The sequence below is a fragment of the Mercenaria mercenaria genome, chromosome 18 (genome assembly GCF_021730395.1).
Source record: "Mercenaria mercenaria strain notata chromosome 18, MADL_Memer_1, whole genome shotgun sequence".
In the NCBI taxonomy this organism is placed as follows: Eukaryota; Metazoa; Mollusca; class Bivalvia; order Venerida; family Veneridae; genus Mercenaria; species Mercenaria mercenaria.
Genome location: NC_069378.1, coordinates 17,008,257 through 17,064,913, shown reverse-complemented (window position 1 = coordinate 17,064,913; position 56,657 = coordinate 17,008,257). Strand labels below are relative to the sequence as shown.

The 56,657-nt window shown below is 34.8% G+C and overlaps 2 protein-coding genes across 5 annotated transcripts in view; one reads left to right on the top strand and one right to left on the bottom strand.

Annotated features, from left to right (window-relative positions):
• The first annotated feature begins 7,118 nt into the window (after window positions 1–7,118).
• On the top strand, window positions 7,119–33,635 carry LOC123537894 (cytosolic 5'-nucleotidase 3A-like). Of its 3 annotated transcripts, none has more exons than XM_053529413.1 (9): window positions 7,119–7,245; window positions 16,050–16,148; window positions 18,503–18,557; window positions 23,112–23,155; window positions 23,722–23,807; window positions 24,838–24,927; window positions 27,636–27,798; window positions 28,442–28,642; window positions 29,424–33,635. In XM_053529413.1, exons 1-9 carry the CDS (start codon window positions 7,237–7,239, stop codon window positions 29,532–29,534), a joined length of 858 nt encoding a protein of 285 aa, XP_053385388.1. In that variant the 5' UTR covers window positions 7,119–7,236; the 3' UTR covers window positions 29,535–33,635. The 3 variants fall into 3 exon arrangements, with proteins under 3 accessions (XP_053385388.1, XP_045177742.2, XP_053385387.1); XM_045321807.2 differs by lacking the exon at window positions 7,119–7,245 and adding an exon at window positions 13,056–13,198; XM_053529412.1 differs by lacking the exon at window positions 7,119–7,245 and adding an exon at window positions 15,501–15,533.
• Window positions 33,636–38,151: 4,516 nt separating this feature from the next.
• The window catches only part of LOC123538518 (uncharacterized), a 20,520-nt gene continuing 2,014 nt past the window's right edge, over window positions 38,152–56,657 (bottom strand). Inside the window, exons 1-5 of one of the 2 annotated variants that reach the window (XM_045322680.2) lie at window positions 53,950–54,099; window positions 52,157–52,261; window positions 47,485–47,648; window positions 46,251–46,320; window positions 38,152–40,056 (exon numbers count right to left, since the gene is read on the bottom strand). In XM_045322680.2, the coding sequence (XP_045178615.2) occupies window positions 40,030–40,056; window positions 46,251–46,320; window positions 47,485–47,648; window positions 52,157–52,246 (351 nt within the window). In that variant the 5' untranslated portion in view covers window positions 52,247–52,261; window positions 53,950–54,099 and the 3' untranslated portion in view covers window positions 38,152–40,029. Of the gene's footprint in view, window positions 40,057–46,250; window positions 46,321–47,484; window positions 47,649–52,156; window positions 52,262–53,949; window positions 54,100–56,657 lie in introns of those variants that run through there. The other variant, XM_045322679.2, reaches the window with a different exon arrangement.

The window sequence follows — 56,657 nt, the reverse complement described above, 5'->3', positions numbered from 1 at the left end:
ACTACAAGACCTAGGCCTTTGATATTTTGTATGTAGCATTGCCTTGTGGTCCTCTATGAAGATTGCTCAAATTGTGCTCCTGGGGTGAAAAGCGGCCTCGCATCCGGCGTCCCAAGTTTTACATAGACTTACATAGGAGAAAACTTTAAAAAAGCTTCTTGTCTGAAACTGCAAGACCTAGGCTTTTGATATTTGGTGTGTTGCATTGCCTTGTGGTCCTGTACCAAAATTGTTCAAATTATGCCCCTGGGGTGAAAAGAGGCCCTGCCCCGGGGGTCCCAAGTTTAACATAGACTTATATAGGGAAAAAAATAAAAATCTTTTTGTCTGAAAGTTCAAGGCCTAGGCCTTTGATATTTTGTATGTATCATTGCCTAGTGGACCTCTAACAGGATTGTTCAAATTATGCCCCTGGGGTGAAAAGAGGCCCCACCCTGGTGGTCACTTATTATATGAGTTATATAGGAAAAAATACTTAAAAAATTATCAGATTATATTTCCTAGACTGTTTAATTATATTTACCTGTTGTACCCATGTGATTATGTGTCACCTTACTGTAACCTTGACCTACTGACCTACTTTCTTGTTTTTAGCTCACCAGAGCACAAAGTGCTCAGGGTGAGCTATTGTGATCACTCACCGTCCGGCGTCTGTCCGTCCGTCCACACTTTCCTTTAAACAACATCTCCTCCTAAACCAACAGGCCAATTTTGATGAAACTTCACAGGGATGTCCCTTGGATGGTCTTCTTCAAAAATTATTCAAAGAATTGAATTCCATGCAGAACTCAAGTTGCCATGGTAACAGGAAGGAAAAACTTTAAAAATCTTCTTCTCAAAAACCAGAAGCCCTAGAGCTTAGATATTTGGTGTGAAGCATTGCCTAGCGGACCTGTACCAATTTTGTTTTCAAATCATGACCCCGGGGTCACTTGATTTTACATAGGAAAATCTTCAAAAACTTTCTAAAAATAAACAGAAGGCCTAGAGCTTAGATATTTCATGTGTAGCATTGCCTAGTGGACCTCTACAAGATTGTTCAAATCATGACCCCCAGGGTCAAAATTGACCCCGCCCCAGAGGTCACTTGATTTTACATAGGAAAATCTTCAAAAATTTTCTAAAAATAAACCAGAAGGCCTAGATCTTAGATATTTAACGTGTAGCATTGCCTAGTAGACTTCTACAAAATTTGTTCAAATCATGACCTCCGGGATCAACTGACCCCGCCCAATGGGGTTACTTGATTGTACATGTATAGAAAAATCTTAAAATTTTTCTAAAAATAAACCAGAAAGCCTACAGCTTAGATATTTGACATGTAGCATTGCCTAATGGGCCTCTACAAAATTTGTTCAAATCATGACTCCCGGGGTCAAAATTGACCCCGGCCCAGTGGTCACTTGATTTTACATTGGAAAATCTTCAAAAAATTTCTAAAAATAAACCAGAAGGCCTACAGCTTAGATATTTCACGTGTAGCATTGCCTAGTGGACCTCTACAAAATCTGTTCAAATCATGACCCCCGGGGTCAAAATTGACCCCGTCCCAGGGGTCACTTGATTTTACATAGGAAAATTTTCTAAAAATAAACCAAAAGGCCTAGATCTTAGATATTTGACGTGTAGCATTGCCTAGTAGACTTCTACAAAATTTGTTCAAATGACCCCCGGGGTCAAATTCACCCCGTTCCATGGGGTCACTTGATTTTACATAGGAAAATCTTCAAAAAATTTCTAAAAATAAACCAGAAGGCCTAGATCTTAGATATTTGACGTGTAGCATTGCCTAGTAGACTTCTACAAAAAAAATCAAATCTGGACCCCCAGGGTCAAATTTACCCAGCCCCAGGGGTTACTTGATTGTATATAGGGAAATCTTCATAAATTTGCTAAAAATAAACCAGAAGGCCTAGATCTTAGATATTTGATATGTTACATTGCCTAGTAGACTTCTACAAACTTTGTTCCATTCATGACCCCCGGGGTAAACTTGGACCCGCCCCAGGGGTTATTTGTTTGTACATCAGAAAATCTTCCAAAAAATTCTAAAAATCATCAGTTTGACATTTGAAACATGTAGCTCATATTACTCTGGTGAGCGATCCAGGGTCATCTTGACCCTCTTGTTTGAGATACAGCCTTGAAATTTGGATCACCTACAGTTTTGCATACCGACCTTAAAACTGACTTTCAGTTACCAATAATGTGACCTACTGACCTACTTTCTAATATTTTAGTATCAGTTTGCCATTTGAAACATGTGGCTCATATTACTCAGGTGAGCGATTTAGAGTCATCATGACCCTCTTGTTTTAACAATGGGAGAATACATTTTGGTCATAAAATTAACATTGAAAATATTTTTAAAATTCCAGATCTTATAACCACCTTCTGGAGACCTTTAGGATAATGTATAGTTACTAGTATGTCTCCTTCCCCACTTGGGGAGACATATTGTTTTTGCCCTGTCCATCCATCCGACCGTCACACTTCATTTCCAATCAATAACTTGAGATCTATTTGACCTAGAACATTGAGTTCAAACTTCATAGGGCGATAGGGCTTACAGTGTAGATGACCCCTATTGTTTTTAGGTCACTCAATCCAAGGTCAAAGGGGCCTGAACATGGAAAAGTGTTTCCGATCAATAACTTGAGAACCACTTGACCCAGACATGTTGAAACTTCATAGGATGGTTGGACATAGAGAGTAGATGACCCCTGTAGATTTTGGGATCACTTGATCAAAGTTCAAGGTCGCAGGGACCAGAACATGGAAAACCGTCTGACCTAGAGGCTTCAATTTTCAGAGGATGATGGGGCGTACGGAGTAGAAGACTCGTAATGTTTTTGGGGGTCACTCGATCAAAGATCAAGGTCACAGGGGCCTGAACATGGAAAAACGTTTCCTATCAATCACTTAAGAACCACTTGACCCAGAATGTTTAAACTTACTGTGAAATCATTTAAATTCGCTGACATGAAATTTCGCGCAAACGTGAAAAAGGACTGTTTCGCGCGGGCTTTAATTCGCGCATTTTCAATTTTAGTGATGAAAAATATAATTAAAAAATAATAATAGCGCGGTCTTAATTTCGCGCATCGGCCCTAGCGCGAAAATTCGTCCTACACGAATAAAAATGATTTCACAGTAATAGGAATGATCGGACATGCAAAGTAGACGACCCCCATTGATTTTGGGGTTACATGATCAAAGGTCAAGGTCACAGGGGCCTTAACATGGAAAACCATTTCCGATCAATAACTTGAGAACCACTTTAGTCAAAAGTTGACCCAGAATGTTGAAACTTCATAGGACGATTGGACATGCAGATTAGATGATCCCTGTTGCATTTCAGTCACAAAGCCAACCATCAGTGTCTCTGACTTTCACTCGTGTCCCCACTTGACTTTTTGCCTATCACTACTATGTTTGTGGGGAGACATGCGATTTTCTACAAAAGCATCCCCTAGTTCATATCTGGATCATGCAAAATAAAGTCACAATTCTCGAAAACTTTTAAAGAATAGGTGAATCATACATTAGAAGCACTTTCACTCGAGACTATAGTGTAGTCTAATGATGAGGCAGAATATTGCATGATATCTGAGTATGAAAAACAAGCCAGTTATTCAGTGAAATCCACCAACAGTTTTGTCTGCACTAAGCATTTGCAACTGTGGTCTATCACTGCAATAATGTTTGATTGGACAACAAAACAAGAGCTGTCCGTAAGACAGCACGCTCGACTTTTCTCAGTGCTTGACTCTGAATTAGAGCTTTGCCATTGAAATTTTTTTAAAACTTTAACCGAAAATTTCTAAGTTTAAAAGGGGCATAACTGTCAAAATTCAAATCAGATTTATGGGGATTAGTTCTACTGGTGTAGACTTTGATACTATATAACTGTTTTAAGTTTCAAGTAAAAAGCTTTGATAGTAACAGAGATATTTGACTTTATCAAAAACTTTAACCAAAAAATTCTAAGTTAAAAAGGGGCATAACTCTGTCAAAATTCAAACAGAGTTATGGCGATTGTTTCTCCTGGTGTAGACTTTTATAGTAAATAACTATTTTAAGTTTCAAGTCAATAGCATTAATAGTAACAGAGATATTTGATTGTATCAAAAACTTTAACCAACGGCGAGACCGATGCCGACGCCGGGGTGAGTGCAATATACCTCTACCTTTTCTTTGAAAGGTCGAGCTAAAAATGGTTGAAATAACTTCCATGTTACCTGTGACCTCAGAATCGGCGATCTGGGCTTTGGATGTGCACAGTATATGAAATGGACAAGACTGAACTACAGATGGAGAAAGAAGATCTTTCCTAGCTCTTGACGGAGGAAGGAAATAGAAATTTACTTAATACGCAGACGGGCACATGGGTAGAGTTATCAAACAAAACCTAGATGGATAGCATTATCACATGGAAGAATTCTACATCCAAATTTCCAAATGAGAATTCGAACCCACGGCAGGGAGGGGCAGGTGATCTGGAGTTCTCAAAGTGCTATATGGCACGGGGCAGATAATCACATACAATTTAATACCTGTAGTAAGGTAACAAAAGAAGGTACATTTTAACACATTTTATTCACAGCACAATACATGTATGAATTACTGACAAAATTGCTTTATAGCAAGAGTGATTATATGAAAGGAAACTCAACTGCCATTTTTATCATGTGTAGATTTGTTGATACTTGATTCATCTTCACACGATTCTGTGGCCATTTATTTTCCAATCAGCAGTTTTTGTGAACAAACTGCAGCTAAATTTACCTTACAAACATGAATATATGAGTGAATAAAGAGACACACAACATAAAAAATCATAATAAAAGAAAATATGTAATGAAAAAATATATAAAAATAATACTGTGTAATATAAACAAAATATGTAATGCTATCTGAAAGACTTAAATCTATTTTAACCTGCAAATAGGTAACAATTATGTTTTAGAAGATGTAAAATCTGTAGCAAATAAAGAACTTCTTTGTTGCAAAATTATGTGACAGAAGCTATTTTTTCATTAAATGTATCCTTTTAAAATTTATATATCGAAAATGAGCGATATAAAGAATAGTAAACTGTTTAATCATTTTGCCTTGTAAAAAAATGCATATCAAAATCTGCTTAAAGCACATTTACCACAATATGGCTTTAAGTTTTAAAGTTTAACCAATATTAAATGCAAATCTAACGTACAAAATATGTGAATCCAACTTTGTTCCATGGCGCACCATCATGAACAACGTTGGCATCCCAATGTAATAAAATGGCATTTAAAACAACACCAAAATTTTAAGGTTTGTTCGGAAAAAGATGCGATATTTTATCTTTGGACAAAGTCCACACTCGTGTACGTGTTCTCTTTCAATGTACACAAGATATTTAACATTTAGTCTGCTGGTGGCAAGCGATTTTGCCTTTGCGACTAGTGCAGACCAAGATCAGCCTGCACGGACTCTGTGCTGGTCGCTATTCAGTCAGTAATTTTTCATTGAACACCCCTTTGATAAACAAGTGGTACTGCCCAAATGGAATGATAGACCAGTCCATTTTAGAAATTTAGCAGGGTAAAGGTTAAAGACAATCCAGAGAAGACTGGCAATAAAATTTGATTTATAAATGCAAAACCAATATAAAACTAGCTTCTGTTCCAAAACAAAAATTTATATTTCAAATCTGATTATTTTTGTCACTGAAAACATAAAGATCAACCATTAAAAGTACAAAAATCCAGCTGGCAATTGTAATTAAAACTCATAAGACGTCCCTACAAATTATACAAAAAATACCAAAAAAGCTTTTTATAACATTAGCTCATCTAAGCCCTTTAGAGCGTATCAAAGCCCGTAAAAGCATAACTTTACAATAAAAAATATATAACAATGAGCGATGCCTGTACGGCAGACTTGGTGTAAGATTAAGTGAACTCGTCAGAAATATCTTACAACAAGTCTACTTTTCTATCACAGTGAAAAACGTTATCACAAAGTGAACATAGTATAAAAAAACCCAACTGACTGTTCTTTCAGCAGTTCTAGTGGGTAAATGAGAGATACAAGTCTTGAACAACATATGAAAAATCCAAGAGAAAATTTAACCTGTATTAAAATGATGTTATGTGAAAAAAATACAAAATGTTGCAAACACTACCAAGAAGTTTGTCTTGAAAGAAACGCAAACAAAAACGTTTCATGTTTATCACTTAGCGACATAAATAAGAAAGTGTATTGATGCAGAAATTGAAACCTTTAAAATATTAAAGTAAACTAGCATCATAACACACCATTTTTCTTGGCATTGCTCAAAATACCAGGTATTGCCATTAATTTACGATAACACGTACAACTTCTTTAAAAAATATAGGACACTTGATTTATCAAGAGAACTCTTTCATATATAGATAGCACCTAATTTCGTATTGGTTTCCTATAAATTGTGATGTCCATTTTCTCATTAAAAAGATAAGTTTTAAAAGAAAATTCACGTCTGACTTGATTTTGCACCAACATCATCCAAATGCGCTGATGACATGAGGTTGAGCATGACGTTACGCATGATTAAAAAATGTCTGTAACACATGAACTGAAAAGAAACTTTGCATACACGGATTCAGAACTTTGAATAGAATTTTGTATTAGAGAAACAAATTGACAGCAAAGGTATGACCGTTGAGGCGCATAACTGGACAGTTTAAGTATTAGTATGTATGTAAATAGTGGTCTCTGGCGATTTTGAGACTAGATTCTGAGCACTCAATTATCACTATAATCTTTAACTCATGAACACTTTTTTCCTTGGCCAGTCTAGTCTTGACACATGTATTTGAAGAATTATTAGATCTCGTTCATTTAATAAACCAAACATTTTAAAACATTTGCCTCTGTTCATAATTTTCATAACAAGAGCAAAACCGTCAAGCTGAAAATATCAAAATGAAAAATTTATGCAAAAAGAAGATACAGTCCGTATGACTAGGTTTTCCCGTCAGATAGGCTGCGCCTAATTTCATATTAAATTAAGTATTAAACAAAATATAGATTCTTTTCGTTCCATTTCTTATTCTCCGCGAAAACAAACTACTTTTCGTACTTTAGACCTACCATTAAGATCTGCGTCAGCCGCGCGCATATTACCGATATTTTCAAGCTTCTAGCTGACAGGGAAGATATTTTTTCCGAAAAATATTTCATTTTCATCAATTCTGAAGAGTTTAAGGAATGGCGGAGGTTTGAATTGTTTGCACATATATTTATCGCATGTTTTTAATGCACAATCTTTGGTTTGGCCTAGATTAGTTGAATGGTTAGAACCGGATCTGTTATAGACCTACCACCGTCCAAGGGCAAATTTATTCATCATGTTCATAATTAAACTCTGATAAAGTCATGTAAAATTGGACTATCGATTTTTATGGTAGTAGTAGTTTTAGTGAAAGTAGGTTTATAGGCCACTTTCAACAGCCTTGCTTTTGGGTGAACCTTTCACCGATGTAGTTAGCAGGTCTAGGAAAGTGGAGTATTTACAGATTATCTGTAAATTTACAGATAATCTATAAATTTACAGATTTTTCAATCTGTAAATTTACAGATCAAGTGTTTGAAAACTGCTAAATTATATTAAGACACAAAATCGCAGCTTGAAATTAATTGATTTACTTATGGTATGTATAAATAAAGGTCAGTTGTAACTTTCAGTCATTTCTGTTTACTTTGATTTTTTTGAAAATGCCAAAAAATCAAAGTCAACAAAAATGGCTGAAACCCACAAATGACCTTAATTTATGCATGCTGTAAATAAACCAATTAATTCCAAGCTGCGGTTTTGAGGATAAATGTTATTTAATCAGTTTTCAAACACTTGATCTGTAAATTTACAGATTGAAAAATCTGTAAATTTATAGATTATCTGTAAATTTACAGATAATCTGTAAATACTCCACTTTCCTAGACCTGGTTAGAGTGTCTGCCTATGGATCACAAGGTCCGGGTTCGAGCCCCAGTGGGGACCTTGGTATTTTCTCTCTCGAGGTTTACTTTAGTGCCTTTACTTTAAAGGCGAAAAGGATGTTTGACAGACTCATGAGGTGAGCATGGAGGTTCATTCTTGAGTGCTGATGAGCTCTGAAAAGTAAAAGGGGAGAAATGTAGTGATAGTAGGTTTATAGGCCACTTCAAACAGTATTGCTGTTGGGTTAACCCTTTAGCAACGTGGTTAAAGTGTCAGCCTACGGATCTTGAGGTCCAGGGTTTGCGCTGCAGTGGGGACCATGGTGTTTTCTCTCTCAGGGTTTACTGTAATTCGCTGAAAACAAACAAATTATATAAAAACCAACAATTTATTCAGTTCATTATATTAATGTGACTATTATACCTTGTATATTCCATTTATAAAGTCTAGAAAGTAGATCCCTCGGAAGCATCAAGAACAAGGCAAACAGTGAAAATCGCAAACTCAGTTCGATTGAGTCTGTTCATGAGCAGTAATTGAAAATGCAACACTGCCCACGCCCCCTAAGTTTCGGTAGTGATATGGAAAAACCGTCCTTCATATGTTGGTACGCAACCTGATCTTGATAGCTCAGGCAGGCCCAGCACTCGTACCACAATCTCTTAGAAAACATTGTTTTATTTTAATTGTGTCAATCATTTATTCATTAGCACAAATTGTTCTGAATAATGGTAAAGGCTAAAAAATGGCCCTAGAACAATTGCATGACTAATTCTCTAGGGTTGCTACTTACCTTGAAAAGTCAGGGGAAAATGATTTATTTTCAAGGTCAGTGAATTGTCAGGGAAATCTTGATAATGGTCAGTGAAAAATGAAATTTAGAAGAGTCAGGGAAAAATGAATTTCTGGGTTGATGTTTAAAATGTTCAGTGGCTATGGCAGTCTTCAAGCAGTATTTTTAAGTATTTCCCAATCCATCGCCATCGTTTTTGTTTTAGTATGGTCCTCATGTCTGTTGTTTTGGCTTGTTTATGCAGATCTTTGTTTGTTATTTTTCTGGGCCAAAATATCTTTAGGATCTTTCTGAGCTGCTTATTTATAAATATTTTACAAAGTAAAAATGACTGGCTGCCAGGCAATTTACTACAATTTACTATTTATTTTTGTTTGAGTGCAATACTGTTCACTCATTGTTAATAATGAACTCTTAAGACATGGCCAATCCATCGCCATCGTTTTTGTTTTAGTATGGTCCTCATGTCTGTTGTTTTGGCTTGCCAGGCAATTTTCTACAATTTACTATTCATTTTTGTTTGAGTGCAATACTGTTCACTCATTGTTAATAATTAACTCTTTCATCTTATTTTTATGCAAGATATAGCAGCAAAAAATGCAGGTAAGACTTAGGAGCATTGACTTGAATTTTTTAACATATTTTTTCCAGAATTTTGGACTGAAACATTAGTCAAAGCATGGGAAATAATGTAACTAAGAATATGAATGGTCACATCAATGGTTTTTATCCATAAACAAGAAAATTATAGCCATCTTTTCAAATTGGGTGTTTAATGTTGAGTTAGAAATGATAAATTTGAAGCAAACACTCTTTGCATCTCCCTGAAGTCTCCCGACTTTTCTCAATTCGCTTGGATGAGACGTTACTTCTTATAAGCTCTAGCTGTAGCCCTGTAGCATTGCATAGGTAAAAGGAACCACTGACAAACCCAGGCTGAATAAAAGTGTAATTTCTCATAAGTTTTAATTTCTGTCCGAAGGGACGTATTTTGTTATCCCCCCAGCAACCCCCAGTGTCTGTATGTCTGTCCATCTGTCTGTCCTTTAGCAATTTGGTGTCCACTCTGTAACTCTTGAACCCCTTGAAGGATTTCAAAGAAACTTGACACACACTTAGATGACATGTAGAGCCCATGTTTTGGATGTCTCACTTAGGGGTCAAAGGTCATATCAGTTTGTTTTGTGTCTGCTCTGTAACTCTTAACTGCTTGAAGGATTTCAAAGAAACTTTGCACAAATGTTCACCACACTGAGACGACGTTCAGTGACTCGCTTCAAAGTCAAGGTCGCACTTAGGGGTCAAAGGTCATATGACTTTGCTTTGTGTATATTGCTCTGCATTGCAGTGCTCTTGTTTTTATTTGGCAGATCCTTTTTTTGTTCACTTACAATAAAAAAATTGAATTACTTCCCTTTAATGTTACTGTAAATAGCTGATTTTGAAACTTTTTTATATTGGCCATGGGGAAAAACCGAGACCACTTTTCTGTGGTACAACATGAATGATACTTCCAATTTTTAGGTGTATTTTGACATACCTGTACCTGGTAAGGATTTTTTTGTGGACTTGGAATATTTTTTGGAAATTCTTCCCTTTGTTGTTCCTGTCCTTTAGGCTTCAACCATCAAGTTCTTTACATTTTGCTCCCATCCTCTGATGTAATCCTTCGGGCATATATTGCCCCGCTTGGCAGAGCTCTTGTTTTTGTAATGTGTATGGTTTGTACCCAACTTTTTTATCCTATATCCACATTTACTGAAGTATGTGGGTACATGTACATACTTTTTAAAAAGTCGATGGGAATGCTGAGAAAAGACATTGTCAATGCTGAGAAAAGACATTGTCATAATTCCACGGTTTGGTCTGGGAAAGCGTATTATAGATATTATGCAAGTGAAAATTTACACAGTTGAAATTATATAAGTAGTTATATAATGGCAGATACTATAAAATGCAACAAAATGATCAATCTTGATGTTCTAATCAAAGTCAGCCTAGTGACTGCAGGCATGAATAATGAATATTATGAGAATGTTGGACATACAAATATTTAAAGAGGCAAAAGAGTGAGGGAAATTTCATTGCAGATACAAACTTTGTATGACAAGTTAAAGCTATATGAAAGCTTTTGAAAAGTGCCTAGTGTTTGTTTTCTCTTTCGTAAAGATTTGTACACCTTGTTTACAATTTTAGCATTACCACCCATCATTTTCCCAATCTTTTACTTCCTCCCATTTTTAGGTCACCTGAGCTTTTGTGACCGATCAATGTCCGTTGTCAGTCATGGGTCGTCCGTCTGTCAACTGTTTCTAAAAAAATCTTCTTCAAAACCACTGGGCAAATATACACCAAACTTCACAGGAATGATCCTTTTGTGGCCCCCTTTCAAAATTGTTCAAAGAATTGAATTCCACACAGAACTCTGGTTGCCATGGCAACCGAAAGGAAAAACTTAAAAACAATCTTCTTGTCAAAAACCACAAAGCGTAGAGCCTTGATATTTGGCGTGTGACATCATCTAATGGTCCTCTATAAAAAAAATTTAAATTATGCCCCATGGGTGAAAAGAGGCCCCAACCCGGGGGCCCAAGTTTTACAAAGACTTATATATAAAAAAACTTCTAAAATCTTCTTGTCTGAAAGTTCAAGGCCTAGGCCTTTGATATTTGGTATGTAGCATTGCCTTGTGGTCCTCTACCAAGATTGTTTTACATAGAATTATATAGGAAAAAACTTTAAAAATCTTCTTGTCTGAAAGTGCAAGGCCTATGCTTTTGATATTTGGTATGTAGCATTGCATAGTGGTTCTCTAACAAGATTGTTCAAATTATGCCCATGGGGTGAAAAGAGGCCCCGCCTGTGGGTCACTTGTTATATATGAGTTATATAGGAAAAAATACTTAAAAGATTATCTGATCATATTTCCTAGACTGTTTAATTATAATTACCTGATGACCCCAAGTAGGGGGTTGCTTGACTATGACCTTGACCTACTTTCTTGGTTTTTAGATACAGTCTTAAAAATGTTGATGACATGTACAGTTTTGCATACCAGTCCTAAAACTGACTTTCAGTGACCATATTTTAGCATCAGTTTTTAAGACATTTAAAACATATGGCTCGTATTACTCAGGTGAGCGATCCAAGGTCATCATGACCCTCTTGTTTGAATGAATCACATTTGAACTTCCCAGAATGGACAAGCACAGACACCTTCCCAGTTCCTGATTACTTTTTAACTTTTCTTGCACTGACATGTACCTGAAAGGGGAGTTGAGCAGGATCAGTAGATAGATAAGGCCTAAAAAAATCTTTGTTTCCGTTTACATGCTCAAAAAAATTAGGGTAGGTAGGTCGGAAATTTTTTTTTGGGGGGGGGAATTTTTTTTATTAAAGGAGACTTTCGGAAATTATTTTTGTGTCAAAAAAATGAATACAAATAAGGGGGTTCTGCCTTAAGAGCATCAGTAAGTTGATTTCTAACATTGCTGGCCTTGTTTAAAGCATAAAAATGCAGTTTTGCAACGTTTTGTTAAAAAGTTGGGAAAAAAATTCTTCAAGGCCATAAAAGGGTCGGGCCAAAAATTTAGGGTAGGTCGGGATACCGGAAACAAACAATTTTTTTTACGCCTAAATTGCTAAGACAGAAACATGACAGATACGAAATTTGGTTTCTGTTTAATGTCAATCAAATGTACCCCATAGTACCAGACAATAGCACAAAGGCCACAATTTAGTTGTAAATTTTGAAAAATTGTCAGTGATTGTGAAGCTTTATTGGTTATTGGACACAATATATAGGGTATCAGCCGGCAGCCTGCACATCCATGCAGGCCGATGGTCTGCACTGTTCACTATTCAGTCAGTAAATTTTCAGTGAACACCCCTTTTATAAACAAGTGGTACTGCCCAAATTGCATGATAGATCAATCTATTTTAGAAATTTAGCAGGCTAAAGGTTGAATTATTTTACAACACTGCTTTTCTGTGTGACTAACACAGCAGTATTAAAAAGCTTTTTCTATTATGTTTAAAATACACAAGTGTTTGTAAAAATAAAACACCTGGGACTTAACCAGACACTTCGGTTTACAATATATAATGAATGAAATTACTTCCTGATTTAAAAAAAAATGTAGATACGTCATTAACGGTCTAATTTTTTTTTTTCAAAATTATGACAAGCCTTCCATTTTTTGAGGTTTTTGTAATATAAACCTTTGTGTTTTCTGATATTTTTTAAAAAGCATAGTTAGCTAGTGTGTTGAAAGTTCAATTCTGATTATCAATAATGAAAGTGTAGCGTGAAAATATCTTACTTACGATATTTTTTGAAAATATGCAGTGTTAAATTTCAATAATCTGACCTAGTTTGTAAGTGAGATATTGATAATCTTTTCGAAATGAATAGCTTTGATATTGAAATGAATGAAAAAGTAAGTACCATTATTGTTTTTAAGATTAATCGAGAAGATTTTTATAATACTTTATAATTGCATGTCTGACTGAATTTTAGAGAACCATTTCAATCAGATTGTGTTTTGTCATAAATTATGGTGACCTTGTAAAACCTATCAGCATTTTTTTGTTGTTGTCGATGATATATAGATGAAACAATAATTTAAATTTATCACTTTTTGTTATATTCCCATAACTATTAGGTTATTTAACATTGTTCTGTACAATACAGAGATATATTTGGACTCATACCCAGCTGAGAAAACCATATTGGACGAGCCCCTAGGCGAGTTCAGTATGGTTTTCTCAGCTGGGTACGAGTCCAAATATATCTCGTATTGTACAGTACAATGTTAAATAACCTTTTTATTCTATATCTATTTTATCTTACTATAATAATAGTTTAAATTAAAAATGTTTCACTGAATATTGTATTCCTGCCTTTTCTAGTTTTTCCCAGCTTGGTATGAGTGCAAATATATATTATACAGAACAATGTTAGACCTTAAATAACCTTTTTATTCTATATTTATTTCACTTCATACGTAATATACGTAATTCATTGAATGCTGTTTTTTCTGCATATCATCATTAAAAAAATATATGGTGCAACCTCCCTACAACAGCCATTTGGCGATTTGGGTGGTAATAATACTTGGCTGAGATATTATGCCCACAAACATTGTCCGCAAGTTTGGTGAAGATCGGATGAAAACTGTTCGACTTAAAAGAGCGGACAAGGCTAAATTCCCCGTTTTTCGAGTAATTCAAGGACTATTATCAAAGAGTGCCTGGTACAATTTGGCTGGTTATCGAAATTGGCCGAGATGTAATGCCCACAAACATTGTCAGCAAGTTTGGTGAAGATCCGACAAAAATTGAATTATAGAGTAGACATGTTTTGGATGCTGACCGGCCGTCCGCTGCCATTCATAATCTTCTTCATTTTGTTTCTTAACCGTTAAATAAAAACTGCTGAGGTAGCTATTCAGACAGTCAGGGCTGATACCAATTTCTAGGTTTCGTCCGGAACGGCTTCTTTTAGCGACTTTTCAAATATTCCAAAATCTGATGATCCTTTTTACTGTATTTTTAAGTTTTTGATTATTGACGAATGTTTTAGTATCTAAATCAGATAGCATTGTTATCCCTTGAATCGCTTTTATGTGTTATAAACAAAATAAACTCAAATTAAATCCAGATTTCAAGACGCATAATCTAAATCAAACTCTGTACATAGAGCGCCTACTTCATCCGATTTACATTCAGAACATTTTCACGCGTTTCGGGCTTTATCGTATGTTTAACATGGGACTGTTGAACCATCCAAATACAGAAAATACAGGATTTTTTGTACGCGCGTGCGTCCAAATACAGAAAATACAGGATTTTTGTACGCACCGTAATATATTGTATGGTCATGTGTTGCAAATGAACGTTCGCGATTGGATAGATAAAATAGGTATAGAATAAAGTACAATATTACATAATTGTACTTCATATGATAAAATAATTTTGCTATTTTTCGTAAGTATTGTATATAAAATATACAAGTTCAAGTTTAAGTTTATTTAGTCATGGCATATCACATGCATGAGACTATGACAACATAGTACAAATAAAACAGCAATGTGGACTGCATATGGTTGCTACTCATAGCATACCATGGTATAAGTATTAGCTATTTCAATTGCTACAAATAGTTATATTGATTTCAGGAAAGAGCATTTTACTGGTATGACCTTTATTCAATTTGGCAGATGTTGTTAATCAATAAAATCACATTATCGGGTTTTCACTAAAACTTGTCAACATTTCTGTTGTTTTTATTCTTGTTTTTGTTGTTGTTGTTTTACATAAAAGAAAAGCGCTGTACATGTAAACTACAGTAAATATTTATGATATTATAATTTTTTATAACATTGTAACACTCTTACATATAATTTTCAAATATGGCATCAATTATGAATCAGTTACACCAGTTACACTATATTGCAGTAAACATAATATCATAAGTAAGTTGTTAATAACTGAATCATGTAACAATTCTGCAAATCTCAGATTATTGGCAGATTTTCTATACAATGTAGTGTGATATTATCTATAATCAGGATCTGATACCATTATTAATTGATAACAGTAAACTGAGGTACTTAGTATTATGTATATCTATCTATTGATTCCTTACTGGGTTTACTAGTAGCCGTAACTTCTAGAAGCAAAGTTGTGCACAAATAATTTATTGCATTTCTTTAAAGCAGAGTGTAGTTTTTGTCTAAGGCTTCAGTCATGAGGATGTTAAGTGAATCTCAGGTAAATAAGAAATTTTCTCTGAAGTTGTAAAATTATGTACTAAATGGAAAATATTGTATTTAACATGATTTTATGTTGTGTACAAGTCTTTTTTGTACTAAGAGGGGAAAAGGGCCCAGGCCTGTGATCTGGAAAAAAACCAGTATTCAGGCAGGGTGGTATTTAAGTCCTTATGTAATGTTAATTTTAAGGCAAAACTACATTCTTTTTAAAGAAATTTTCTGAAGGAAAGCTCACTAGAGACTTATAAATGGCCCCTACAACATGAGATATGAAAGCTTGGTGTAATATGGGTATAAATATTATAGAGTTTGCGTCTGGAAACAGGATTCAAAGGTTCAGATTTAATGGGAAGTTGTTCCTGTTTTGATGATTGCTAAGCCTCCAGCTGTATAAAGAATAGTTGCCAACAGTCATCATTCTGTGTCTTACAAGTCAAAATGACAATTTTCCTTTTAGAAAGGGGTTACACTGGAACAAAACAAACGTATAATTTTTACTTTTATATAATTCAAGATTGAAGAGCTCAACCGAAGCCATGTTCACATACGTGACAGGGACTACGTGATTAACACATTGATGAAAATGATCAGTGATGGGCCCAATAAGTTACAAGTAAGTTAAATTTATGTATTAACTTATATCAAAATATTAAAATACTATAGTAACGAATAATGCCATGAGTGTTGACTGATTTCTTAATTATAAAGTATTAACTGAAATTTGAACCATATTTTTAGCCTTCGGTTAGTAGGCAGAGTTTCTGCCAAAAATGTTCTTCTGATGAGGACAATTAGAAAGCAGCAGGTATCATTTGAATTGATTCTACCCCTACCTTAGCTTGTAGAGAATGAGTTGATATTTGTACAGATTTCAGGAATGCTCTGCTCACAACCAATGCCTAACTGAAATTGAGATAAAACACTAAATATGTAAAGCAGTGCCAGATGACAAAAGCTGTTGCAATGTAACATAATTTTATGCCCTTTGTCAAACACCAGGGAGGCATATAATGTTTGAATTGTCCATTTTCCCATCAGATATATTTACACTACAGTAAACTAAGTTTAGGAGGGGTATACTGGAGTCTCCATGTTAGTGCCTGTATCTGTGCATATGTCCTTCCAAGAACCATTTCACTGTGGGGAATCACATGATCAAAATAATCTCTAAACCAAAATAAATTTATCAATAATATGGGAAAATATTAAAGTGACTTTTGCTGGGAATCTAAAATATAGCCTATCATATGACAACAAAGATGTACCCTAAAACTACATAGATTTCAATCACAATCATTTTCTGATTATCTGGAACACTTCAAGAAACTGACACTTCTTAATTTCCTTAGTGTTTGTTATTATGGGATATCTATCACTATTGTCAACTACATAATGATATTACAACTTTCATTTGTCATATGTTAGGCTATGTTTAAATTTGGTATCTTAACCTGGTAGGAAATTTATTCATGTTCTTCAAAATTTAACTTTTATTTAGAGATTATTTTGATCATATGATTTCCCACAGTGCATTTTCTACTTAAATTTTGCTTGTCCATTTGGTTGCTCTTGAAAGGATAAATGGATTGAATTTATTTTTGGTAGACAGGTATTATGATAATAAATTACAGGAAAAGTTTTATTTCAGTTATAGTCCATGGAATTTTGATGGAGTTATGGTCCCATTCAGCTTGAAATTCAGAAAAATGTCTGTGTACATCCTGAACATGAAGTGAACATATGCATATTATCAAGTCTATGTCTTACTGTATTTTTGTAGTTATTCCCTATTTTGAGACTTTATATTACATGTATTACATTTGTATCATGTATATTGAACTCCTACAGTTTCCCTATGATGAAGTAGCAATTTTTGCCCCAGTCATGGAAGTTCATGCCCATGCTCTCTTAAGTCGAACAGTTTTAATCCGATCTTCACCAAACTTGCTGACAATGTTTGTGGACATATCTCGGCCAAGTTCGATAACACCCAAATCGCCCCAGGCACTTGGATTATGGCCCTTGAATTACTCGATAAACTGCCAATTTAGCCTTGTCCGCTCTCTTAAGTCAAACAGTTTTCATCTGATCTTCACCAAACTTGCTGACAATGTTTGTGGGCATAATATCTTGGCCAAGTTTGATAACCACCCAAATCACCCCAGGCACTCTTGGATTTTGGACCTTGAATTTATGTAACTGAATATTTAGACGGGCGTATTTTGCGACAGTCTGGTACTCTTGTTATGATTTTGTTTTGGATTTCACAATATTGCAACTACAGTCGGGACATTCATGTCAAATTATGTTGTTTGTTTTAGTAAATCCCCTTTTTAGCTCCACTATTTGGAGAATAGGTGTGCTATTCTACTCGCCCCGGCATCGGTGTCGGCGTGAGCTTTCTCGATTAAAGTTTTTCGGCAACTTTTGTTTTTCTTTGTTACTATTGCTTATATCTTACAGTAACTTAACATTAACATTGTTCAGCATACAAACAAAGTATTTGCAGGGGCTGGGCCCATTATACCCAAGGTCAAGGTCACCAAGGTGTTATACTTAGGTTATTTTTAAGGTTAATGTTTTTCGGCAACCTTTGTTTTTCTGTCATATCTTTGTTACTATTGCTTATATCTTACTGAAACTTCACATAAACAGTATCCAGCATACAAACAAATTATGTGCAGGGGCTGGGCCCATTATACCCAAGGTCAAGGTCACCAAGTTGTTATACTTGGAATTATTTTCATGTTAAATGTTTTCGAAAACTTCGTTTATAGACATATCTTTTGTATGTAAGTAGAGGTCTCTTATTGAGACATAAATTCATTTTACTGTCAAATAGCCGAATAGTTGAGCACGCTGTCTTACGGACAGCTCTTGTTGATTTTATGATCTTATTTCTTAAAACATTTTCAAGGAGCATGTGTCATACAATTATTCTCATTAAAATTTTACCAATCCCCACAGGTCTGTTCTGCCTTTGATGCCACTATAACCAATTATAAAGGCCCTTGCACCTATAGTAAGTATTCTAAAAATAAGTTACTGGCAACTTAATCTACTATATACCTAGCACAAGATGGACAAGTATACTTCTATAGTATTTTTCATTTTTATGTTATTTAAAAAGCTTGAAGTTTTGTGCCTTTGGATTCACTGTCCAGTTCTATATAATTTACAAAATGTAGATTGGGAATTTAAAGTACTAAGTTTTTCTTTGTGTTTTGTCATTGTTAAAGGAGCACAGATTGTAATGCAGCTGAATGGATTTGCATCCTACATCTACAGACTGCGCAGCATAAACATACTATAAACAGAGTTGTGGTAAATTGGATATTTCCAGTAGGAGTGTCTGCTAATGTGACGAAAGAGCCAATAGAGCATAAAAGATAATTTAAGTTTTGTGTACTGTAAAGGGTAGCTGAATTTTAGCTTTTGGTGCTCAAAATCTTCTTTTTCTGTTGTGTTATTACCAGACTATGTCCATATTTTTTGTCTCTATTAAAACACTCATGCTACAATGACGTCACGTTAACGTGCGATGACCAAAGTTTTTGTTGCGACCAAGAAAGAGCGTTTCTATGTTTTATCTTATATTTGAGATTAAGGGCATATTAGAATCGAAATAATTTATAGCACAAGCATGCTTTAACACTATTTATACACTCGGGTGGTAATACGCCGTTCAAATAATTTCATTCGGGCTGCGCTCTCGTTATATTATTACGCACGACGTATAACCACCCATCTTGCATAAATAGTGTTAAAGCACTCTTTTGCTATAAATTATTTCTTAATTATTACATGACACCTTATACGAGTCACTGGTCAGTTAGTTCTTTATGACAGGTCAGTATTGAACACCAGTTTTAACTGGGCTTCTATGAAAATTAATGTTCTGATGTCATGTAATAAAACACTTGTCTGAATGGTTTGCCAGTCAATAGTCAAAACTATTGCTTGGGGACAGAAATTTGAAAATAAATCTGCGAGAATTAATTTTCTGGTGTCATGTAATAAAACACTGCATGGTTTGCCAGTCAGTAATCAGCCCTTCGTACTTTGAACCGTGGGCAATAGTTTTTACTATAGACTGGCAAGCCATTCAGTAAGCGCATGTTTGTGCATGCATGGCAGTGTCAGCTTGTTATGATTTATATATTTATATACTAGTATCTATATATTTTCAGTGAGCTCCAGATAAGCTTTTGGTGTAATTGGGTATTTACCCATCACTTTTTGTCTGAATTGGGTACTGGAAATCTGAATTGGGTAAAAATAATATCATTACCCAACCTTTTCAGAAGTAATAGGGTATTTGCTAAAACCAATTGGGTATTTCACCAGTTTCGCACAAACAACTGAGTATTTTTTTGCTTACAGTATACATGGTATATATCATTAACTAGGACTGACTAACTAAGTGAAATGTACTTTAATGGCACCCTTCAATGTTAAATGCAAAAATGTTTAAAATTATAATGAAATATGATTAATTAAAACAGTACCGTCTTTTTAAAATTGTTTTACATGCTAAAGATATTTTTCTCCAATCATTTAATGCTTTCTGAGATGCTTTTGTTCCATACTGTTGTTTTCTTTTTCACTTTAATGCGGTCGGACATCAATTCATCCACAATATCCCGAACCATGTGTTCACCCCAATATTCGTTCTCCCATAAAATAAAATGTCGTCCAGTACAGGTGACACTACATCATCACAAATAGATAACTGTCATTGTTGAACAGCAAAATATCCCAGTAATTATCACACCAACCTGTTCTGCTGTAACGTATAACCAGTCAGTTGTCTAGCGTTAAAGTCTCGTACCTGTTCTAGTAATAATGAAAATGCGATACGCAAGCGATTTGGTATGAATTGGGTATTAGGAAATTTTAATTGCGTTTCAGTACGCACACTGTATGAATCTATTGGGTTTTCTGCAGTTTTAATTGCGTAAATACGCAAATACGCAGCTTATCTGGAGCTCTGTTTGCATATAGACTTTGTTAAGTGATTTTATGACTAGCAGCCTTAGTCCAAGTGTTGAGAATTCGCAAAAAGCTAGTGTTTGTGTTTTAGAACATGATGCAAACAGTCTGAATTCACGAGTGGCATTTTTGACAATTATTAGCAAAACAGCGAAGATAAAACCATTGTGAATATAACTTAGTCTTTAGTAGTGCTGAAAATGAAAAAGTGTCTATCTCGCCAAAAAATGACAGAGGTTTTGTAAAACCATGGTGAGGCTATGCTTATGTCTTATTCAGTAGGGTTGTCATTAGTTGAAAATTTTGTACAATGTATCAGTATAACAACTGATTATTTGTTTGTTTGTTTGTTTTGGGTTTAACGCCGTTTTTCAACAGTATTTCAGTCATGTAACGGCGGGCAGTTAACCTAAGCAGTGTTCCTGGATTCTGTACCAGTACAAACCTGTTCTCCGCAAGTAACTGCCAACTTCCCCACATGAATCAGAGGTGGAGGACTAATGATATCAGACACAATGTCGTTCATCAAATAGTCACGGAGAACATACGCCCCGCCCGAGGATCGAACTCGCGACCCCGAGATTCGTAGACCAACGCTCTTACCTATTGAGCTAAGCGGGCGGGCTAACAACTGATTAAATGAATAAATATTGTCAGTTTATTGTACATTGATATATCAGTAGTAATCGACTGAAGAATTCGTAATAGGGAGAAATAGAAAGTGGGGCGTGGTAATAATACAAGTCAAGTTTTATATTATTGGGGATATATTTATCTTCTTGTGGAATGACAGCCCTATCTGTTACTTGAGCTTGAGCTTGGTGTGTTTCTTTTTCTGTTTTTGTTTGTTGAGTGTTTGTAGAGCTTGTCAGACAATGATACAGTGCAAGTGGTGTGTTTCTTTTTCTGTTTTTGTTTGATGAGTGTTTGTAGAGCTTGTCAGACAATGATACAGTGCAAGTGGTGTGTTTCTTTTTCTGTTTTTGTTTGTTGAGTGTTTGTAGAGCTTGTCAGACAATGATACAGTGCAAATGGTGTGTTTCTTTTTCTGTTTTTGTTTGTTGAGTGTTTGTAGAGCTTGTCAGACAATGATACAGTGCAAGTGGTGTGTTTCTTTTTCTGTTTTTGTTTGTTGAGTGTTTGTAGAGCTTGTCAGACAATGATACAGTGTAACCTCTCTGAACGACACATCCAAGGAGCAAACACCGCACACAGAGTTTCTGTCCCATTAGATAGAATAAGAATTCTTAATATATCAACCTCTCCAGACCAAAAACCTCTTTACAAAAGAACACATTTTAATCTCCCGAATGGTGTTTGCTCAGAAGAGGTTTCTCTGTAGAATTAATTTTTCTGCCCCAAGTGATGAAGACCTGGGAGGCATACAGTGTTTGAAGTGACTGTGGGGTACATGTAGGGATCATACAAACTTGTTTACATAATGTTTAAGCCTAAGGGCCTATACAACTGCCTATGTTTCAATGCCAGATCTTTTTACTATGGCTAAATACTATGTGTCCTAAAATATATATCCCATTTATAATTTTCTTTATGTTTGGCATTTCTTACAACAAAACAAGATTCAGCCTGAAACATAGAATAGATGTTGGAACAAAACTTATGGAAAATGTTGGCACTGCGCTGAATGCCCTTTGTTGATCATACTTTTATTTCATTTAAGACAGATTCTTTTGCCACTACAATTAAAATATAAACATTAATTTATTGTACAAAGTTTTTTATAGAAAACTTAGAGATGCAAATTTGGGATATATATTTTAGGGACACCCTGTATATATAAAACATCAGTCAAAATTCATTTTATTGCATATTGTGAAATTATTAATATTCATGGAGGGGATGGGGGCTAATTATGTTTCCTACACCACTGTGTGGTGGGAGAATATTGATTTACTCCTGTCTGTGTGTGTGTCTCTGTCTGTCTGTCACAAATCTTGTCCGCACTTCTAAGTCAAACATTTCTCATCCAGTCTTTACCAAACTTGAACAAAATGTGTTTGCCAATAAGTCCTTGGCCAAGTTCGATAACTAGCCAAATCGGCCAAGGCACTTCGGTATTATGGCCCTTGAATTACCGAAAATACTAATGCCAGTGATACAGGTCTTGGTGCATGGTTGATTTAGATACATAATGGAGAAGAAATGTCAATCTAGATGATTAGGCAGTTGTGGGAGACATGCACTTTTCTCAAAAGCAACACTAGTATTCATGTTGAAATCCACAAATTCTTATCCCTTTTTTGCTAAAATCACAAAATTTCTTGCCCACAAAATTAAATGATTTTATAGTACTTTAATAATCTTTCTGCTAGGGTATAGAATTATTTTGTTTAATTTACTTTTAACTAATGACATGCTGTATAAACAGTGACTTTTAATACTACCATAAAAAAGTATATAATTATTATATTTCATAAGAACATAATTATGCAACATAAATTTTGTTATTTTATAAGAATGCAGAATAAACAAGGATTAATTTTATACTGATTATCTTATCTGTATAATTATTGCGACCTGATGAGTGATGTATAGATTTTCATTGTAAATCTTCTGTCTTCAGATGTATTAGAGGAGGGTGGTTTGCCTGAGGATTACAAACTCAAGGTAACTCTAATATTTATGCACTTTATTTGAAAAAAGAAAATGGTCGAAAGTATAACTTGATGTTTTCTCAGTTTCTTTTGATTATTGTGTGACTTGTGGTTGAGCCCTCCTGCTTAGCTCAGTAGGGACAGCGCAGATCTGCGGATCACGGGGTCGTGACTTCGATCCTCGGGCGAGGCATATGTTCTGCTTGACGACTTGATAAAAGACATTGTGTCTGAAATCATTCATCCTTCACCTCTTATTCATGTGGGGAAGTTGGCAGTTACTTGCGGAGAGAAAGTATGTACTGGTACAGAATCCAGGATCGCTGATTAGGTTAACTGTCGCCTCAGCCGTTACATAACTTAAATACTGTTGAAAAACGGTGTTAAACCCAAAACAATCCATGAAAATAACTGGATATTCTGAGGAACAAGTAAATTTTGGTAAAGAAACTACTAACCGCAAGGTAGTCCGCAAAATGAAATTGGTACATGATGTATTGACCAGATAAAGTCGAGGAGTTCCATTATTAGAAATGACATAAATCCCATGAAACTATAGTAGAAACTTTTTTATTTCAGGCATATAAGATCAGAGACAAGTATTTCCCAATTGAGACAGATCCTAACATGACTATAGAAGATAAAATACCATATATGATTGAGTGGTATGTATAGCTCATTACTAAGTGAAACAGATGAACTTGATTTCCTCAATAGGAACATAGTTTGATAATGTATGATCTTGACACATGAATCTGTAACAGTTTGATGTTTTAAAAGTTTGTAACATTTTATTATTATTGTTATTAAATAGAATATCTTCATAACATTCATTTTGATATGAAATGAATGTTTAACATTGGGCAATCTGACTAAAGTACATCTCCTATTACGCTACGCATAGGATCTGAGAACGACCTATTCATTGCCTCGTTCTGACGACCCTTTCGCTAGCCAATCAGAGCCTAACTTACAACATCTTGCAAATCTACCTGTAGCCTTGGCTTTTGATATTTACAATTCTTATGTCGTTATGTATCAGATAGCCGCCTAGCTCAGTCGGTAGGCCACTTGCTTTGTAAGCGAGGGGTCCCGGGTTCGAGCCCTGGAATGACTAGAATTTTTCTTACTCCTTGACATTCGAACAAGTTGTCTGATTGGAATCCGAAATCTACAGAAGACGAATATGAATGGGTCGTTCTCAGATCTTCGTTTAGAAGATCAAGTACTTTAGTCAGATTGTAAGATTGGGAAACATTGTGGCAAGCATACAAAGTCTCTGATTTTGGCATTGTACAGTTTGTTCAGTTATATGTTAATTTATGCAAAAGTCCTTTTAAGAAAAGTGAAAATTTTGAGATTTTGTTTTATAAAAAAAAAAAAATAACTATGAACAAGGACCCCATGGAACCTAAACTTCCAAATTCCAGTACACATGTTACTTGAGATAATGTAAAATAATGCAATAGTGTAAAATTTGGGAATCTTTGAATTAAAGGAAAATCTTCCTTCATAAATATGTTACATTGTATTACCTTTAAAACACCTGGACTTTAATCCTGAAATAAAATTTAAAAGTGAGGTTTTCAATACTGTGTGGTAAGACTTTCTAGAGGGAGTGGAAAATATTGGTGTTTTCTCTTTATTTCTTAGGAGGTGTTTACAATAGAGATAATACTGTATTTCAAATTTCAGGTGGACACAGGCACATGATCTGCTACTAAAATACCCGTTATCTAAAGAGATGCTGCATAATATGGTGGCAACATCTACAGCAATGTTGAGGTAAATTTGATCTCACTGAAACAAAGTACCTGGGCCCGTATTCATAAAGCTCCTAAGGAGAAAACTTAGGAAAGTCCTCAACTTTGTAAAATATCCTGAACAACATAGCACAAAAGAAAAGTGTAGACTTTATAAGATTTATTGATAATCTTCAGTTCTTCATTACTATGCCAGACTGTATGTGATAATACTGTTAGACATTCCAACTATCTCGAAGATTATCGACAAAATGCTTTGTACTTTTCCCTTGTTTGTTTAAGTGTAATATCAAAATATATTTCACCAAGTGATAACCATAATATGTAATATGTTTATGTGTGGCACAGTCTCTAGTAAAAATTTCAAATTATGGTGTTCACGAGTGAAGAACTGAAGCTCCACACACTTGTCCATTGTCAAGGGGCTGATATGCATTGTATAGAATCCATAACCCTGTTTTGCAATTTTTATGCCTCACTTCGAAGGAGGGCAATATTGTTTTGCAGATGTTGGTTGGTCGGTCTGTCTGTATGTCGGTCGGGATGTACACCAATCCGTTTCCGGATGATAACTCAAGAACGCTTGGGTCTAGGATCATGAAATTTAATAGGGAGGTTGGTCATGACCAGCAGATGTTCCCTTTTGATTTTGAAATCAGTAGATCAAAGGTCAAGGTCACAGTGACCCGGAACATTTAAACTGTTTCCGGATGATAACTCGAAAATGCTTGGGCCTGGGATCATCAAAGTTGATAGGGAGGTTGGTCATGACCAGCAGATGGCCCCTATTGATTTTGAGGTCAGTAGGTCAAAGGTCAAGGCCACAGTGACCTGGAACAGTTAAACAGTTTCTGGATGATAACTCAAGAACGCATGGGCTTAGGATCATGAAAATTGATAGGAAGATTAATCATGACCAGCAGATGACCCCTATTGATTTTGAGGTCAGTAGGTCAGGGATTTCCTGGATGCGTGTTTTTTGCGTCCCTGACTCATATTTTAGGCCAAGGACTCGCATTTGTGAACTGATGTGCATCCACGGGACCCGCTTTTTCGCCAATCACATTTTCAGAAATTTGGTCCTTTTCAGTATTTAAGGTATTAGAAGCGTAATAGAGTACCTCCATTTTGAAGAGTATTCAATTCCTTCCATAAACCTACTTTTACTGCAATTCTCAGGAGGGTGTAGGTTCAAGCCCTACTGGGACTGACAGTCTGATGAAGTTGAAACTAATACCAAGGGTAACTGGAAATAAAGTTTTTACATGAGTTGACAGATAAGTTTGTATGGCTTTGCTACTGAAATAACGTTATGTTGTGCAGCTTCTGTGTATCAAAACTGTCTTATTGAACAAACTTCCTGCTGCAGACAGACCACAGGCATAGTATTATAAGTTTGATAATACCCTCACACTATGACAAAATCTAGTAAATGTAGCAATAAGATTTACCCTTGGAATTTTTAGATGACATTTATCATATAAAAAGGTACTTACCAGGGTTACCAGTAGGATGCAAAAAAATAAATACAAGTCAACTTATAAATGCAATATTATATCTTTTAAGTTGTTTAGATATTTGCTTACAATTCATGAAAATCTCATTAGATTTCATTGGAGACCCCCAAAAGTCACCCAGGACTCCCAAACTGGCAAGTGTGGAAGTCCCAGGACCCCCATCTGGAAAAGCCAAGGGAAATCCCTGATAGGTCAAGGTCACAGTGATCTGGAACAGTTAAACTGTTTCTGGACGATAACTTGAGAATGTTTGAGCCAAGGATCACGAAACTTGTAAGGGAAGTTGATCATATCAGATGATCCCTATTGATTTTGAGGTAAGTAGGTTAAAGGTCAAGGTCATAGTGACCTGGAACAGTTGAATGGTTTCCAGATGATAACTCAAGAATGCCTGGGCTTAGGATCATGAAAGTTGATAGGGAGATTAATCATGACCAGCAGATGACCCCTATTGATTTTGAGGTCAGTAGGTGAAGGTCACATTAACCCGGAACAGTTAAACTGTTTCTGGACGATAACTTGAGAACGCTTAAGCCTAGGATCATGAAACTTGTAAGGGAAGTTGTTCATAATCAGCAGATGATCCCTATTGATTTTGAGGTCAGTAGGTCAAAGGTCAAGGTCACAGTGACCTGGAACAGTTGAACGGTTTCCAGATGATAACTCAAGAACGCCTGGGCCTAGGATCATGAAAGTTGATAGGGAGGTTGGTCATGACCAGCAGATGACCCCTATTGATTTTGAGGTCAGTAGGTCAAAGTTAAAGGTCACAGTGACACAGAACGGTTAAACGATTTCCAGACAATAACTTGAGATAGCTTAGGCCTAGGATCATGAAAATAGTGAGGTTGATCATGACCAGCAGATGACCCCTATTGATTTTGAGGTCAATAGGTCAAAGGTCAAGGTCACATTGACCCAGAACAGTAGAACTTTTGTGTACAGTGACCAAATAATTTCTGTTCCACGTGGAATTACTGAATACATCAAGGGGGCATTTCATGTTCTACGAGCTCTTGTACAAAATTATGCCCCTTTTTCGACTTTTATTTCATTCAATTGACAAGGCTGTTGAATAGTTGAGCGTTGCTGTCCTCTGACAGCTCTTGTTGTTTAACTGCTACAAGTAGACACTGTCAGTTTACTACTTAAAGATTGTTAAAAAATATGCTAAACTCAAACACAAACTACAGACAGTACACTTATATTTCAGGGATGGATGTACAGATTTCTTTGACAAACTACACAAGTGTGATGTACCACTGCTCATCTTCTCGGCTGGAGTTGGAGATATTATACGGGAACTGATCTCACAACATTCAACATTCTACAACAACATGCATGTTGTTTCAAATGATCTGGACTTCGATGAAAATGTAAATACTTGAGTTGTATGACTATAATGCATGAATTTCTGGAAAATCAATGCTGTCTGAAAGATTCCAGCATAATTCTTTAACAATCTGCATATTGGTTTTAATGAAACTGAATGTTTTAAAGAAACAGTAAAATAAATCTAGTTATTTAATAATTGTGTGGTTTCTGGTATTTATTTGATATTGTATGCATTGCTATATCTGGGTAATGTTATTTATTTATGAATTATGTATCTATTCATGTTAGCTCAGTATGTAGAACATAGATTTACTGTGTGAGACCAATCCAATTGTGAGACAATGCTTTCCATGATAATTTGACAGATAAAATCATTTGTGCTCAACCTCACATTCATGTGAAGAAGTTGCCAATTACTTGTGGGGAAGAAGTCTTTACTTGTCCATAGTGCAGGAATACTGGTTGGATTAAGTGGCTGCCATTATATTTTTGAAATATTTTTGAAAAATGGCATTTAATCCATATCAAATATCAAAAATGGCAAGTAAATATGCAGGTATATCTTGATGAGGAATACATTATTTGTTACAATACTTAAAAAGAAAAACTTTTATTACTTTGTACATGAGCTGAAGTAACACAATGGTAAAAAAGTATGTCACTAATGTACATTTTCCATTTCAGGGCAAAATGATAGGATTCAAAGGAGAAATGATCCATGTCTTCAATAAAAATGAAAATGCTGTCCATGACTCGGACTATTTTTCAAACCTTAGTCACTGTACGAATGTTCTGCTTATGGGAGATTCACTAGGAGATCTTCAAATGGCAAATGGTGCAGAAAATGTAGAGGCTAAATTGACTATAGGATTTCTTAATACTAGGGTAAGAGGAGAAAAATGGACTTTAAAAAAATATTTTCAGCAATTTAAGTCAGTTTTATAAAACATTTGCAAAGAAAATTCGTAAGTTATAATCATTTTTAAATAGTTTTTATAAAATGTATATATTAGGTTATTATTCTAGGAAGTTTGTGAGGCTTTGCTGTACAGTTGTAACAAACAGTGATTGAATAGACCAAAAACTATTGACCTGGATTTGATCAGTGATCAGCAACTGCTTAGAACACATTTGATAGCTAGCTTTTACAGTTGTGATTCTTAGACAGTAGGAACTTTTAGGACTTTAGTTTAGATGGCTTATGAATTAAAGTTCTGCTGAGTTTCATTTCATTCTGTTCCTGCCTGTGTTATTTAAGTTTCAGGGTTACAAGGCCTTTAAGTGTTTTATTGCCAGTTCAGAGCTTAGATGTGCAGGAATTGAACCATGAGGGCGTAAGCCCAAATGGATAAATATCTAAGCATCTGAACGATGATCCATGGTAAATTAGGCGACAAACAATAAGAAGACCTTGATTGTTTCCATTCTTGCACGTTCACTGAAATATTTTGATAAAAATTTTGTTCAGCTTCATTTATCCAAGTAGTGATAAGACGAATGTCATGTGACAATTTGACGTCATAATGCTTTCTTTCCGGTCCGCTTGTCAACTATTGTTTATTGCAGAATATACAGAGCTTGACTTTCTTCTTTGTCTAACTGGCAATCAAATCCAGCCATGTTTAGAATCATACTTAATATTTGTCTGTTTGATTATTTTTTGCAGGTAGCCGACAGTCTTGAGTTGTATAAAAGCAAGTACGATATTGTGATCTGCGAGGACGAATCCCTAGATGTAGTCAACGCAATTGTTAACAAAATTATAGCAACTGGCTGAGTTTTAGGTGTCAAAATCTATTTTTAGACATTTGAAACTATTTTTAGGATAGTCTCCTCCACTGTGGACTATGTGTTGAAAAAAAGTTTTCACCTTTCTAGAAGTAGAACAGTCTTTTGGGGATGTGAATGTATTTGACATTGGACTTTATACAGAAATTTGTTAAACAGTGTTGATAAAAAGAGTAAAAGATGTAAATGTCAGAATTTATGTTAAAACGTTTTGAAATTTTGATCAAGAACATAGATGCATGCCGTTTCTATAATTATTTTACTCCCAAGAAATATGGATTAATGATTGGGACATCTGTACTACTTCTTGTAATTTCTTGAATAAAAGAATGGGGGAACTAACTTGTGGAATACAGTTACTGTTACTGCTATGTTAATGGTAATACCTGTTGAGGATTAGTTATCTAAAGCTTGCTGTGATGTTATGTTAAAAATTAGTGCCTCAACAAAACTTACGTTTTTCCATTCCTGTATTTAAAGTTCCATACGGCTTTTATGTTAAAAACAGATAAAAGTGGCCATCAAAACTGATGTTATACATAATTCTAATATGACTAACAATGCTTTAATCATCACAATGATGTTATGTTGACGTCACGTCAACGTGATATTTAGATCCATGTACGCATCAAGAAATAGCGCTTTCAAATTTCATGAAATATTTAACTTAATTACATGTTTTAAACGAAATGTCACATTGCACAAATCTGTTGATTAATTTTCACAAATACTGAGTTCGTTATTCGCTTTGCTGAATAATTCGCAATAATTTTCGCCCGAACTGAACTCTGCCGCAAGATCTATTACCATTTCCGGCCCTGACGTGTATAAACAAAGACCTACTATTGGCGCCATGCTTGCGCGAAGAAACAGTTCCATCATATTTGATATTAATTGTACAATAAAGAACATATTAGAATCGAAATAATTTATAGCAAAACAGTGCTTTATCACTTTTTATACACTCTGGCTGTTATACGTCATCTGAAATAATTTCACTCAGGCTGTGCCCTCTTGAAATTAATACGCCCGACGTATAACCGCCCATCGTGTATAAATAGTGATAAAGCACTGTTTTGCTATAAATTATTTCTTAACTACATGGTTAGAAAATCATGACTTCCAATATTACACATGAACTAATTTTGCTAGAGCCATAAAGGGAGGTAACCAATATTCATACATTTGACAAATACATTGGAAAACAATGATGGAAAATAGTATTTAACAAGAACCAGACATTTTTGTGTTCATAACAACAATGTGGCGGCCATGTTATAAATAAAGGCATTATGAGCCTTTGATTTCTTAACTCAGGAAACAAACATACAACAGAGGCTAGGGGTTATAGTGCATTTTAAAGGGAAGAAAATCACTGCCTACATCATAATGACATGTAATCATTATCATTCCCTGTTTATTTGTTAAGAATAAGGACGCCAAAAGCAGGATATTAAGAGACTATTCGTGGGGGACTAAATTTCATGGATTTCATATTTGCGTCAATTTCTAAAATTAAATCCCAACAAACAATTGAAATTCCCATTTGTTATATCTTAAGATATGTTGAAATACACAGATTCATATTCCCACAAAATATCTGTTATTAAAGTATAACACAATGCCTGAAATAATTGTTTTTCATACATGTATTTTGTTGGTTGTTTAGATTTACCAGTATTAAACATACCAGTACTTTGATATTTCTGAAGCAGGTTTTTTAATGAAAAAATGGAAGTGTTTTTGGATATATTCCAACACTTTTCTTTTCCATGAACTTTTGATCTTATGCAAAAGAAACATTATTTCATTCCCAAACAATATGCAAAGAGGCATATATATTATTTGTTATTGTGGACCTCTTGTATGGGGTTTATTTTTTTAGTATGTTGCACTGTAAATCTTGTTAATTTGTAACAATTCTGTTAATGTTTTGTAAAATCTAAACTTTAAGTTAAAAACTTTCCTTTAACAGAAATTTGACACTTTTTTCTTCAGATAGCTAGTAAACTTGTTTTTAGCTGACCTGAGCACAAAGTTCTAATGGTGAGGTTTTGGTATGGTTGGATGTGCCTAATCCATATCAGCCGCGCCATGAGAAAACCAACATAGTGCTTTTGCGACCAGCCTTCCAAAGCCTATTGCAATTAGAGAAATGTATAGCGAACAGCATAGGTCCTGACTAGACTGCAGATGCGCAGGCTGGTCTGGATCCATGCTTGTCGCAAACGCGCTATGTTGGTTTTCTCATGGTGCGGCTCATATGTCTTTCCATTCATGTACTATTTCTGTAAAAAGCATTACCTAAACTCCAAAGCCAGTTTCAGCCAAACATCACAGGCATATTCTGTGGGTGACCATCTACCAATTTTCTTTAAATCATTCTGTTTCATTAAAAAATGTAGCTGTCAGGTGGTGACAGGTTTTTCATCATACTTTAGTAGTGGGAATTTTGAGTCTTCTTGTCAGAAATGGTTTCCTTTTAAAATAATTCTACAGAAATATTTTTTGGGCGACCATCTACCGAATTCCTTCAGATAATTCCCATGTATTTAAACGCATGTTCACAAGGGGGCTAGTGGCATTTATTCCTTTAATGGCTTTGGAACTGTAAACTGTGAAAAAATCATCGCCAGACTTCAAACTGATTTTACAGGAATGTTCCTAGGGTGACTCCTTTATACCAAATTCCTTCAGATCATTCCGCTTTTAATTAAAACATGGCGGGGGGGGGGGGCAAGTTCTTTTTCAGGAATGTGTTTATGGTGGGAACTTTAGAAAACTTTTTGACAGAAACTGTTTGCACAATTTCAAATTTCTGAATCACATTTCCTCTTAAACTGATCTTTACAGAACATTTTCTTGGGTAAACAACTTCCAAGATTATTCAAATGATTATGAAAAGAAAATGTTGCTTTAAAAATGTTAGTAAACATGGCCACTACAACTAAAAGTAGAAAAATCTTCAGTTATCATCTCTTAATTGCTAGTCTGATCTGGAAATAATTCCACGGAAATGTTTCTTGCTTGACCTATCATATTGATAAAGTCAATTGGTTTGTAAAAAAAGTGGCTCTTTCCCAGGTCTCAGGGTCCTGTCAGGGAGTCGGAAGTTTTCCATAAAAGGCTATATAGGAAACTTTGAAAATGTCCTTTGAATCTGCAGGTCTGTTCTCAGAATTTTTGGCAGGAAAGTTTCTCAGATAATTCTGTACCAAAATTGTTTCCTGTTTGAGCTATGAAACTCGGTGAGTGATCTTGGGCCATCATGACCCAACAATTTTCAGGATGGAAAAGCTGTCCATTGTAGTATTCTGACTAGAACTTAAGGTGCTTGTGTACCTAAGAGCAGTCTGTTTGATTGTGTTTGTATCTTGAGGGATTAAATGGTTTTTCAAAGTGTAGTTATATAAAGAAAATACAGTAGACTTTGAAAGCCAATTACATGTATGTTTCACAAGAAGTTCTTGAAAAAGGACAGTTAATTCTAAAATTTGTTTAATGTTATTGTCCTTGTTTCATGGAGAAAGCGGTAATACATTGTGTGTTGCTCTAATACAAGTACTTAATGAAATCACATTGAAATAGTCCTAAACTTTCTTTGTCATACTTTTTTCTCATTCTTAAAAATACACAGTGTACTAAAAGAAGTTATGTTGAGGTAGATTTTAAAACTTGCACAGGGAGGCAACTCAGGCAAGTGCTGTATCTCAAAGAACATCATACCACAGCATTACTTATGTAGTAAATCCCACTGCAAAGGTTTTAAGATATACCAGAAATACAGTGGATTTGAAAGGGATGAAATTTTTCTACTTTTGAATTATCCGATGTAAGCTTTCTAGTGAAGAGGAAAGAATAGCTATAGTTAAGTTATTTTGTTTTTCTTTCCTTTATTATTTTCTCATTACTGGAAAATTAGCATTGAACAAGCTGTATGTAGAGCAAATCATAAAAGAGACTGTAGTGCTACTATTTCTTAACAATGATGTGCAGGTTACACTTTATTATGATAAGCTAGTCTTTTAACATTGAAGAATTTTGTCAGTACAATGTATTTTCAAGAAATAAAACAATGTGTCACACAGAATTGTCTTTGTTGTTTGCTACAACCACAGGATATCTTAGCATAAAGGCAACATTGCCTTGTAAACATGTAATTTCTTTAAAAAAAATTGATACTGTTTAACATGGGAAAATACATTTTGGTCATAAAATTAACATTGAAATAGATTCTACTACCATCTTCTGGAGACCTTTAGGATGATGTTTGGTTATGTCTCTTGACCTAGAACCTTCACTTCATAGGGTGGCAGGGCTTATGGAGTAGACGACCCCTATTGTTTTTGGGTCACTCCATCAAAGGTCAAGGTCACAGAGGAGGGGCCTGAATATGGAAAATCATTTCTGATCAATAACTTGAGAACCACTTGACCCAGATTGTTGAAACTTCATAGGATGATTGGACATGCAGAGTAGATGACCCCCTATTGATTTTGGGATCGTTCTATTAATGGTCACAGGGGCCTGAACATGGAAGACCATTTCCGATCAATAACTTGAGAACCACTTGAATGTTGAAACTTTACAGGATGATTGGACATGCAGAGTAGATGATCCCTATTGATTTTGGGGTCACTCTATTAAAAGTCAAGGTCACAGGGGCCAGAACATGGAAATCCATTTCCAAACCATTTGACCTAGAACCTTAATAGGATAGGAGAGAGTAGATGACTCATTGTTTTGGGGGTCACTCCATCAAAGGTCAAAGTCACAGGGGCCATCTGTCCATCACACTTTATTTTGATTTATATCTGGATCATGCGTAATCAAGTCACAATTCTCAAAAACTTTTACAAAGTAGGTGGATCAAACAAGGAGCACTTTCATTCGAAACTATAGTGTAGTCTAATGGCAAGGCAGAACAGTACACATCTGTATGAAAAACAAGCCAGTTATTCAATGAAATCCACCAACAATGTGGTCTGTACTAAGCAGTTGCAAGTGTGGTCTATCACTGCAATGATGTGTGGATGGTTGAAATGACTTCCATGTTTACCTGTGACCTCAGAGTTGGGGATGTAGGTTTTGTCTATGCACAATAAAAGAAATGGACAAGTATTGTGATTTCAAAATGCTGAACCACACAGCCAACTTTTTATGCCCCCAAAGGTGGACATATTAAAATCGCACTGTCTGTCTGTGTGTGCAGTATTCTTGTCCGGGCTGTAACTCTTTCATCCATAAAGGGATTTTGAAATAACTTGGCATAAATGTTCACCATAATGAGACGAAGTGTCCTGGGCAAGACCCAGACCCCTAGCTCCAAGGTCAAGGTCACACTTAGAGGTCAAAGGTTAATATGGTCTGTTTCGTCTCTGGTCCATAACTCTGCCATCTATGAAGGGATTTTGTAAGAACTTGGCATAAATGTTTACCATAATGAGACAACGTGTTATGCGCAAGACCCAGACCCCTAGCTCCAAGGTCAAGGTCATACAAGTCAAAGGTTAACAGTGTATGTTTCGTGTCCGGTCCATAACTCTGCCATTCATTAAGGCATTTTGAAATTACTTGGCATAAATGTTCACCATAATGAGACGACGTGTCATGAGCAAGACCCAGACCCCTAGCTCCAAGGTCAAGGTCACTCTTAGAGGCCAAAGGTTAACATGCTCTGTTTCTTGTCCGGTCCATAACTCTGCCATTGATGAAGGGATTTTGAAATTACTTGGCATAAATGTTCCCTATAATGAGATGAGGTGTCATGTGCAAGACCCAGACCCCTAGCTCCAAGGTCAAAGTCACACTTAGAAGTCAAAGGTGTTTCTTGTCTTGTCCATAACTCTGCCATTTATCAAGGGATTTGAAAATAATTTGACAAATGTTAACCATATTGAGATGTGTCACACTTATGACCGAGGCCTCTTCGATCAAGGTCACAAAATGATATGTGATTTTTTGCGAATACAACTGGCATTCTTGGGCCTACTTCGGGGGCATTAAAATTTTGTCACCAATAGTGACAGCTCTTGTTAGTCCCCTACTGGTTGAAAACCAGTTTCGGGGACTATAGGAATGCACTTTTCCGTCATTCCGTCTTTCCGTCATTCTGGCATTCCGTCCGTCCGCAATTTCGTGTCCGGTCCATAACTCTGTCATCCATTAAGGGATTTTAATATTACTTGGCACAAATGTTCCCCATGATGAGACGACGTGTCATGCGAAAAACCCGGACCCCTAGCTCAAAGGTCAAGTTCACAATTGGAGGTCAAAGGTCAACAGGGCTTTTTTCCTGTCCGGTCCACAACTCTCCCATCCTTGAAGGGATTTTAGTATTACTTGGCACAAATGTTCCCCATGATGAGATGATGTGTCATGCGCAAATCCCGGACCCCTAGCTCAAAGGTCAAGGTCACAATTGGAGGTCAAAGTCAACAGGGCTTTTTTTCTGTCCGGTCCATAACTCTCCCATCCATGAAGAGATTTTAATACTACTTGGCACAAATGTTCCCCATGATGAGACGACGTGTCATGCACAAAACCTGGACCCCTAGCTTAAAGGTCAAGGTCACAATTGGAGGTCAAAGGTCAACAAGGCTTTTTTCCTGTCCGGTCCATAACTCTCCCATTTATGAAGGGATTTTAATATTACTTGGCACAAATGTACCTCATAATAAGACGATGTGTCATGCACAACTTTCAGACCCCTAGCTCAAAGGTCAAGGTCACACTTAGCAGTCAAATGTTAACATAGCATGAACAGGGTCTGTTTCGTGTCCGGTCCATAACTCTGACATTCATTAAGGGATTTTAATATCACTTAGCACAAGTGTTCCCTATGATGAGACGACGTGTCATGCGCAAATCCTGAACCCCTAGCTCAAAGGTCAAGGTCACAATTGGGGGTCAAAGGTCAACAGAGTTTTTTTCCTGTCCCGTCCATAACTCTGCCATCCATGAAGGGATTTTAATATTACTTGGCACAAATGTTTCCCATGATGAGACGACACCCAGTACCATAACTTAAAGGTCAAGGTCACACTTTAAGATCAAAGGTCAGGAGGATTTTTTTCCTGTCCGGTCTATAACTTTGTCATGCAAAGCAGGATTTCGATATCAGTTGGCACAAATATTCCCCTGGATGAGACAACATGTCATGCGCAAGAAACAGGTCCCTAGGTCTAAGGTCAAGGTCATATTTAGAGGTCAAAGGTCAAATTCAAGAATGACTTTGTACGGAACATTTCTTCTTCATGCATGGAGGGATTTTGATGTAACTTGGACCAAATGTTCACCACCATGAGGCACCCTTGTTTTTAGAATTACGTCCCTTTGTTGTTACTATAAATAGATTTTATTGTAACTTTTTTATTACTGGCGGTAGAGAAAATTCAAGACCACTTTTCTGTGGTACAGCATGCATGTTACATCCAATTTTAAGTGTATTTTGACCTATCTCTACCTGGTAAAGAGTTTCTTGTGTACTTATATTTTTTTTTTTTTTTTTTTTTTTTTTTTTTTTTTTTTTTTTTTCTTAAAGATTAATTTCACTTTGTTGTTACTATAAATAACTTACAGGATAACATTTTTATAATCAGCCAAAAAAATTCAATATGAAAACAACTGTGGGTTTTTATATATGCACATTTTAATCCAAGTGTGTTGTTTTAACATATTGTATATGTAGTACAATATTGTTTATACATCATTGACAGATATCAGTTCATTATGTTATACTGCAGTAGAGAAAATTAGGTGCCTTCCAGTAGGGGATTTTGTATTGCATGGCAATACTTCATTCACTTGTTTTTATTGGTTCAAGTCCCACAAACACAATTTTGGTAAAACAGCAATATTCCTAGATTTTCGATGAGCAGGACCTGGCTCTTGACGTAGAAAAAAAGATGGAAATTTACTTCAGGCACAGAAAAACACCTGGGTAGAACCATCAGCCATCCGAAACCCAGCTGAACAGCATGACCACATGAAACAATTCTACATTCTGTGGTTTTGGTCAAATGGCAATTTCGTGGGGATATGAATTCGTGGATTTCAACTTTTGAACATAAAATGAATGGGAATTTTACAGGTTTGTTGGTGATTAAATTTCGTGGAATAACTCAACCATGAAAATTAGTCCCCCACGAATATATATGATTTCACAGTATGGCATGAAACAGATAATCACATAGTTTAATACCATTTCCTTTCATCTTTAGGCCTAAAAAAAAATTCTTTGTTTCCGGTAACATGCTCAAAACAATTAGGGTAGGTAGGTCGGAAAAATTTTTTTGGGGGAATTTTTTTTTATTAAAGGAGACTTTTCGGAAATTATTTTTGTGTCAAAAAATGAATACGGTACAGATTTGGGGGTTATGCCTTTAGAGCACCAGGAAGTTGATTTCTAACATCACTGACCATGTTTAAATCATAAAAAGTGCAGTTTGGCAACTTTTGGTCAAAAAGTTGAAAAAATTATTCTCCAAGGCCATAAAAACATTTAGGCTCGGGCCAAAAATTAAGGGTAGGTCGGGATACCGGAAACAATTTTTTTTTTTTTACGCCTTAGGTACAAAATGTAGTTACAAGATAACAAAACAAGGTATTTTAACAACTTTTTATTCACAGCACAATACATGTATGAAGTTCTGACAAAATTGCTTTGTAGCAAGAGTGATTATATGAAAGGAAACCCAACTGCCATTTTTATTCTTTGTAAATTTGTTAAATTAGATATTCGATTCATTTTCACACAATTTTGTGACCATATATTTTCCAATCAGCAGTTTTTATGGACTAACTGCAGTTAAGTTCACCTTACAAACATGAATATATGAGTGAATAAAGAGACACACAACATAAAAAATTCATAATAAAAGAAAATATATAATGGAAAAAAACAAATAAAATATAATACTGTTACTATGTAATATAAACAAAATGTGTTATGCTATCTGAAAGACTTAAATCTATATTAAGCTGCAAATAGGTAACAATTAATTTTAGAAGCTGTAAAATATGTCGCAAATAAAGAATTTCTTTGTTGCAAACGTATGTGACTGAAACTTTTTTTTTTTTTCAATGTTTTCCTTAAAAATTTTATGTGTCGAAAATGTGTGATACAAACAACAGTAAACTGTTTATCATTTTGCCTTGAAAAAAATGCATATTAAAGTCTGCTCAAAACACCACTAGCGCAATATGGCTTTAAGTTTTAAAGTTTAAACCAATTTTAAATGCAAATCTAATGTACAAAATGTGTGAACCCAACTATGTTCCATGGCACACCATACTGTGAACAATGTTGGCATCACAATGTTATAAAATGTAAAATGACATTTAAAACACCAAAATTTTAAGGTTTCTTCTGACAAAGGTGTGATATTTTATCTTTGGACAAAGTTCACACTTGTGTATGTGTTCTCTTTCACAAGACTATTTTCAGATAATCCAGGTAAGACTGGCAATTAAATTTGTTTTATAAATGCAAAAACAATATAAAACTAGCTCCTGTTCCAAACCAAAATTTATTTTTCAAATCTGATTATTTTTATCATTGAAAACATCAAGCTGAACCATTAAAATTTAAAGTATAAAAATCTAGGTGGCGTCCTGGCGATTCTATTCAAAACTCGTAAAAAGTCCCTAAAAATGATACAAGAAGTACCAAAAAGGCTATTTATATAACATTAGTGCATCTATTAGCCCTTGAAAGCATATCTAAAATTCTTAACTTTACAATAAAAATATATAACAATGAGCAATGCCTGTACGGCAGACTTGGTGTAAGATTAAGTGGCCTGGTCAGAAATATCTTTACAACAAGTCTACTTTTCTATCACAGTGAAAAAACGTTATCACAAAGTGAACATAGTACATAGATAAAATACTGACTTTGCTCTTTCAGCAATTCTAGTAGGTAAATGAGAGATACAAGTCTTGAACAACATATGACCCAATCCAAGAGAAAAGGTACCCTTTGTTAAAATGATGTCATGCGAAAAAATACATAATGTTGCAAACATTACCAAGAAGTTTGTATTAGAAAAAAAAAACAAAAAAAAACGTTTCTTGTTTATCTCTTAGCAACATTAATAAGAAAGTGCCTTGACACAGAAATTGAAACTTTTAAAACATTAAGGTAAACTAGCATCATATTAACACATCTTTTTCCTTGGCATTGCTCACTGGCATGACTCATATCTTATCAATAGCAACAATAATTTGAAAACAGCAACATCTCCATTTAATCACAAAAAAATTGCTTTCTGTTGTTTTTTTAATAAGAAATAGTTCATACATCAAAAGGGTAACAGTTTACCAAAACATTCATAGGTCAAAAGAATTATAATTTAGTGTACATAATTTATATCTGAATCAGAAAAGGGGGTATAAAGTTAAAAAAGATTGAAACACATAATAGTAGCAAAGTCCTTTTGAATCATTTGGGCAGGGTCTCTAGGTATACTGGTTGCAGACTGTCACCACTGTGCCACATAATCTTTTGACTGAAACGAAAACAAGAAATTAATTTGGCTATGAAAATAGCAAACTGTAACACAGCACACTACATTTCTGGAAAGCACAACTAAGATCAAAGATATTACATGAAATCATTATAAACAGACGGGGACTTATTTTTACAAGGGGGGTATTCGATCTACTCCTTACCACCAAAACAAAATGGCGGCCAAAACTGAAAATGTGAGTTTTTCTTACTTTTTATCTTTTTTAAGGATTTCTAGACCATGACACATGGTTATCAACCTGCTCCACTGTTTTTTCTATCTATCGGTACCTTTAACATTGGAAACAGTGCTGTAGTTTGTCTGGAATGCTGGTCATGGGATTTGAATCGATGGAAAATCCTCCGGTAAACACGGGATAAGGAATAGTGCGATTAGCAAAAATGGTCTTTTTTCCTTATAATTCAAATAATTGTGAGCTATTTTTCTAATTAGAAGAAAAGAATCAATATATATTTCCATCATGGTTAGTCTGGAGCCGATTAAAAGTCGTAATTTTAAATTACACAGTTTTTTGTCTGATGGTAAGGAACAGTGTACGAAAATAAGAGGATAAGGTGCAGTTCACTTCTTCAAGCAACTTTTTACTTTGCTCTTTTCAGAGACAATCAAGTAAAATTCTATTACAATAATATTTTGGTGATCATTTATAACTATCTCTTGCTAAATGTAGTAAGATTTAAAAGGTATCCGCCTGTCTATCAGACATGTGATGTACTGAAAGCCAAAAGTTCAGCAAGTATTTAATATAGTATCCCTCGCCAACATTTAAGTATTTATAACTTTCTATTTGGTATAGCGCCCAAAGTCATTAATAACAAGCAATTGCCTTACAAAAATGTTGAAATATTTTTTTTTTGTCTTAAAAAACCATTAAAAGTTAAACCTACTTAAAATACAATGTGTTTTACTAAAGATAGTGAAAACTCAGCAACACCACTTAACTTGTTTAGGTGTTATGCATTCTTTGTAATTTTGCGTTAAAATACATACGTTATGCGACATTTAGGCGCACTAATTCACGATTTTATGGATACAAAGACCAGAAATTATTCAGGGTTGAAGCTATAACTATGTATACGACTTTTCATAATTATGGTTAACTCTTACATTTTAAGTTAACGTTGGCTTAGAGTTATTAAGGAATATTACCTCGCGAGTTCGCTAGTAGATTATTGAACGAACATTTAACTGTAACAAAACATATTTAAAAACATTGACAAAAGGCAAATCGCAAACATAATAAGCTCATAAAATCATAGATATACTCTTTCCGATGTTATTAACATATATATTTGGAAGAGCAATTTGAATATTTTATGTGTCCTGCTTGTATCTTAAAGGTCCAATACTAAGGAAAGTGAACATTTTAATTTCTTTTAAAAAGCACAGAAACTATTTCATTTTATTGGAAAATGAAAGTTGGTATGTAGAAATTCGAAATAAATCACAGTATATATACAATTATTTTTCTATGAAGTATGAAGAAAGTTAAAAAGACCTGGGGGGTCATTCTGTTGATTCACTGGAATTTCAACATAATACACATACATTTCTTTGAATTCCAAAGACCTTCTGTAAATTTTGACCTGCCAATCTTCGTTATTTAGTGTCTTGCAGAAGTCTATGCACTGGCTATAAAAAAATTGCCAACTCACTTTCCCTTAGTAATGGACCTTTAAGCTGCATTACAAAAGTAACGTAAGTATCATTGCACATAGGTATGAGAAAAAAATACATTCAAGTAAGGCTTAATATGTGGCAAATATGATTGTTATTTACCAACATTATGTATCTTATACCACGAATTTAAGAACATTGAATTATCAAGCTTTTCTTGGAAACATTTATGTCAATCAACAATAACACATATTAAACTTGTCAAAACTGATCAGGAATATGCTGATGGTAACGTATGTATCCCAAATTAACTAATAAATTCATTTTCGGGCATCAAAATTCGTGTTCAAGATTGCCATCAAATTGAAGCCGACCATTGTAAATCAAAAGCACAAATACTTATTTATTCAAATTAATTATTTCTTACGATTGTCAAATTAATTATTCGTATTTACAAAGGCGGCTTTGATAATCTCATTCTCTTGTATATTTGTAAGTGGCAGCTCTTATAACAAGTGCTTTTGTCACTGAATCCATGAATCACATCACTTTAAGCTGTATATAATGAAATGCACAAAGAAAAAGTACTTATTCTAATATTAAAAATTAAATATAACCACAAGTCACCGTGTCAGAACTTTTCCAAATAATGAAGAAAAGATAATTTTATTTGAGCACAACCACATTCATGAACCAAGCACCAACAAAAACCAACAATTCTACATATAAAATTTCATTCAGAGTTAACAGTTTTATTAAGTCTGTCTTTACTGTAAAGACTTTTTCAAATATATTAACAGTCTTGTAAAAAAATATTTCAAGATATATCATGGTTGGAACAAAACTTTATGCCCTTTTACTTGCAGATTTTTACCTTAACAGTAATTAAAGCTAGCTCTTTTACCTTTTAGCTACCAGTTCTACGGCAGCGATTTGTTTTAAGGTATCGATTTTAATAGATACGAAAATAAAGTAATATAAGGTCGCATACGTTCTTAGTAAAACTACAAACACTATCTTTTCGGTTAAGCCTGCGCCCGAACAACCAAAGCCTATTCAACAAACTAAGAAACAGACTCTCGATACTCCGAAAGAAACACGGTACATTTTCACAGGGAATGTATAATGTCATATTATACATTTCTTGTGAAAAAGTACTGTTTTTTCTTCGAAGTCTCGAAGTCCGTTTCTCGTTTTGTTTTTCTTATTTTCTCTCCTCCATTTTCTGTTTGCCAAAGGATATAATTCTCACATTCTCGATACACCTTTCAGATTTTAGCCCTTGATGTTACAATAATGTTAACCTGATGTGCAACCAACCACAAGTCAACAGTGATACACCAATAACCTATGTATTGATACATACGTTACCGATCACTGTGCTATTGGTACCACGGGTATGCTGTTTCCATTCATTTTGTATTCAAAAATATGTTAAACATGTATCTTTATGCTAAAAACACTATGACATACGACCAATTCTGTAAACAAAACCTTTTTAGCAAGAAATTAATATTAAAGCATATATTATCAGATTTTAAAAATAGAATTTGCATGACGTGTTTTAAACAAAAATAGTGATAAAAACAAAACTTTTGAGCAAATTAAAACGCCTGAGCGTATTATCTTGGAACCTTGACTTCAAAAAATAAAAGAAGCCTCATGTTGTATAAAAAGTAATATATCAGGCATGAAAGGATACATACGTTACCATACGTAACGTATGTATCAATAATTTGTACTGTGTTTATGGCGTACTCAATATGTACAACAACATAAATTTAATTGAAACAAAAAAATATAATTGTCATATAATCAAATAGGTTTTACTTTAAGCTTCCTATTTAAACCGAACATTACCAGCGGAGCCCATTGAACATTTTCAGAAAAAGAAAACACGTCTTCAAGGACAAATGTGCAACTTAACCTGTGTGAAATCTGCATCTTACGACATAGACGATACAAACTGATGACACTGTCAATTAAAACTGAGTGACACTTTCTTGTTTATGTTATTTTAAATAAGATTGGTAACGTTTGTATCGATCACGTATCATTTTGCCATTTCTTATGCCATTTAAATTAAGAAGGACCTCTTCTTCATAACAGACAAATGATTGATGTATTGAAAATGCATATACTGTTTTGGCATGAGAAAACTACTCTTGTGATTTTCAGTGTCTCAGAATAAATGTAACGTTTGTATCATAGAAAGTGGAATCTTTACATAAGGAAAGTTTAAGTGAAAAATATATCACTACTAAGTATATCTTGTATCAAATGTTATAACATGTAGTTGAAACAAAACTAGAAATAACCTATAAAGACATAAAAACGATATTCTTTATATGTCAAGCTCATATATTCATAGTAGGATAGATCCATAACCAAAGTATTCCTTCATTGGCGTCATATCTGTTTTATTGTTTAGGAATCGTAATAACACAAACATACATATTATGATGCAGTTATTAGTAATTAGGGAACATGTATTCTTTGCATTTACTAAAAAATCCGTCATTAACTATAAAAGCGGTCAAGCGTTGTGAATTTTTGTATAAAACTTGCGCATGGCGCCAGTAACGTATGTATCATTTTAAATTGTCTTTTGTACATTTTTTGGATTATGGATATGATAAATCCAATTGACATTAGGTAACAAGTATAAACACATTCATTGGAATTATAGTATGTTTAATTTGCTTCCGGAGCCTATTTTTAAACAACCACGGTAAGGAACACTCGATTGTTCGTCATTTAAAACTTAACGATAGGAGGGTTTACACTATGGTTCATCTACAATATTAGTGTAGTTTAACAGCCAGGGTCACGATTCAGACCTCTTTAATTATTACATGGTATAAAAATGTCAACTGGTTATCTCAGAAATGATGAGAGAAAACTGTAAAATCTGTTTGAAAAAATTGCACTGCACCTTATCCTCTAATTTTCGCACACTGTTCCTTACCATCGGACAAAAATTGTGTTTTTTTTGAAAATACGAACTGTGATCTGCTCAAAACCAACAGTATTAGATAAATATGTGGAAATATTCCTTCAAATCAGAAAAATAGCTTACAACCTGCGGTATATTAGGTAAAAGACCATTTTTGCAAGTCGCACTATTCCTTATCCCGTGTTTACCGGAGAATTTTCCATCGATTCGAATTTCATGACCAGCATTCCAGACAAATTAAAGTGCTGTTTCAAAAGTGAAAGGTACCGGTAGATGGAGAAAACAGCGGAGCAGGTTGATAGACATGTGTTATTGTCTAGATATCCTTGAAAAAGCAAAAAAGGAAGAAAAACTCACATTTTCAGTTTTGGCCGCCATTTTTTTTCCATGGTAAGGAGTAGATCGAATACCCCCCTTGATTTTTAGTGGATTTTATTTTGACGTTGCACCAATTCAAGATTTTAGAGAAATTCAAACAAACAAACAAAATTTTATTTTAGCTCTAAAATATAAAATCCACAAACTTACCTGCTTACAAAATAGAAGACTGGGATAAAATTTGATGGTTACAAAATAAAATTGAGCCGTGCCATGAGATAACCAACATAGTGGGTATGCGACCAGCATGGATCCAGACCAGCCTGCGCATCCGCGCAGTCTGGTCAGGCTCCATGCTGTTCGCTTTTAAAGCCTATTGGAATTGGAGAAACTATTAGCGAACAGCGGATGCGCAGGCTGGTCTGGATCCATGCTGGTCGCATACCCACTATGTTGGTTTTCCCATGGCACGGCTCAAATGATTTAGTAGTGCATAACTTGCATCTTTATTTTCTCAAAAGAAGTACACAAATGTTCTAACAAAATAAATGTATAAAGAAATTATGACATTTCCAAAAATTAGACAAAAATGGCAGCCACTTATTTCCATGGCAACATAATACAAAATTGATTTGATTTGGTTCATTATCTTATAAAAGAAATCCAACTACATAACGACCACAATGTTGTTACACAAATACTATTATTAAAACCTAGAATTTTCTTGAAGCAAATCAGCAGCCACTTATTTTCATGGCAATATAATACAAACTTAATCTGAATTATTCAGAAAAGGTTCATATTCTAACTAAAGCCATTCACTATTCATGATCCATACATTGTTACATTAGTTTCATTATAAGAAACTTGAATTGACTATCACCTAAATGGCAGCCGAATTGACTATCATTTAAATGGCAGCCAACTAAGTTCACCCCTTAGTAAAATTTAAATATACAGCTGAACTTTTTTTGCTCAAAGTCAGGTAATTTGAACACCAATTGCAAACTTTGCTCCAACTCATCGTCAGGTTCCAGCAAAATTCCTATATAATGTATATTGTTCCAATGCTCAAACTGCCAACAACTGGTACTAATTCTGCATGTCCCGTCAATTTGGAGCGAAAAAAGTTTGACGTACATGTTTATCATTTTCATTGATTGTCCGACTATAATCTGTTGGGGTTTTTTCAGAGCTACTAGTGGTTACATAAGAAATATAAGAAATTTATAACATATAATGAAGATTTCTTTTTCACGAAATGGTCAATAATTATACTTACTGAAAACCGGCGTGGAATCTTAGCAGAATATTCAACTAACTGTTGTTGTCTCAACTGATCTCTTCTCATTCTGAAACAATAAAATCATACTTTATTCAATTTTGGAACTAAAAGTATTTTTTTAACTATGATGTAATTCTTGTGAGACATGACAGGAATTCTAATTTTGAAGTGCATCTTTGAAAATAATAAAGCGTACTTTTCATGAATTTACATAGGCCATGTGTTAACACTGCAATTACACACTGAAAAGCATGTTTTTTATGCATTTATACACTTGCGAAACATTATTATCATGTATTTACACATCGTGGGCTGAGCGCGAAACTATTGTAACTGTATATAAATAAAGAACAAGATACAATAGTTTCGCGCTCAGCCCTCGACATTACAAAGCATGTTTATCATGTACTTTCATACTGTAAATCATGATTTCCATGTATTTACACACAACAAAGCATGATTATCATATATTTTACGCAACAAAAGGTATGCTTATCATGTTTGCATTCAAAAACTTTAAAATCAAACTGGAATGTGGAAATGCTGCCACAGGTAGTCAAGCTATAAAGGCTGCTTACGGGTACATGCAAAATTTTAACCAACATTTCAAAATTTCTAAGTTAAAAGGGGCATAATTTTGGCAAAATAAAAGCTAGAGTTACGTGGCTTATCATGTGAGGTCTTCTAATGACGCCGAAGACCTGTAGGAAATCTGAGAGCACTAAATGCAAATTTTGGTATGACAGTTTTTGGGAAACCTGCTTACATACAAAATTTTGTGATGCAGATACCAATGCAAAGAGGACAATAAAAGCTTTCATATTTAAAAAATTTCAAGCAGTCCATCTATAAAACATTTTTCAATAGTGAACTTCACGATGACTACAAATTGCAGCTGGACGAGCAAAAATTCTAAGCAGCTCATCCTGCAGAACAACTTTCTTTCAAACAATTCATCAAGCCGTGACATACATACACACTGCAAAGCATGTTTAACCCTTATCATGCTGAACACAATTGATTCTGCCTTTGCGACCAGTGCAGATCATGATCAGCCTGCACATCCATGCAGTCTGATCATGATCTGCACTGTTCGCCATTCAGTCCGTATCTTTTTAGTATGCACCCCTTTTAACAGTTAATGGTACTGTCCAAATTGAAAAATGGACAAGTACATTATAAAAATTTAGCAGGGTAAGAGTTAACTTGTAACTACACACTAAAAACTTACTGATCAACAAAAGCAGCATCATGTCTTGCACTCCCTGCATAGCCAGGTGGAGACCCCGATCTTCTTGTCTGGTTCACTTCTGCAGTGTAAGTATCTTTGTTCGCTTCCAATGTATATGCTCCAACAAGATCAGGATTGTCACCAAATTCTTCCTGCAGCTGGGACTGTAACAAAAATATATTTTAAATGTAAGCTAGTCTATACATACAGTCGAACTCGATATCTCAAACTCACTGATTTCAAAATTTTGGCTACAGATCTCGGGGTCGCGAGTTCGATCCTCGGGCAAAGCGTATGTTCTCCGTGACTATTTGATAAACGACATTGTGTCTGAAATCATTAGTCCTCCACCTCTGATTCATGTGGGGAAGTTGGCAGTTACTTGCGGAGAACAGGTTTGTACTGGTACAGAATCCAGGAATACTGGTTTACTTAGGTTAACTGCCCGCCGTTACACGACTGAAATACTGTTGAAAAACGGCGTTAAACCCAAAACAAACAAACCTTAAAGACATTTTCAAGTCCCGTCCACAAAAACATGTTCACAAAATATCATTTTAAGTCAATTTTCGGTCATCTCAAAGTAAAAAGCTCAGTCACTTGGAAATTGAGATATTGAGTTTCACCTGTATTTATATCAGCTTGATTGCGAATGAAGGGAGAAAGCTAATATTTAAAGTCCGCTTTCCTCAGCAGCAAAACCAGTACTTGTGTCTTGTGAGTGGCATGATATCAACACCCTACAGGGACAGCATACATTGCAACACGAGTCCAAGACTCAAACACCATATCCGTTAAATAACTGTGCTCTTTGTTTATACAATATAATTATGTTTACAGTTAAGATGCTTTTTCGTAACTGTGAACCTATATTAAGCCAGCTTAGCTCAATAGGGACAGCGCAGATCTACAGATCGTGAGGTTGTGAGTTCTATCCCCAGGCGGGGTGTATGTTCTCCACCACTGATTCATGTGGGGAAGTTGGCAGTTACTTGTGGAGAACAGGTTTGTACTGGTACAGAATCCAGGAACAACTGCTGTTACATTATATAACTAAAATACCATACTGTTGAAAATGGCCTTAAACCCAAAACAAACAAACAAAAACCATTTGTTTCACAACATCCTGGTGAAATACCTTGACCTCAAAGGTGTAGCATTTTTGAAGACATAGAACTTAATATGACATGTTATCGTACAAGATAATGTACAACAAGACATTTTCACATAACTCTTGTATCTATTGTTTCTAAGCACAGTCATTAACTGTCCAAATGGCAAGGCTGTAGTCTAAGCCAGGTTTCCAAACACATTTTAATTATCATTTCACGAAGTCTACCTATACAATCTATTAAATCCTATTAGCATACATTTTCAGGGCTTTTTCAGCGTGTCCCACGGGGCCGAAATTCGGCCCCATTCCCAATGGCAAATATGCATATTTTTTCCCAATAGCTGTTCAAAAATTCCCAATCAAAGCAAAAAAAAAAAAATTTTTTTTTTTTTTTTTTTTTTTTTTTTTTTAGACCTATTTTGTTGCAAATTATAGTGGTGCAACCATTGTATTGTAGATTTTATTGAATTTCCAGCTTGAATTTGAATATAAAGCAGTTTCCTTTTATGAATATTAGCAGTAGAAATCACAGAAATATACGTAAGGAAGAAAAAAAAAAAGACTGATTTTCATGGAAATACTTTCCTAATTTGGATGTTTAACCGATACATATATTTCCCAATAATTTATGACAGTATTCGCGAGTCGAAAATTCCCAAAAAGCACAGGGGCCTTTTTCCCAAAATGGCCAGAAAAAGCCCTGATTTTATTGCAACTGACTCAATACTAACATTTATGGCAAGTAATACTATGAACCAATAATATGACCTATCCCATGACCATATTTAATTCTTAATCCAGTTAATAACTCATGCACACAACTTCACACCCCCACGTAGTCTAGACTGCTTTGTGAAAATTATGTTAGATCAATAAAATCATCTGGATACTCATTCATAATTAGTTGGAACTGGGGTGATCGATCACTGATAAAATACTGAATATTTCATCGAGTGCCAAGATTTTCAGTTCGAACTGGATTATTGATTTGTTTACAATCTTTTTTTCCAAACATTCATTATATAAGACTATATAAAAAGTTGGCCAACCAAAAGTACATAGCATATTGGTAACAATCAAATATAAGAAATAACATTGTATGTTGAACATAATTAGAAACAAAAATAATTTTACTTCATCTGGATACTCTTTTTGTGTGCCTATTGAGCATTAACAGTATCCTGAGGACAAGGACCCCAAATTCCAGCAAGGGACACAGACTGTTAAAAGCTGGGTGCTCCTTTAGGATACCTATTTTAATATGATTGATAACGGCAGGTGTAATAACAGTCCACATCCAATACCAGATTATTTTCAATGTTAAGATAACCCAAATAACCAAGGGAAAGCACTCTTCCTTATATAATGAAACTGCTTTTTTTTGAGAAATGAGTGACTTGCAAGGGCATTCAAGGGAACCCATTAAAAATTCAAAGAAATAAAAAATAATATCATAAAAAAACGAACTTCTTGTAGCATGTCACATCTGAGAAAAAGAAAATAAAAGATCTAGGCAAAATGACTGAGAAAAAAAAGATTTTCAATGGATGGTATAGAATGAAGAAAGAACAAGAGCTGTCTCCATAGGATGACACATGCCCCCGATGGCACTTTGAATGAATAGTTATGGCCGATGTTAGAGTTTAGGACCTTTGACCTACGGACCTGGGTCTTGCGCACGACATGTTGTCTTACTGTGCCACACATTCATGCACAGTTATTTTAAAATCCATGCATGAATGACAAAGATATGGACCGGACACGCCCATCAATGCACTATCATGAAATATGACCTTTAACGTCTAAGTGTGACCTTGACCTTTGAGCTACAGACTTGGGTCTTGCGCGCGACACGTCGTCTTACTGTGGTACACATTCATGCCCAATAATTTTAAAATCCATGCATGAATGACAAAGATATGAACTGGACACGCCCAACTATCATGAAAAATGACCTTTAACATCTATGTGTGACCTTGACCTTTGAGCTACGGACCTGGGTCTTGCGCGTGACACGTCGTCTTACTGTGGTACACATTCATGCCAAGTTATTTGAAAATCCATCCATCGATGACAAAAATTGCGGACAGACCAACAAACGGTTCAAAAACTATATGCCTAAAAATTATATAGTGTAAAATATGAAACTGATTTTTGTTTTATCTCTGGCAGCAATAATTTTTGGTTGATTACAGTACAATATCATCCTTTCAAACTGGAGGGATCTTACTGGTAAATCTTGGTGAAGGACACCAAATTCTACAGACAGAGGGGGCCTCTAGGACACTAATGAAAAACAAGAGGACCATGATGGTTTTTGAGATGTGACCCAGTTAGGAACATGACCTAGATATCATCAAGATAAAAATTTTAACCAATATTCATGAAGATCCATTGAAAAATATGGCCTCTAGAGAGGTCACAATGTTTTTCTATTATTTGACCTAATGACCTAGTTTTTGAAAGCACGTGACCCACTTTTGAACTTGACCTAGATATCATCAAGGTGAACATTCTCACCAATTTCCATGAAGATCTCATGAAAAATATGGCCTCTAGAGATGGCACAAGGGTTTTTTTTATTATTTATTATCCTAATGACCTAGTTTTTGATCGCACGTGACCCAGTTTCGAATTTTATCTAGATATCATCAAGGTGAACATTCAGACCAATTTTCATGAAAATCCATTGAAAAATATGGCCTCTAGAGAGGTCAAAAGGGTTTTTCTATTTTTAGATCTACTGACCTAGTTTTTGACCGCAGTTGACCCAGTTTTGAACATGACCTAGATATCATCAAGATGAACATTCAGACCAACTTTCATACAGATCCCATGAAAAATATAGCCTCTAGAGAGGTCACAAGGTTTTTTTATTATTTGACCTACTGACCTAGTTTTTGAAGGCACGTAACCCAGTTTCAAATTTGATCTAGATATCATCAAGTTGAACATTCTGACCGATTTTCATGAAGATCCATTGAAAAGTATGGCCTCTAGAGAGGTCACAAGGTTTGTCTATTTTTAGACCTACTGACCTAGTTTTTGACCGCACGTGACCCAGTTTCGAACTTGACCTAGATATCATCAAGATGGACGATCAGACCAACTTTCATACAGATCCATTGAAAAGTATGGCCTCTAGAGAGGTCACAAGTTTTTTTTATTATTTGACCTACTAACCTAGTTTTTGATGGCACGTAACCCAGTTTTGAACTTGACCTAGATATCATCATTTTTCATGAAGATCCATTGAAAAGTATGGCCTCTAGAGAGGTCAAAAGGTTTTTCTATTTATAGACCTACTGACCTAGTTTTGGAACGCACCTGACCCAGTTTCGAACTTGACCAAGATATCATCAAGATAAACATTCTGACCAACTTTAATAAAGATCCTATGAAAAATGTGACCTCTAGAGTGGTCACAAGCAAAAGTTTACGCACGGAAAAAAAGTGTCAAGCTTTGAAGGCCTGCTGAGATCATCAGAGGTGCTCTTTGCAATCACTAGTATTTCACCATAAAAACAACAAATACAACAGACAAAATAAAGAATTTACCATCATGAGTTTCTGTGTGAATGCCCGTTTCTGCATGGTTCTCTCCTTCCTCCTTGCCTCATTATGTTCAGCAATGCCAGATGCAGCCATTATGCTGGATTATACCTGGAATTCATATATTAACATTTGAATTTTTTTTATAAAAAAATTCTTGACTATGATTACAGATCCTACTTCAACGTTTTAGTACGATTTCAGAAACTGTCAGACCAGTGGCAAGTCTTTTCATTCTCAAAAATATAAAAATAGACCCATATTTGGCTACTTCCCAGCAGCAAAACAAAATTTATCTTTTTCCCCCAAGGCAGAGAAACTTCCCAAAATAATTAAAATTCAAAAATTAGAAAGAAACTAGGTAGTTAATTTCAGATTTGGAAACCACCACATTTCAGTCTCTGTTACTGATCTCCGCTACAAAAGAGAAGGACCCATTATAACTCAATAAAATGCTCTTTTCCAAAATTCAGCAATTTTCACAATCCCAATTTGAACAAGAGCTGTCAGTGGACAGCGCGCTCAACTATTCTCAGTGCTTGATAGTATAATATAAGCAATGAGTAAAACTTTAACATTACAATAAGCATATTCTAAGTCAAAAAGGGGCCATAATTCAGTCAAAATGCTTGATAGAGTTGCCTCCTCCTTTTTACACACTGGGGTCATGATGGTAAGCAAGTATGCAAAATATGAAAGCAATACCTCAATGGAATTTGAAAATATTTGGGGTGGTACGCAAACTTTAACATTTATTCTAAGTTGAAAAGGGGCCATAATTCAGTCAAAATGCTTGATAGAGTTGCCTCCTCCTTTTTACCGACTGGGGTCATGATGGTAAACAAGTATGCAAAATATGAAAGCAATATCTCAATGGACTTTGAAAATATTTGGGGTGGTACACAAACTTTAACATTTATTCTAAGTCGCAAAGGGGCCATAATTCAGTCAAAATGCTTGATAGAGTTGCCTCCTTCTTTTTACAGACTGGGGTCATGATGGTAAACAAGTATGCAAAATATGAAAGCAATATCTCAATGGACTTTGAAAATATTTGGGGTGGTACGCAAACTTTAACATTTATGTGACGCCCACACTAACGCTGACACGCTGACGCCGGGGCGAGTAGGATAGCTCCCCTATTCTTCAAATAGTCGAGCTAAAAAATGGAGGAGGTTATCATTTAGTATAGGTTAGTGTTTATTAGTAAGCATTTATCAAATTAAATTGGTCTGGCGCGGCTGTGCCGCGCATCCAATTTAGTTTGATAAATGCTTTCTAATAAACACTAACCTGTTTAGTGTTTGAAATTATTTTTTGTTTACAAATTTAAGCTCCGCCTACAGTATGTGACTTACTGGACTGGAAGTAAATGTTGATTCACCAAAATAAATTTCCCGATAATTCAAAAAATACTGCAATGCCATTGGACAAAAAATAATTTTAAACACTAACTAGGACCTGGTGATACATAAACACTACTAGGCAAAATGCTTCAAACATTTTGTATGTTGAAAATAATAATAAGTTTTCATAACTGCATGATGATCATGACTGTACCAATTTTCTCAAACCAGACTGATATTAAAAAAAAAAATCAGTTTGTTAAAACATGTCTTTAAAAAGTGGTCATATAAAGACTCTTTAAAAACACTTGTTTTAAACTCAATATGAGTAACTTGAAAAAATGCAATTTACAGCAAAATCTAGAACAAGATGACAAAATTATTACCTTGTAAAAAACTAAAGCACCAAAACACTTATATCCTTAAACCTTCAGTTACTAAAAAGTTACTTACTAGTAATTTGATGTGATCATAAAATTATAAACTTGGCAGATTTCCTATAATCAACTCTAAGCACAGTAAGTACACAGGTAATGAAAAGAATCCAGAACTTTCAATAATTAATCAGTTTGCACTGACAACAGTCAATACCGTGACAGACAACCATAGAAACATCTAACAGCTACACTCTTGACAGTTACAATATTACCTTTCGAAAATGTTTAACGCACACAAATGTATGTTTGACAGGATTATCTAACAAAACCCCAATGAAATACTGTATTATTTAAACGGTCTTAGCATGTGCTAGATTATTGATCTATTTATTACGAATGTTGCACTTATTACTTAAATGATAAAGAAAACTCATGTAAAAAAACTTGTAAATCTTTTTATTATGATTTAACTTTTGATAATACTTGAAGTAAAGCCAAAGTTGAAAAGCAAATATATTTGTTCGAATAAATGCCCACCTGCTCCACTTCTTTCGTGAATTCGCTTAAGGCTGCAGTTTCTTGTATGAGAGATGGGACAAAAATAGAATTTGCTCAAACTTTGTACATGTATATGAATACAGTTTCATGTTAGAAACAGAAAAATGCAAAAACAATCATAGATCACTGTGCTTGTTTAGGAGTTATCTGCCCTTAAAAATGGATTTTTCTTCAAATTTGCATATTCAAGGGCAGATAACTCCTGAACAAGCATGGTGACCTTTTTTCATAATTCTGTTTCTAACATGACACTGTGTTCATATACAAAGTTTGAAGAAATTCTATTATTGGGAAATGTTTTACCTCAAACTGCAGCATGCATCCTTAAAAGAAATAATATATCCCTAACAGTGATATGTCACTGAGTAAAATCAAAGTTTGGAGTTCAGATGCAAAGGATTAAATCTACCACTCTGGCTGCGTCCCCTTGATAAAATAATTTGCATCTGAACGATACATTATTTCAATCTTAACTCAATATAAAATTAAGTTTTTCTCTACATCCTGACAACATCAACTAAATGTTTGCATTTTTTTAGTGTTTTTCTCTTCCAACATGCTGCTATGACATTTGTGGCTAAGACATAATAAATGTGACATACAAACTGCAATTTTAAATAATTGCATAATAATGCACAGTTCAATCTAAGGTTCTTTGTTTCATGGAAAAAGAAACCGGATCGTGTTAGAATTAATATTTCATGTCAAAATGATATTGCTAGCTATGTTTAATAGTAAGTCTTGTATTTTAATAAAAAAAGAAATTTGAATATATACAATGTATTCAATAAGAGGCATGCCCCCTTAAAAGTGTATTAAAGGATAAAAGACATTCTTAACCTCTTATCTTAATGTCCAAAATATCCAAACAAAAATTGGGATTTTCTCCAAGTGGATCCATTAAGACCTATTCAAAATGACATCAGTCTTACAAAACTTACAGAAATAAAACTTCTAATAAAAACCTTTAAAATCCATTATCAACATGCAAACAAAACGTAATGTAAAATTAATCTAAATTGTGCCAAACTTATGACTGTATTATACAGCAAATATTATCTAACAAGCCATAACACTAGTGTTTTGTCAATCAAATACCTTTTTTTAATCTAAGAACATTGATTTCAAAATATTATTCGAGGCTTAAAAAGTTCATAATACACTGCCTTTTTAGGAATCCTGTGAGCTGTTTAATATGTATTTATATAAAAAACACTTTTTACCTTGTGTGTCGGTACAACCCCTAAAATCTTAAAACTGTCACAGTAACAGTAGTAGTAAATTCCTAACTTGCATGAAAAGAGGGATCAAGGGAGACAACACTCCTTGTTCAGTTTTGTGACAAAATGTTGAATATACCTCTCGCATGTAACATCTATCCACTTATGACATAGTGGTTAAGGAGTTCAGTTAGTTTGTTTTGTTATAGTCCATAGCGCTTTTAATATCTGTTAGCACATACATTTTCATACTTGCAGCTGAAAGGTGATAGCAATAGACAGAACTACGGAGGTAATTAAAAAAATTTTCAACTGCAATAACTTTGTCATTTCTTGGTCAAATTTGATAAAATAAGCTGCAAAATGCTTCTGATGATTCATAGACATCAAAGTACTGAAAATGTTTTAATAAAAATAATGCTTTGTTGATATATCGCTACTGACATGTTAAATTCTGAGCAAAATAAACCTCCATATTTACGTGTTTTTACCTGACTTATGTACATTATTTTATCATTAAGCCAGAACACCAGTACTCGAAGAACCCCATCTGAACCCACCTACACACAATACAAACATTTTAATGTATAGTTCTTGTCTTGGTACTTATTAAGATTCTGAGATATTTGTGCTAAAATAAAGTTTACTTGAAAGTTACATGTTAACAAAAACTCATTTGAACCCTAATGACCTTGACCTTTGATCCTTCATTGACTATAAGTGAGATTGGTGAATTCTATAGGCACTGAACAGTATTGTGATTAATATTTGTACCAAGTATAAAATCTGGATGAAACTTTTGATGGAAGGAAAGTTTGTAACGTCCCAGACAATAAAATGGGATATTCACCATATACCTAAATAGGGCCAGTGTTTTATTTGTTTTTTTGTTTGTTTGTGTCTTGGACTGGGAGTACATATTCCAACCAAAACTCTTTGTAGATCTACATAATTATGTATAATGATGTAAGTTTTATCTTCCTACTGATATAAAATGCAATATACA

Excerpts from the sequence above, each read along its gene's own strand:
- LOC123537894 (XM_045321807.2), top strand. The coding sequence starts at position 13,166 with ATGAATAGCTTTGATATTGAAATGAATGAAAAA. Across the intron at positions 16,149-18,502 it reads ATGGGCCCAATAAGTTACAA|GTCTGTTCTGCCTTTGATGC; the intron begins GTAAGTTAAATT and ends CAATCCCCACAG. Across the intron at positions 24,928-27,635 it reads ACATCTACAGCAATGTTGAG|GGATGGATGTACAGATTTCT; the intron begins GTAAATTTGATC and ends CTTATATTTCAG.